The following is a 72,089-nucleotide window of genomic DNA, read 5'->3' on the forward strand; positions in this document are numbered from 1 at the left end:
TTCTACAAATATGGTAATAGAATTAAAGTATTATTTGGTGTTACTTATGCTATTAATATATATTGTAATAATATATATATATATATATATTAACATTATAAAAAAATGATAATCTTCTAACAAAATGTTAATTTTCTATTCTAATATTAAGATTATTATAGTTCCCCACAATAATGCAAGTATAAATAATACAGCTACAATATAGCAATATATTTATCACATTTTAATAACAATATACATATATCAATCAATTAAACCCAATTAAGCTATGATCTCGAACTAGTTTTGGTCAACTACATGAATTCTTTTTCTCCATTTCTCTCTATTTAGATTACACTTTCAAAAAAAATATAGTGATATCAAGCACTTCTTACAGCTTCATCCTCCTATGTGACTTTTAGTCTGTCTCTACCATTCTTTCTTTTATATGTATCAAATAACTCTTTTTGCAACATCTCTCGATCTACATTATGCATGTCCAAAACATATAAGTAATCTTTCTTTCAATTTATCTTTTATTGGTGCTACTTATACCTTTTCATAAATGACTTGACCATATTCATATATTACAAAAAGATAATAATTACTATAATATTATTGTTATGATAATATAAATTAATAATGCAAGAACAATTTAACATAAATATAGTATATTAAGATATGAAAAGAATATTATTAATAAATATAATTGAATATAATATAATTATCTGTAATATAATATAGAACTATCAGTTAATAATATAGTATCAATACATATATAGTATATAAAACCATATTATTTAGTAAGTAATATTATATACTTATATATGTTCAATATAAGTAAAAATAGCAATACAATTATAATAGCATGACTTTAACATGTGTAAGAATAGTGCATATAACACAAATTTATATAATGTTATATTACACAATAGATAATATATTCTGTATTATATTTTTATGATATAACTAATATTAATAATAAGCTACACACAGGTAACATACTCGTCAAGAAAGGTTAGAATGTTAGTAATGACTATGCTCTATGTGGCTCAAATATGGAAACAACTAATCATCTTTTCTTTAGATACACATTCATTTGAAGTTTATAGACTATTTTTAAGCTGCAACAGAGACTGAAAGGAAGGTCGTCTTCATTTTTTAACCTTTGGACAAGTTGGAGGAAGAAGAATAGAAGTTATTTGGACAACAAGATAGAGGATATGCTTATGGATGCAGTTTGTTGGGAGGTATGGATGGAGAGAAATGCACGTATCTTCTTAACCAAGAAAGGGTCTATTTACTCTATTTTACAAAACATCCTCCAATCTTTAAGAAGCTAGAGCATTCTCTATCCATCCAAGACTAATTCTGAGGCACAGAGCCTTTCGAAGAGACTTGAAAGCTTGACATCGCCTTCTAGAATCTAATCCTTTCTTTTTTACCACGACCCTCAGCTTGTAATATAATACGTATCTGTTTCTTGTTATGATATAAATTAGGCGGGTAGCTCTCTGTTGCCCCCCTTTTCCCTTCCAAAAAAAAAAAAAAACTAATATTAATAAATAGAATATATAAGGAGAACTTATCTTCATTGTTACTTGGATATGTCTCCAACATTACAAAAATGATACCTATGTCCCTTGGTTATAGATTCTTCCTTTTCATAGGAATCGGATACTCATGAGAATAAGCATTTCCCATATGAAAATGAGCTGCAAAACATAAGAATAGGCTAGATAGAACTAATAACTATTCCTAACACCCAATTGTTGCCAACCAAACATGCAATCAAAAGATACTGATCTATTTAGTATTGTGCCATATGGTTCGCTCACTCCTTTAGTTTTGAAAACAAACTTGACCTACCATGAATTTATTTTGTTTGCACCTTTTGTTTTTTGATGAAAATTTTGTTTGTGCCTTCAAATATTGACTCAAGGCTTTGACCCAGCAGTAATTCTTTGGCACAAACATGCTTCTGTGTAAGAAAAGAGTGAAGTTAATCCACATATCAACGTTTGTTCTCTCCTAATACATCTATATTAAGGCTCATCGTACAAATCTTTATGCTATTGAGTGGAGGAGCAATCTTGGATGACAAACCCATATAGGGCCCTTTTCATTAGTCCATATGGGGCCGAGAATCTTCCCCAACCAATCTCAGATGCCCTCCTCATGGTTGGCTCCTACTCAAGGGTTGGGAAGGGGCATCCATGGCCTAGAGCTATCTCAAACCTTCCAGATCTTTATCGGCCCTGGTATCCCCTAATGGGAGACTTGCACAACTAATAAAATAATGATGCATACCATGCCTAGCTCTAATACCCCTAATGGGAGACTTTATTCTTCTTCGCGAGGCCGGCCAACCACCCCCCTCCCCCCACCATCTCCCACTCCCACGATGGCAACCACGACCGGCGGCGACCTTTCAACACCGGTGATGATGGCTCCGGTCCTCAGCGACCACGGCAAGTTCGCATCCGGTGACTGCAACTGGTCCAACGGAAGGAAAAGAAGGAACAAAATAGAGAAAGTTCCGACCCCTAAGAAATCCGACGGCCGGCGACCCAATCCGACAGTCAAAAGCTCTCTAAAGTTCAGAAAAAGAAGAGGAAGAAGAATAGAAGCTTATTACCTCAACTTTGGGGCTGATTGACGGTGGTCATGGAAAACTGTTCGACGGAAAGAATTCCTCTAATCCGTGCGATTTCGCTGACGATTGACTGGAAATTTGGGTCACTTGTTGAGGAGGATGGGAGAGGGATTTATAGGCACGGATCCTAGGGCCTCGCCGGAGTTTGAACAAGCCTTGGAACCCTTTTTCCGGTTGCATTCGAAGAGGAGGACTCCTTCGAGAGTCCCCTCCTCTTCCACCTCGTACGCCCAGCGCGTGAGGTTTCATATTTTTTCTTTCTTTCTTTTTGCTTGCTTTGCGATTCGTGCGGGAGATTTTAAAAAAATCTGGATCCTTGCACCATACTGGGCCTGACTCTGGCTCAGCATGTTATATAATTAAGACGAGCTCATGCTAGCTCATTCAAATTCAAGCGAGGCTCATGCTGTTCATGAATGGCTTATCTAAAAAATTATAAAAATAATATATATTACTTATATATTAATATCTTGAGCTAATTTAGGTAAGGTCAACTGAGCCAAGCCTAGCATGGCTTGGCTTGTTTAATAACTGATCAAGCAAAACTAGAGCTAATTAATAAACATCTAGCTCGTCTACTAGCCCTAGTCTCACTAGCATGGTTTAAATTTAAGTCACACCCAAGACCATGCATCAATATTGTTCGGGTAATATCAATCAATGTCCCCCCATTTCATAATATAATTAAACATAGCACTACATAATGGCGCATCAAGTATCGATCAGGTCCCTGATTTTTTTTCCTCAAATTTATGCTTTGTATGATTCACTCCGGTTAATGAAGTCCTTCTGATGTCAATTATCAATTAGAATGGTAAAAGGATGCAGAAGCATGATTTATTAGTAATATTTAATCAAAGTGGAATTGCATGTATAGGAGAATGCACTACATGTAATTTATATGCACAGATTGAACATGTATCTTAAAGGTTAAAGAGACTTAATTCAATTCAAGAATCAAAAAGAGACATGGTATTTGAAAAAAAAAATTAATTAATTTAACTCCCATATTCGTGCATAAGCTCCAATCCTTTTAGTTCTTTTGAAGGCCATGCTCTTGGTGATGGGCTTAAATTTTATCATTTGGGACCTGAGGCTGAAATAGATCGATCAAATGAAAGTTTTCTTTTCTGATGAGAATTTGACTAGGTATATCTTCCAATTCGAGAAGAATCATGTATAGCGGCGGAAGGCAAACTTGATATAAGAGTCGAGATATATCTCATAGAGAATTTTATTTTTTTTTAAATTTATTTATATTGCTTATATTTATTTTACATAAGAGAGTCCTATTAAAATTTAGAGGAGGAATCTGATCTGACTTATGCAAGGACGAAACTCACTATTATAAATAAAGCCTGTGTATCTTAATTTTAAATTAATCAATAAAAAAAAGACTTAAGTCCTACTTTCATAATTTTTTTATCTTTTAAATTTTTTGAAAAAATTCGAGTTAATTAGTGTCGAAGAAAGTCAGTCGACCTCCGACTCAAGTTAACCATCCGACACTCGACTCAACAAAGGCTGACCGACCAAACATACCACTCCGACCTTGCATCGGCTGGCACCGACTCATGATCGGAACATTGACTGACACTCGGCTATTACCGATCAACAGACCGATCAACAGCAGACAATTTAAACAATCTCCGACCAAAAACCGCCGACATATACTACTGACCGATGGTCACTCGGATGTTTTATCGACATATTAGGATTACCGACATATAGTCGGCTAATCTGCTCAATATGTTGTAACTGTTATAAACGGTTATTGACTACGTGTCATAGTAATTACTGAGAATTAACGGCCTACTAACTCCACAGTTACAGCTCGATGATTTAGCGCTATAAAAAGCGGGACCACGTGCTCGATGGTTACATCAGATTCACCTATAAAAAGAGGATAAGAGAACAGTACTGGTAAGATACTTTTGGATCAGAGCTCTGCTACTTTCGATACTCAAATATACTACTGTTCACCAATTTTCGCTCTGACTTAAGCATCGGAGGGTCTTCGCCGGACATAATTCCGATCTATGTGGATGCTGTTTTGCAGGTGCTCATCACCGACGATAGGCGACAGAGAGTTGGCCACAATATATTGTCACACCAGATAGGGGGAAAGAAAGATCTGCAATTCATCATGCTGAAAATCAGAGCCCAACTTTCGACAATCGAATCGACAAGGCACTCTTTCCATCAGAAAGATGCTCCTCCCTCACTTTCAGTAGCAGAGCCCAATTCTTCACGTCCCGTGGTCACCACGGATGTCCAAATCGCTGCACTCGTGCAGTACATGAATGTTCTGACGGAGACAGTTAGAAGTCTCCAACAACAGCAAATCCAGCAACAACAACAGCCGCCAGTGGAGCAACCGGTGGCACAGTTGGTGCCATCTAGACACAGCCACCGCCCCCTACGCGATCATGTTCTCCCTCTCCAGAGCAGTCGCCTCGACACTCCCATCGAGATGGATAACCATATTCTCAGCACTCCCATCGTGCCACCCATCGCTCGCGGCGTTCCCCCTCTCCTTCCCATCTCCACAGTATTAGGAAGGGAAAACAGTCGCGGACACCTCCTTCTCCCTCGAGCTCATCGGGAGTTTTCACCTCCGGGGTCTCCCAACAACGGTGGTTGGACAACTACGAACGAAAGTTTCAAAAGATTGACCGCCGACTTGCCCGACTCCAAGTGGAAGGTCGGAAATCCTCTAGTGACTATGATTTTCACATCGTTTAGCCTCTCTCTCAGCACATCTTAGACGAGCCGATCCCATCTTGGTTCAAGATGCCACAAGTGGAGCTATACGATGGCTCCATCGACCCAATTGACCACCTAAAGAGCTATAAAGCTCTCATGATGATCCAGGGGGCAACCGCCGCCCTCTTATGCATTGGCTTTCCGGCAATTCTTCGAAAAGCTGCTTAGGTCCGGGTTTCAGTCGAAGAGCATCGATTCTTTCGAGCAGTTCGAGCATTCTTTTATAGCTCACTTCAGCACTAGTCGAAGGCCGCCACAAACTTTTGACAGTCACTTCTCAATCAAACAGAGAGAGACTGAAACATTGAGAGACTTTGTGGCTCGTTTCAACATGGCCACACTTAACGAGACCTCAATGAAGACAGGGCCATATCGATCATGAAAAGAGGTCTGAAGGGGTTCAGATTCGCATACTCCTTAGACAAAACTCTTCTCCGAACTTATGCTGAACTTCTCGAACGTGCGTATAAGTATATCCACGCAGACGAGACTACTTCTGACCGACGCTAGATAAAAAATAAAGATCAGAAGAAAAAATAGAAGAAAGGTGGAGCTCTGACTGAATCAAGTCGGTCACCTTCCAATAAGCAAGTTTCACCTCAACGACGGAGTCCGAAGCCGAACTACGGCCCAAAGCCGAATTACGACATATATGACTCATATACTCCTCTCTCTGATCTCCGTGCATAGATTCTCATAAAAATCGAAGGAGCAGAATATTTACGGCACCCCCCACCGATGAAGGCACCCTCGAGGAACTGTGATCGGAGGAAGTACTGTCAGTTTCATCATAACCACCGTCACGATATCGAACAATGCATCCAGCTCAGGGACGAAATAGAGGCCCTAATTTGATGAGGCTACCTTGAAAAGTATCGAAGAGATCAACCGACTCAACTACCTACTGATCGACGATCTCAGCCGCAAACTGAGGAGGCCATCAATAATCAACTGACTACAGGGGTGATCAACATGATCTCTGGACGATCGAATTGGGGGGCAAGTTTCGAAGATGAGTCAGCGAAGAGACGATGACTAAATGATGTAATAATTTTTTCGAAAAAGGATATTCGAGAAATTCAAACTTTCCATGATGATGCTGTTATTGTTTCAACAATAATAGCAAATTATGATGTAAAAAGAATCTTTGTAGATAATAAAAGTTCGACTGATGTCTTTTTTTACTCGACTTTCTCTCAAATGCGACTATCGACTGATCGACTCAGAAAAGTCTCAACACCATTGGTCGGTTTCACTGAGGATGCTGTGACTATGGAAGAAAAAATTTCTCTCCCCTTAATCACAGGAACTGAACCACTACAGAGTACTATTCTTGTGACATTTATGGTTGTCCGAGTTCCTTCGACCTATAATGCCATACTCGGACAACCAAGCCTTAATGCATTGAGAGCTGTGGTTTTGACATACCATTTATTAGTCCGATTCCCAACAAAGAATGGAATTGGAGAAATACGTGGAGACCAACGGTTAGCCTGATACTATTTTTTAGTTTCCACTCAAAATAATAAACTTGAAGACTCTCTATCCATCGACAAATTAAATCAAAGAGAGAATCAGGAGAAGGGTGAACCAGCTGAACAACTGATTTTCATTCCGCTAAAAGAGGAAGATCTAAAGAAGATGATCCAAATTGGATCGCAACTGTCTGATCCAGAGCGGCAGCAACTAATAAATTTACTGAGAGCAAATATCAATATTTTTGCTTGATCAGCTACCGACATGTCGGGCATTCCTCTGGATGTAATAACTCACCAACTCAACATCAATCTGAATGTCAGGCCAGTGAGATAGAAAAAATAATCTTTTATCCTCAAAAGATAGAAGGTCATTAACAAAGAGATCGACAAGCTCCTTACAGCAGGCTTCATCATAGAAGCTACTTATCCCGACTGGCTTGCCAATATGGTAATGATGAGGAAGGCCAATAAAAAATGATGAATCTGCATCGACTACATAGATTTAAATAAAACTTATCCAAAAGACAGCTTTCCACTACCAAAGATTGATCAATTGGTTGATGCAATTTCAGGCCATCGACTTTTGAGCTTCATGGATGTTTTCATTGGATACAATCAAATCCAGATGACGTCTGAAGATGAGGAGCACACGGCTTTTGTAATCGATAAAGGTATGTACTGTTATAAAGTGATGTCTTTTGATCTGAAAAATGCTAGAGCCACCTATCAACAGCTTGTCAACAAGATCTTCAAAACACAGATCGGGCGAAATATGGAGGTATATGTAGATGACATACTAGTGAAGAGCTCCTAAACTTTAGAGCATGTTCGAGATCTGGAGGAAGCCTTCAGTACACTTCGACGATATCAGATGAAATTGAATTTGACTAAGTGTGCTTTTGGGATGACTTTCGAGAAATTCTTTGAATTTTTTGTATCATAACAAGAAATTCAGATTAATCCTGAAAAAATAAAAGCCATCATCAACATGAAGCATCCGAGCTCCAAAAAGGAGGTACAACAACTTAATAGAAGAATCGCTGTACTCAATCGATTTATTTTTAGGTCGGCTGAAAGATGTTTACCTTTTTTCAAGACTTTGCGGTAGACGAAAGATTTTTCATAGTTGGATGAATACTGACAATCCTTCGAAGACTTAAAAAAATACTTGGTCTCTCTATCTTTGCTCACAAAACCTAAGGTTGGAGAAGCATTGTACCTCTATTTCGCAACCTCAACTGAAGCGATCAATTTGGTACTCATCCAAAAAGATAAAAATCGAATCCAACGACCTATCTATTATACTAGCAAGGTGCTGCATAATGCTGAAGTGAGGTATTTAAGAGCGGAGAAAATAATTTACACTCTGATTATATCATCGCAATGGCTTCACCCATACTTTCAGACACATCCGATCGTAGTCTTGACAGATCAACCGTTGAAGGCGATCTTACATCAACCTGATACATCAGGTAGGATGGCAAAATGGGCAGTAAAATTGGATGAATTTGACATACAATACCGTCCACGTCCATTAATGAAAGCACAGGTTCTAGCCGACTTCATTGTCGAGTGTACAGTATCTGACAATAAATCGGAGGATGAAATTGATAATATAATAAAGCAGTCCGAGACTCCCAAACCCGACCAAATATTGACTTGGGTGCTACACATTGACGGAGCATCCAATGCGTAGGATAATGGAGCTGGTCTCATTTTTACAAATTTCAAAGGGGTAGTCACTGAATATGCCCTTCAGTTTAACTTTAAAGCATCAAATAATCAAGTCAAATATGAAGTGCTCTTAGCTGACTTGAAAATTACCAAAGAGCTTGACATCGATAGCCTGAAGGTCTTCACTGATTCGTAATTGATTGCAGAACACATCAAAGATGAATTTGAGGTCCGAGACCCTATCATGATCAAGTATCTTCAGAAGAGAAAGGATCTTATATCAACTCTGAAATACTTTGAGATCTTTCACATTCCAAGAACTGAAAATGCTCGGACCGACATACTTTTTCAACTTGCAACTACTTCTTTCAACTCGTTGGGTCGGATATTCGTTGAATGCTTCGAATAATCGAGTATCGACAAGATTGAGGTGTTACAACTTACTGTTGAACCAAGCTGGATGGATCCAATCATCCAGTATCTGACTGATGGAACTCTTCCTACAGATCCCTCAAAAGCCAAACAACTCCGATGGACGGTCTCTCTATATATCATAATGAATGGACATCTCTACAAAAAGTCATTCTCTCTTCTCCTACTGAAGTATTTACGACCGACAGATGTCGATTATGCACTCTGAGAGGTTCACAAAGGAATTTGCGAAAATAATTTGGGAGGCAAATCATTAGCCTATAAAGTATTGCGACAAGAATACTATTGGTCCACCATGAAGAAAGATGCAGCTGAGCTTGTCCGAAGGTGTGAACCATGCCAAAGATATGCAAATATCTAGCACCAACCGGCCAGTCAGCTTACATCGATTGTTGCACCATGGCCCTTTGCATAGTAGAAAATTGACATATTTGATCCTTTTCCTCTGGCATCTGGTCAGAAAAAATTTATAGTGGTTGCCATCGACTACTTCACCAAATAGGTAGAAGCTAAACCTCTGATACAAATTATCAAAAGTAAGATGGAAGACTTCATTCAGAAATCAATCATATGCAGATTCGATTTGCCACACACCATCATCATTGACAATGGTCGGTAATTTGACAACCAAAATTTCAAAGAGTTTTGTGCAAAATTTTATATTACGCACAAACTCACGTTAGTTGGCCATCCACAATCAAATGGAGAAGTGGAGGTGACCAATCGAACAATTATGTATGGACTCAAAATCCAACAGAATGAAGCTAAAGGCCTCTGGGTGAAAGAACTGTATCCGATCTTATGGACATACTGAATAACTCTTCACATATCGATGGGAGACTCATCATTCAATTTAGCTTATGGGATAGAAGCAATGATCTCACTTGAGATCAGATTACCATCGACAAGGGTTGAACAATATAGTGAACCAAATACTTTCGAATGTCGGAGAGCTGATTTAGATCTATTTTTAGAAGTTCGACAGCAAGCTCAAGTTTGGATGGTTGCATATCGGTAAAGAGTGGCCCGATACTACAATGCAAGAGTCAAACCGAAGGTCTTCCAGATAGGAGACTTGATCCTAAGGAAAGCAAAAGTCTCAAAATTTTTGAATTAAGAAAAGCTATCTCCGAATTGAGAAGGATCTTATAGGATCGTCGTAGCACTCAGGCCGATGCATATTGACTAAAAATACTTGAAGGCTCGGCTATTCCACGAACATGTAATGCCGATAATCTAAAGATGTACCATCAATAAAATTGCCCATGTATACATTGTTTGGAATGAAATACAGAATTTCAGAATCACAACTCTTGATCGGCTTCTGTCAACCATCGACTATATGTCGGCTTTCACTGCAAAAGCCAAACTATTGACTATACTTCAATACAGAATTTATCTCGATTTTTTACTGAAAAAATCAACACTCATTATATCAGCTTTCATTGTAAAGGCCGTCGTACTGACTAATGTATCGGTATTAAATATATTTAAATTTTTTACTGTAAAAGTTGATCATAGTCGAAAGACTAATATGTCAACTTAGTCCTAACTAAGTGAAATATTAAGCCAATGCGATCAAGGTCAGATTGGAATAATATCGATTTGGCTACAGCCAGTCGAAGGATATTTGGCTTACCACCGATTATCAAACGACTTGACATATAAATCGATTAGACATCAGATCTAAGGTATTCGACTTATCATTGTTTATCCTAATTCTCATAAGTATGTCATGAAGACTACGCAACTAACGGATGATTCTATAAGTTTCTATCAAATGTTTAGTCCATCGATTAATGTTCGGTAGCTAAACAATTACTTTGCATTATAGATGAGCAGAATCAGATAAAAAGTCTTAACTTGAAAATTTTCTTTTTATTTATCACAAAGAAACTACAAAATTAGATCAAGGTCCGATTACGAGTGTTTGATTATAAAAGAAAATCAAAATGACTTCGATCAAACTTCATCACCATCCTTATCCCTTTGCTCTGGAGAAGCTTTGGAGATTTGGATGACTTCTGGTGTTGTTAGTGCCCTTCCTTCAGTCGACACTGCATCATCTTCAGCACCTCCATCTTTCAACCCTGGAGAGATGATGCTACTAAGGTCGAGATTCGGGTATAGCTTTCCGACCGTATCTCGATCGTCTTCATACCCGACGTAGTAGGAGACGTACCCATCTTCGAGAATTTCTTCTTTGAATTCTTCTAAATTCTTGAAGTCTTCGACCGCTTGATCTAATGCCTCCCTTGCTGACTCCACTTCCGCCCTCGCCAACTCAGCATCGGCTCGTGTTGACTCAATGTCGGCTCATACGGAAGACGACTCTTCTTCGATCAGTGCCAACCTTTCCAGGTTGGCTCGATGACGTCCACGTTCGGCTTCGAGCTCGACGATACACCCATCTCGTTCTCATCGGAGCTGGTGGATATAACGTTTCTTGCTCTTAGCATGTGACTCAAGAGTCAAAATATTTTGACGAGCCGACTCAAGCTTGGCTCCAGAAGATTTTAAGTCATCAGTCAATCAAAAAACTTTCTATTGAAGTTTGGCCTCCCGCTCAGCTGCCGACTTAAGCTGATCGATGGCAGCTACTTTCTCAGCATTGACAACTGTTATTTTATTCATCATATTCGACGAAAGTCGCCAAACTTATCGTAGCCGGCTTTTAAAGCAAACATGTCATGAATTAACTACGGACAGAAGAAGAGTCGGATCAGATGATAAACAAAAAAAAATGATGATGAAAATGAAAATAAAAGTAGCTTACCCCAAGCATAATCGGATAGAAGGATGAGAACATCTCAGCAATTGTTCTTCTTCTCTGACTCTCCTGGTCAGTCGGGAGAATTGCAACGTGGAGAAGCTGCTTAGCCAATATCAGATTGACCAGCGCCAACTCATTGTCGGAAACCACAAGGTTGAAGTGGACGGTGTGGCCCTCTGACGCTTCGCAGAAGTCATTGGAGCTTTTCCCCGATCGCCTGTCGGCAGTCCCATATTTAAGAGAGTGGGAAAACTTGAACTCGACTGCGTCAGAGAAACTCCTATCAAAGGAGCGATTGGCATAGCCGTTGATTGCTCAGGTTCGGCAGCAACCTCCACCTCGGCCCGAACCTCCTTGGTTGACGGATCAACCAACTTTGCTATGGCAGTTCCTTCAGACGGCATCGTGAGAAGTGCTGTCGGAGTGGACAGCACCAGGACCGGCTCTAGAACCAATGTAGATGGCATATCGAGTTTCTTAGTCGGTGTTGAAACAGCAACTTGAACTTGCATCGAAGCAGTAGCTCGAGCTTGCATCGAAGCAGCAACTTGACTCGACATTGAAGCAGCAACTGGATCAGGCGTTGAAGCAGCAGCTGGAGCTTGTGTCGGGACTGCAGCTCGACTCTTCTTTGATGGTCGCGAAGGTTCAGCCTCGAATGTGGCTCTCTTCCTGGCAGCATACTGACGAATGTCGGTGCTTGACACTCGCACCCTCAGTTGCATGGCTGCAATCTGAATAAAAGTTAGCACAATCTAGAAACAAGCAAAGGAAGAATGAAGTTGAAGGTTACCGACTATACTATATCTAAGTCAATGACCGAACTAAGGCCGACATCATAAAGAACCTGTTTGGTCATGAGCTCCCTCTGCAGCGGGACCGCCATATCTTTCAACTGATGGAAGTCCTCCCGATCGTCAGCCTCCATCCGACTATTATCATTAGAGCCGATTCTTGGATCACCCCAGCAAGAAGGAAAGCCTTAGGAAAGAGAAGAGGAAGCAAAGAAAAACTAATTCTTCCACCTATGGATGGACGATGGAAGATCGGTAATGAAAGAAAAGCCTTTTCGAGGGTTGAAGAACTACCAACCTTTAGCCTTGACATAAGGTCGGAGAACAAAGAAAGCACGAAAAAAGAAAGGACAAGGAGCAGTCGGCAGTAACCGACATAACAAAGCGAAACTAATTATTAGTCAGACCGAGTTTGGTGCTAGCTGAGCAAGGCAAAGACTATAGTAATCCAAAATATTTCAGACAAACTCAAGAATAGAAAATCGAAGACTCGTTTGAAGATCTTCGACATAGAAGTCCACTTGACTCGAAGGAGGGACATTCATCCGATCATCGACATCAGAGGCGAAAAGCTGATACTGCTCCGAGATGCGATATTACTCTCGAAGCTGCTCAACGTTCAGTTTCAAAAGTGAAAAAGTCTCCACTTCCAGACCCGATGGGGAGTCATCAGTCGGATTTTCTAACTAACCATCCTGAGAAGAAACACCCCTAGCCATGGGAGAAAAGAAAGCTAAAGAAGAGAATGGCTTAAAAGACAAGGACTTGACCTAAAACTCAAAGAAGAAGAGGACAAGGAAAGGAAGCCTTCAAGCGCTGAGACAATCCTCCGACAGAGCTTTCATAGCAAAAAAGATAAATGAAAAGTAAAAAATTGGCTGAAAGCGACCCTATATATATAAGATCTCCCAACAGTTAGGATCAGAGTGGTAAAACCAAGACCTCACTGGATGTTGACACATGATGACATCTGGGCCAATCATCATTCGGACGGTTCGACACACCTACTCCAGATCGAGCCACGTCATCGTTATCCATATGAAAAACTCTGACCCAATGACATCCGGACACGTGGCAAAGACCTACTTGTCAGAATTATATCGTCCGACGTTGATTCATCTTTTCGAAACGACGTTTGACACTGACATCCGATACCGAATCGTTCTATCAATATGGCAGTCACATGATGATTCTGTACTCATCGAAATGATAAAAATAGCCAACGCTCGTATCTCGGAGGAGCTAGTAGCCAAATCGGGGTTCGACATGACTTGAAAAGACTCCCTTTGTCTAATGTGACAAACTACGTGGTAGAATACGTCAATTCACCTTGGACTTGGGAGTGGAGGGCAACTGTTGAAAAAAGTCAATCTACCTCTGACTCAAGTCAACCACCCGACACTCGACTCAACAAAGACCGACCGACCAAACATACCACTCCGACCTTGCACCGGTTGGAACCGACTCATGGTCGGAACATTGACTGACACTCGGCTATTATCGATCAACAGCAGGCAATTTAAATAATCTTCGATCAAAAGCCGCCAACATATGCTACTGGCTGATGATCACTCGGATGTTTTATCGACATATCAGGATTACCGACATATAGTCGGCTAATCTGCTCAACGTGCTGTAACCGTTATAAACAGTTATCGACTATGTGTCATGGCAATTACTGAGAATTAACGGCCTACTAATTCTACAGTTATGGTCTGATGATTTAGCACCATAAAAAGGGGAACTACATGCTCGATGGTTACATCAGATTCATTTATAAAAAGAGGATAAGAAAACAGTACTGTTAAGACACTTCTAGACTAGAGCTCTGCTACTTTCGATACTCAAATATACTACTGTTCACCAATTCCTATTCTGACTTAAGCATCGGAGGATCTCCGTCGGACATAATTTCGATCTGTGTAGATGCTGTTTTGTAGGTGCTCATCACCAATGACAGGCGATAGGGAGTTGGCCGCAACAATTAGGTTAAATAAAATCTTTCTTTTTTTTGATCGCATCAAGAAAAAAAAAGTAGTGTTCAACCTGAATTATGAAGCTTGGACCTTATAATATAAATAGAGACTTTATAACTTGGTTTGTTGATTATTGACAGAAGCATAAAAGATCTAAAGCCTCACCATCACCATTTTATTATTTCATTCTGATTTAAGAGACATAAATTGAGTGGCCGGAAGGAATTACTCTATTCTCTCTACCATTGAATCCGATGCATGCTTCATTCATGTGAAGAATGAATTTGCTCATTCTGAGCTTTTTATCTTACCGTCTTTATATCTTTTCTTATTTCATCACATAATTTTTTAACCAATTTTCGCTTGAGAACCTCTTGCATCTTTAGTAATTTGATTTCTTAGTTATTCATCTCTATTCATATATTGTTTATAACTCTGTCTCTCATTAATTTGTTCTCATTCTATTTTAATTTATACTTCTTGCTTGCTCCTCCTTGTACCCTCCATGAACTTGATACAACTTGAAGGCACGCTTTATACTAATGATCCCATTGGACGGCTGCATGCCTAAAGCAGCGCTAGTCTAACTACTTACTAGCACCCAACAAGCCAGGGATGCCCCAATCGTTTACATATTGAGTCCTTGAGCGTGTGAAACAAATCTTTTACAATCTCGTAGTTTAGTGCCGTCACTCAAGAAGTTCTTTTTTTCCTTTTTTTTTTTTTGGTAGAGCTGTCACTTAGAAGTTTAGAGGATTGGCTAGCATGGTCAAGATTGCTAGATTATGCAATACATTGAAGAAAATCAGTTGCTGTGTTTCAACTTCGAGAGGGATACCAAAACTAATTATAGGCTATTGATAATCAATCCAGCATGCCGAGCAACACACAAAACACGTGGGTCAGTGTAAATGTATAAGACATGTTGCACTGAAGAACATCTTTCTAGCTTGCTTTAGTTGGATTTTTTTACCCCCCCTAATGCTGAAAATTTTAGCTCGTTTCATAAGCTTGATTGGTTAAACTAGCTTGACTACCCTTTAACGACATAGTTTGCAACAAAAGATGGGAACAAGTCAATATTTGATAACATAAAGGACAAGCCACTTATTATAATTAAAACATGAAAATCTACTTCCCCAAGCTATGACCCATGCTATCATAATAAAAAATAAAAAAAAATATTAAATTTATGAGATATTTAAATGCAATATAGTAGGATCATTAGTGTTTATATTTTTATTTTTAAGTAAAATTATGATCATAAAATATAATAAATATTAGTATAATCTATTGTCGGATATAGACAGCGTGCAGTACTAATAAAAAATATTAATATCATCGTAGCAAATCTAGTTATTGTTGCTGTGACGTTTCGGACAAAACTGACTAGGTCGGTTCAAGATTGAGCTGGTGATAATTTGCGGTGAACCAATGTGGTGAAGTCTGCTTATGAACTTACAATGAAGCCCACAAATCAAAAGGAGAATCTTTCAATTCAGAATCTTTCAGTGGTTAAGTCAATTGGAGATTGAAAACAAAGCGCAAAAAAAAAAAAGATAAAGAGCAAAAGGAGTAAAGTGGAGATGAAGAAGTAAGCGAACTCAAGTTTTTTTTAATGGAGAAATCGGAAAACTGAGGGTTCAGTAGAATTTCAAACTTGAGAATTTAGTTTCGATTTATCCTTAGAGAGTTTTCTTTCCCTCTTTATATACAAGAGTTTGTTAGACCGTTGATAATCACTTGATTCGAAAGATCTTGTTTGTTAGGTGGTTTTGGATAACTACCTTAGTTTGTTAGATCAAAATTAGTTATAATAAATTGGTCAGTTATAAAGAGCTCATGGATTGTCCTATGTGGAAAATAGCTAGAGAATAGTTGGCTCGAGGGCCTTGTTGGCTCTTACAAAAGGTCGTTATTACAGATACGAGCAGATCGATTAGGTACCTGATACTAGATCGATATTTTTCCGACCTGATTTTGAGTACTGCTGATGAGTTAAGATCACTTTCTGTTATGATGCTTTATTGACAGATCGATATAGTGCTGATCTCGATATTGCCACATGATCAAAGATCGATTAGATACACCAACAGTTATTAATACTATTGTTAATTTTTATATTAGTTTGATAATAATGAATTTTTTAATTAATATATTTTAATAAACTAATAATTTTTTTATTAATCATATTATATTATATTATTTTGATAAATAATTTTATTAAATAAAATTTTTATTTATTATTTAAAATAAATAATTTTATTAATAATATTATTAATATGGATGTCCATACGGTGAATGGAGAGCTCAAACAAAACATCTATCCTGTAATCGCGGCATAAAAGGATCCCCAAAATCCTCATCTCCCACCAGTCGCTTCGCCTCAACATGTAATCTAAAAGTATGTAAAACAGAAAAAGATGAAGATGCCGGAGCAAACATAATGCACCTCTGATTTTGAGAGAACCAAACCAGCAAAATCTCTCAACATGGATCTTTCTTTGATGAAGAAGAAATCCTCCACTTTTATCTCTTTAAATAAATATCTGAGCATGCCCGAAGAAACTTTGGAAATAAGAAGAGTCATCTAATCAATTCATTTGCGGACAGGAAGTTTATTTTATGTTTATTAATTCAATTGCCGAGCTATATATGTCGGCTAAAGTGATTCCTTACAAGCCACAGTAGCTGATGTAGGTCATTAATAGTGGAAGGACAAGGCCAAGTACCCTAATTAAACTTAGGAGGAAAAGTGGAATTTAGATTGTTTGTTTCGTCTGGAGATGGAAAGCAATAGGCTGGCACACCCTGTCGCCTCCATCATCAAGTGGAGAGAGGGGAAGAATGGAGCAGGGGATATATTTCGCTAAAATTTAAGTGATATATTCATTAAAAAAACAAAGTTGATATAGGATGTATAATCTCTAATGGAGACTTTTAAAACTTTATTTTCAGATGGCCTATCTATTATAAATTTAAAAAACAGATAATAGAAAAACAATCAAATAACGTTGTGCATGTAACATACAATAAGTAGTTAACTGCAAGCTCCCTGGAGCTATTTTTAATGAGGCTGAAATATTGTAACAACCAGCTTAAAGTATTTTTATAATAAAAGATGCGTTTGACTTTCTCTTCATGCTTGGGATAAATAGATATGTACCGAGTCTAATTGGGCTCATATTTGAGCTTGTCTAGTTCTGCACTTGACCCTGCTCACATGAATTATAAATTTAAAAAAATAGCGTTAGAAGTGTTTTTTTTTTTTTTTCTTTTTTTGGATGAAAAATGAGGTTAGTGAGATACTTCCCCCATTAATATATTTATATATAATGTGATAAGTTAGAAATTACAAAATGATAAGAGCTAGGTGAGGGACGTGGAAGGGGGTGCTTTTGGAGGGAGTGGATGAGTTACATAGGGTTGAGGAGAGAACAACAGACGGGAGTTCAGAGGGCGAGGATCAATAGCTAGCTTTGTTATGTCTGGGTAATGAATATGACTTAAATCACCACTTCATCACTATAACCTTATGTCTCATGTCTCAGTTTCAGTCATTGCCGCTCCAAATAGTTGGGAGGTCGGTTCCCATCATCAAGGAAAGTTTAGAGTGAAGGCATGTAATCTCCTCATCTTTTGTGCCTCTCGTTCAGTCACCTAAAAGAAAGATGAACTTTTTTGCCAGAGTAGTCTGATAAAGGGCCTCGTAGGGAAATATCCTATTATTGCATTCAATCCAAAGACACCAAGGAGAGATTGCTACCAGTGTGTCCATAGCTTTCACTGCTTTTTTGTTTGGATGCCGTTTCCTCCATGAGTGCCAGAAATCTTGGGCTTCATTCGGAAGTGATAGGTTGGATGGTGGGCTGCTTTACATTTCCTTGGTGTAGGGGCATGTCAAGAAAAGGTGTTCTAAAGTTTCACTACGGTTCCCACATTTGGGACATTTGCTTGGTCCCGCCATTCCTTTTTTATTCAAAATATCCCAGGTCAGGATATTCAGGAGATCTTGATATTCTGTGATGCCTATTGTGGGTAGTGGACATCTAGAATTTGTTGTCCAATTTGATTTGTCTATGCAGTTAGCCACACGAGTTCTTGTGTTTAGCAAACCAATATAGAATTGAGAAGATGGAATTAAATGGTGAGTTGCCCTTCCATGCTTGGTTCCAAAGTGATGTTTTTTTTTTACCATTTCCAATCATTGGAGAGGAAAGAGATTTCATGATCAATGATATCCTTAGTATACTTCTCCAAAAGTGTGAGGTGATGAGATTAAGGTATTAAGATTGAGTTGTTGGCGCAACCTTTGAATAGTATAACTTCTGAATGATTGTTTTTCATGGCTTGTCTAGATCAGAATAGAATAAGTCTCACCATTTGAGAAGCAGCGCTATGTTTTGGAGTTTGAGATCTGTGACATCTAATCCACCTAGTTCTTTTGCACAACAATTAAAGCTGATCCCAACTAGCTAAGAATTTGATCTTGCCACATTGATTTTGGTCACTCCATAAGAAAGATCTGTATATTTGATTTATCTCCTTGATTGTAGCTGTTGGGATGTACAGAACTGACATCCAAAATCGGAACTGCTATTAGCACTAAGTTGATGAGGACAAATCTTCTCACTAGAATGAGGATATTTCTCTTCCACCCTACTAATTTTCTTTCTATTTTGTTCACCAAGAATTTTCAATTTTCGTCTTGCATTGACCTGTGATGAAGTGGTATACTGAGGTATTATTGAGGCAATTTGCCTACCTGACATCCGAGTTATTTAGCAAGTCTTGACACCTCTGCATTTGTCAGCTCAATCCCTAGATATTATCTGTGTTTTGTCAAAGTTGATTTTCAATCCGATAAAAAGGTCCAATGCATACATCATGAACTTTAAATTGCTGACATGTTTTTTTGTGGGATGGCAGAAAATTATTGTATCGTCAGCATGTTATACACACTATGTGTTGCCGAAAGAGTTTCTTGGACCAATGCTGGCTAAGCCTGATGAAGGATGTGATGGAGTATATCTGCTACTAAAATGAAAAGAAAGGAGATAACGGATTACCTTATTTAAGCCCCCTCATTATTGGAAACCAGTTGCCAGCTCTCCCATTGATCACCACCGCAAAGCATGAAGTGACGAGCAATTTTCTCTTCCGACTTATGTTGGAAGCGTTATCATCATACTAACTAGACTTCCGTTAGACACCATTCCAAATTACTTTTTATGAGTATGTAATTTTGACTTTGCTTGTAATTTGGTTAAAACACTTAAATAACTAGCTATAGCAGGCTTGGTTCTATTTTTGATCTAAAGTAGTTTGGTTCGTCATGAATGAAATGGACGAATTTATTTTCAAGTTAGTTTCATAATAATATTTCAATTGATTTGCAATATGAACACCATGATTAAGGCAATCAAATACCTTTGTTACAAAGGATTCAATTAATTTGGTACACGAGTGCCAAGTTCATGCTCAAAACAATTAGTTCTGCTATGGTATTTTGATGGGTTTGTAAATTGACCTCAGTTGTAATTTGATCGAACCTATTTAAATTGACCAATTTTTGGGTTTATAAAGCAGTTTGGGTTAGTCATGAGTGATCAATGGACGTCTCTATTTTCAAGTTCATTCATAATATCATTGGACCAGAACTGTTCAATCAACCCATTTACATGTTCAGTGCTTGTCACTAACATCGGTTGATGATTTAATCAGAATATTACATTTTAAATATTATAACAAATTTAATATGAGACCTAAATTTCCTGCTTGATTTCAAAATCAAACCCATTTGGATACACTGTGACTACCCGAAGCTCGAATTTCAGAAAACAATCCTTCATGTTATGGAAGGTTCTTGACCTCTCTAATAATGAGCTATCTGGAGGATTTTCGGACAGCTGGATTTGCAATTGGACTTCTTTGGAGGTTCTTGACCTCTTCAATAATGACTTATCTGGAGGACTTCCAGATTGCTGGAATAAATCACATCCAGAAATCCTTGATGTTCCAAAAAAAAAAAAAGAAACGTAGAAGATACTTCCAGCGTGGTGGCATATCCTATTAAACTCCAATCTTTGCACATGAGAAATAATCAATTATCTGGTAAATTTCCATCCTTCTCGAGACTTTGTAAAAAATTGGTTGTTCTCGATCTCAGTGAAAATAGATTCTCAGGCAACATACTCACATGGATTGGAGAAACCCTCTCATCTCTAAGAGTGCTTCGTCTTATAAAATCGAATTCTTTTAATGATAATATCCTAATGCAAATATCGAGTTTGTCTTCTCTTCAGGTTTTGGACTTAGCTTGCAATAATTTTTCAGAAAATCTACCATCATCTTTTAGAAATTTTTCTACAATGGCTGAGATACAAGAAAGAAGCCAACCGATGCTTTTAGGTATGATCACGATGCCATTTTACCATGAGAGTCTATTGATAATTACAAAAGGATTAGAACTTGAGTACACTAGCGTGCTTTTATTGGGTTGACCTATCACACAACAATCTTTTTGGAGGGATGCCTAATGAAATGACAAATCTTTATGGATTGCATTTCTTGAACTTGTTTGGAATCATTTTCATTGAAAAAATTCTAGAAAATATTTGTGACATGAGGCAGTTGGAATCACTCGATTTATCAATGAACGATCTTTCTAGCCAAATTCCTCAAACCATGCTTGCTTTGAATTACTTAAGCAATTTGAACTCGTCATATAACAACTTGTCGGGAAGAATTCCATCAGGGAACCAATTTCTGACCTTCAATGATCCCTTCATCTATATTGGCAATCATTATCTCTGTGGACAGCCCCTGCCAGAATGCCTTATTAATGCATCTGCACATTCAAGAAGAGGAAGAAGTAGATGAAGATGACTGTGAGACGATATGGATTTATGGCAGCTAGATAATGGGATTTGTCATTGGATTCTGGGGTTTTGTTGGCATGATGCTGGTCCAAAAGGATATCAGAATTGCTTATCTTCGATTCTTTGACAGAATATGTGATTATGTTTATACAGAATCAGCAAAAAAAATTGCCAAGTTAAAGTTTTTCATGAGAAATAGTAGCCGCAAGCATGGCTAAGCAATTATGGATGGTGCTACGATTGTAGGTGATCTCTCTCTCTATATATATCTCTGCATAATGGTTGGAGCGCCTCCAATCCAAATATGTATGGATCTGAACTTAAGAGCTTTTTGAATTATTGTTCCTTTAGTTGTTTTGCTACTTGTATATCATTCGCTATCTATATTTGCTGCCATTTTGCTCATAAATAAAATAATATTTTATTAGAATTGGGTGTTTTTGTTTTTATGTCACACTAGCAAAGTAATACAATGGCAGTAAAATACCTAATGTCATACAAGATACCCTATCCATAAGAAGACAAACATAAGCACCTCAAGATTATTTGCATGATGCAATAATAAAAATCATTAAATAGACTATTGGGTATAAAATACCCCCCAACCGAAGTTCGTACCAGGAGTGACCCTCCTGAGACTCTGCCGGCGTCCGACCTTGGACGACATCTTTCCGAACCTCTCCGATGATCGAGCTTCCACAATATTTCCAAGTTCCTCCGACGGACGAACTCCTGCTGCATCTTCCGAGCTTCCCCAGCGATAAGCTTCTTCGGTTGTCCATCAGGCCGCTCCGAGTGCTCTCTGGATTCTACCATCAGCCGATCTCCTACAAGGGTCAACCGTTCTCCGGACCCCTTCCGGATCTTTTTCGACAGGACTCGATCGACTCCAATCCGAATTTCTTCCAGAACTACGTCAGTTCGCTAGTGGCCGAACTTTCCCAATAGCAGATCTCCACGACGGACGGGCTCCATCCAAGTCTCTACGGCGATCGACCGCCTTCTGGGTTTCATCTGGGCTCCAACGGGAGTCGGACTTCTTCTCCGAACTCCTACTGCAGGTAGACTTCGTCCGAGCTCCTACGGGAGTCGGACTTCAGTCCTGAGCTCCCATTGCAGATAGACCTCATCTGAATTCTTACAAGGATCGGACTCTGAGCCCCCACTACAAGCGATCTACACCGAGCTTCTGCTACAAGCGATCTATGCTGAGCTTCTGCTACAAGCGATCTACTCCGAGCTTCTGCTACGAGCGGTCAGTGCCGGATTTCTACTGTAAGCCTCCACCCGAGCTTCCCTTGTGAATGAATTCCTTCCGGACTTCTATTGCAGGTAGGCTTCGACCGAGCTTCCTCAACAAATGATCCCCATCCGGACTTCTACGGGAATCAGAAAGCCCCTGGCCAAGCTTCTACAGCAGATGACCTTCGCCTACAGTACTAGCGCCCAAGGCACCCAACGGTAGAAAGCTCGCCAGCAGCATCTGAGCTTCTCTCAGATGGAGAGCTATCCCTCTCCACCGGACACCCCAATCGAGCTTCGGCTGACAGGCCTGGACTCCCTGGCAGGCCACAGTAATGGCTGCGACTCTGCTCCACTTCCTATAACGGATCCCACGCGGCTCCATCATGCTTTAGCAAGTCACGACAACGGATATCGCTCTACTCTCCACAGCAAGCTCCACGTGGCAGGCCACGACGATGGCCACTACTCCACTCCACTACTCTCTGTAACAAACTCCTCATGGCCCCGAACGGCCCACTATCGGGCGGTTACAGACGTCGCTGTCAATCTGTTACGCCCTCCGTCTATAAAAAGGGACCCCCAGATATGTTATTCTCTAAGCTCTAATCTCTATCTAAAAACTCTGCTAAAATTTTCGTTCGAGCACTCCATTCCTGTTGAGGCAGAGAACTGACTTGAGCGTCGGAGGGTCTTGCCGGAGCACCCCCACCTCCGGTTTAGACTTTCTTTGCAGGTCCCGACGGCGACCGTGACTCCCTTGACTCCAGCTTCTCCGACGCCGGCGAATTTTTGCACCAACAGGATTGGCGCTAGAGGAAGGGCTGTGTGTCTTCGCAGTACCCTTGTTCTTAAAGGAGAGCTCAACGGGACCATCTCCGGTCATCTTCTCCGACATCTCTTCCTCCAGTTGCCTGCCTGATCTCCACCTGATGCCTCCCCGAAGGACATCCACTAGGCAGTCAACGGCCTCCGCGGCCAGATCTCAGCAAGCTCCACAAGCCCCGACTTCATCTCCAGTTTTCCCGGCTCCTCCTCCTCCGGCGATGGCAGTCGGTATGGAACAGTTTGACCTGCTGGTTCAACAGGTCAGAGGCCTCACCGAAGCAGTGCAGGCCATGCAGCAGTAGCCGCAGCGGCCGCAGGCATCGGTGCGGCTGGAAAGAGCATCGCCGGAGTTTCAGAATCCGATGATCGGGCGGGCCACATGAGCCAGCCGCCCTGTCTTTCCTAGAAAAGAAAAATAAAAAGCGGAGAGTCCTCCATCCGATCATGATTCAACCCCCGGAGAGTCCCTGCCTCCGCTCCACCAGAAGACCCTCGAGGCCCGCAATCAAGAGGACCTCCTGGATCAGAGATTCCAGGAGATGAATCGACGGATCGAAGAGCTCCGTCGCACTCCCACTGCTTACGGTGAGGACATCTACACTGACCCTCCTTTCTCTTAAATGATCATGCAGGAACCAATCCCGCCGAACTTCAAGCTTCCCCAATTCGAGAGCTACGATAGGACCTCGGACCCAATCGACCACCTGGAGGCCTTCCAGACCATGATGCTGCTCCATGACGCGCCAGACGCCATCTTGTGTCGAGCTTTCCCGTCTATCTTGAAGGGAGCAGCCAGGAATTGATACTCGACACTAAAGCTGGGTACAATCTTCTCCTTTGACCAAATGAGTCACCAGTTCGTGGCTCATTTCATCAGCAGCCGGCGTCCCCGGCGAGGTTCGGAGTCCCTCATCAACATCAAGTAAAAGGAGGAAGAATCCATCCGAGCTTACGTCAACCGCTTCAACGTCGCCGCCCTGGAGGTCTGGAACCTGGACCAATCGGTTGCAATGGCTGCCTTAAAGAGCGGCCTTCAAAAGAATGACCTCCTCTTCTCCCTGGAAAAGAAGTATCCCAGAGACTTTGCCGATCTGCTGGCTCGGGTCGAAGGATATGCCCGAGCGGAGGAAGCCTTCAAACTGAAGGACGAGGAAGCCGCAAAGGAGCGGCAGGCGGGCGACTTCGGCAAGCCCGCAGTTGAAAGAGAACCGAGTGAAGCCTGGCCACGTTCTCGGACTCCTCCCGAGCACAAGCGTGCCCAGACTCCTCCTCGAGCACACAGGCAGAGAAGCCCGAACTGCAGGGTTCGGCGGGGCTCTCACCCAGGAAGATTCCGCAGCTATGCCCCTCTCAACGCATCGAATATTCAGGTGCTGATGGAGGTCAGAGAGCAGCTCCCAAGGCCAGAAAGGATGCACACACACCCTGAGAAGTGCAATCCTAACAAGTTCTGCCTCTACCATCGTGACCACGACCACGACACAGAGGAATGCATTCAACTCCGAGACGAGATCGAGGAGCTCATCAGACAAGGTCGGCTCGACAGGTTCATTCGACGCCGACCTGAGGGTAGAGAGGATCGGCCAAGGGCCCTGTCACAATCTGAGCCATCGAGGAGGGAAGAGCAGCCCGGAGATCGGCCTCCAATTGGGATCATCAACTCCATCTCTGGGGGACCTCGACGGGGAGTAGACCTTCTACGACCATGGGATTTGAAAAACCTGTAAATGTATTACTAACAACTTTGCTTTAAATCAAGACTTCTTTCAGATTTGCATATCTTTCCCTTTTGGCATGGACTCATAACGACAGGGGATAACCCCTTCAGACAACGAAAACAAAGCCATGTTAGGAACAGGAGGAGAACCTTGTCCTAACATGGGCAAAGTTAAAAGTCCGATTATTTTAAGACCCGACGGGGGGAGAGGCCCATATAATGGCCCTTATGTGCCCTCATGGCCCTGTTAAGAATAGGGGGAGAACCTCGCCCTAACATGAGCAAAGTCGAAGGCCCGATTCTTCTTTGATCGGATGGAGAGAGAGGCCCTACAATGCCCTTATGCACCCCCACAGCCCTATTAGGGACAAGAGGAGAACCTCGCCCTAATATGAGCAAAGTCGAAGGCCCGGTTCTCCTTAGACCGGATGGGGGGAGAGGCCCTGCAACGCCCATATATGCCCCCACAGCCCTGTTAGGGACAGGAGGAGAACTTCGCCCTAACATGAGCAAAGTCGAAGGCCCGATTCTCCTTAGACCGGATGGGGGGAGAGACCCTGCAACACCCATATGTGCCCCCATAGCCATGTTAGGGACAGGAGGAGAACCTCGTCCTAACATGAGCAAAGTCGAAGGCCCGATTACTTTTAGACCGGATGGGGGAGAGAACCTGCAACGCCCATATGTGCCTCCACAGTCCTGTTAGGAACAGGAGGAGAACCTCATCTTAACCTGAGCTGAAACTGACTACATCAGGGATAGGAGGAGAACCTCGTCCTGACGCCAACCAAGATCCGATCATTCAAGATTTGATAAGAAAAAAGAAAATCTTCTCGACGGCCCCTCCGTGCTCCCACGACCTTGCTAAGAGCAGAGGAAAAACTCTCACTCGAGAAAAGAAAAAGAAAAAAGGAGAGAAGTTGAAAAGGAAAGCGACGAACTGCACCAGCGACAAATATAAAACAAATTACATCAAAGATACAAAAGACCCCGCCTCAGCGAGGATGGAGATTCTTATCAAAAATCCCCATTCTCCAAGAGGGCTCTCAACACAGGCTTGGGATAAGACGGCTTCCTTAAGGCAACGAGAAGTTCGGACCCCCTAGCTCGAACTCCGAAAGGAAGCGTCAAACTCGAATGACCCCGGACAAATCTGAGGCCATAAACAAAAGGAACATGTCAATGCGACGATGATTGGGTACCTTCGAATGACATCGATATCGAGCAAGGCAAAAATCGAAAGAAGTTCGGCAAACGATAACTCAACACATGAGTAGAAGAGGTAATGAAATTTTTTTTTTCATTTCATTAACTAAGTATGCATTACAAAGCCCTTAAGGTCGAAAAAGAAAGATGACAAGAAAAGCAAGCCAACGTGACAACGACCAGGAACCTTAAGACAACATCGACATCGAACGAGATAAAGAAAAAAAAATAATAAATAAAAAAAATCTGACGGACGATAATTCAACACAACGCGTGGACCAGAATCTCGAATTCTGCCTCCACGTCTTTGACCGCCTGTTGCTCGTATACCAGCTAGATCTTCAACTGCTGCAGCTCGACCTTTTCCTCCCCAAGGGTGATGGATAGCTCTTCTATGGTTTCTCTCAGGGATTGGAGTTCGTCGGGGTCCCGAACAGGGATGAACTGGATTTCTTCAGATAACTGCCTTTGAAGGCGGGCAACCTCGTCGGTCGCCATCTTGAGCTTCCTCCTGTAGTCTTCCACCTGCTTGCACCAGCCGGCCCGATATGCATTGTAGTTCGCCTCGACGTCCTGGAGCTGTTACTGAAGGTCGGAGAACTTCTTCGACCATTCTCGATTGTGGTCGGCCCGAGTTGAAAGCCAGGACGAGCTTCCCTCCAGCTAGCCGATCTTCTCCCGTGCAGCCAACAGCTCCGCTCCAACAGAGCTGATCTTGGAGGCCTGAGCCCAAGATCGATCGCTGGCGTGCTTCTTATATTCCTCGAGCTCCTTCTCGAAGTTCACCTTCCTTCGACTGTAATCCATGATCCCTTTCACGTGGAGGTTCCGAAAGTAGGTGGCCTCCGTAGTGGCCTCTGAGTGGCTCTCCCTCAACTTGTGAAGCTCGTCCTCTATCTCCCTCGATTTTTTTTTTAAATGACGGACTTTCTTCCTCAGATGTCAGATCGTTGACCTCAGCAGAACTCCCTGTGGCAAGGGAAGCACTTCGGCAGGGCACTACCATCGAGAGACAAAAGCGTCAAGGCACGGCTCATTGCAGAAAGAAAAAAAAAATAGAGAGGAGAAGTTTCCCATAAGGAGGAGCCCAATTTTATTGATTGAATGTCTTTTAAAGACAAAAGAAAAAAAAATCACAGTAAAAGAAAAATACAAAGTCAGAGGTCTCAGACCTTCGAAGTAGGAGTTGGAGAGCCCGGTGTTCTTGGAAGGGGGGCTGCGGTGGCAGCGGCAGTAGGAGAAGGCCCGGCTTCATCTTCAGATGCCTCATCCAAGAAGCTGAAGTCGAGCTCGAAAAATCTCTTGACCATCTTCTCTTGGCAGAACTTGAATCCTTTGATGAATGCATCTTGGTCGAACTTGACGTTCAGGTCTCTCATTTCAGCAGAGGCCTTGAACTCCTCCACCGCTTGGCCCCTGGCCTCCGAGATCAGAATCAAAATTTGCTCCGTCAAATTTGCGACCTCGGCCTCCGCCTTCCTCACCATCTCCTCTGAGGCCTACTTTTCTTTCTCAAGTACCTTTTGGAGGTTGGCTACCTCGGCAGCCTTTTCCTTGAGGTGGGCGGCCTCGACCCGACGACTTTCCTCCACCTGGATAGTGTCCCTCCTAGCCTTGTTCATTACCTCGATATTGATGAAGAGCTGGTGTCCGATCTGCAAGGGTGGCCAGAAGGTCAGATTGAAAGCTGAGAAGTTATTTGAATGAAGGAGCGAGGGGAAGGAGGAAAGTGAATCTGCTTACCTCGAGAAAGGACCCCAGAGAGTTCCAAATCCGCTGTTCGGGATCGGCGCGAATGATCCTCTGGACGACTTCGGGCAGGACGCACCCGTCGACCAGTCGCTTCATCAGGTCCCTGTCATTGAAGGAATTCTCCACCGGCTCTTCCTCGGAGCCGTGGGATTCTTCGATGGCAGCTCGACGGCCGCTGACCCTACGGGCCACCATCTTCTTTCTTCTCCCCCTCTTAACCCCTGGCACCTCCTCGGAGCGGGCCCCCGAAGCAGAAACCTCGGCGGGAGAACTCCTCGAAGGGGCTCGGGGAGCTGAAGGCTCGACGTCTGAAGGAACATCGACGGTGGGGGCCGCTTGGGCAAGCATGGTCGAGCTCGTCTCCTCTGCTCTCGCCTTCTTTGCCAACCCAAAGGCCGCAGCACCTTTTCTTTTGTGAACCTTGAGGCCCCTGGCAAGCATCCATGCTGCTTCGGCGTCCATTCCTAAAAAAAAAAAAGAGAGAGAGAAAAAAGAGATCAGCAATGGAGTGAAAGAAGGAAGAAGTGACGCACAGTTTAAAAAAAAAAAAAGAGAGGGGAGGAAGAGAAGAAGAAGAAAAGGAAAGGTGGAATACTCGCAGGATCCAGGGGACTCAAGCCGATGTTGAACAGAAATTGCTCCTTCAGAAGGTTGGGAAGGGAAGGAGTTGGATAACTAAAAAATTTTCGGGCGGCTTGAAGGTCGTCCTCCCCCAGGCTAGGAGCCCGACGGACGGAGTCCCTCGGGGAGCCCCAAGGGGGCAATCCCAGCTTTAAGGTCGGACATTGGACGTAGAGGTACTTCCCCTTCCAGTTATGGATAGAAGAGGGAGCACCTTTCAGCAACCCCTTCTTACCAAACTGGAGGGAGAAGTACCATCAGTCCTTCGCCGAGGGGTAGCACTTGAAGGTATAAAAATACCTAAACAAAGGAAGAGATGGCTGAACTTCGACTACGTGGCAAAGGGAGAGGAACCCTATTAAAAACCTAAAGGAGTTCGACGCGACTGAAGCTAAAGAAATGTCTAGAAAATGAAAAAGAGCGACGACGAAGGATAGAAGCGGGAGCCAGAGCCCAGCATGGAAGGCCTCATGGTATAAACAGAAATGGCCAGGTGGGGGGGTGCTAGCCCAGTCGGCGGGACCAGGAAGTTTCAGCTTGTACTCCGGAGAAACTCCATACTGAACCCTTATCAGTAGAAGTTCGTCCAGAGTCAGAGAACAGAGAATGGCGTCTGGTGCAAAAATCGAACGAGGCTCAGCCCCAGGTATGGGTTCATCTACAGTATGAGGGTCCTGGGGGACTGAGGCAGACGAACTCTTGGAACCGCTAGAGGCGGAGGTGCCAGAAGATATTTCAAGCAAAAACCTTAAAAATCTCAGAAATTCGAAAGAAACAAGAGACGAAAGGTCGATGGGGAACCAGGCAGGTGGAATGTGGCAGAAGAAAAATGAAGAAGAAGGAACACCTAAATGACGAGAGAAGGAACGAAAGTTTCGAAACTAACCTAAGCTGCTCCGAAGAATGCAGAGATGCAGGGACAGGGATGACTCGAAGAGCACCTACGGCCAAAACGGACGCCGAGGAAGGTCAAAGCTCTCAGAAAGAAGGCGGGCACCAACAGGACTTTCAGGCAGAACAAAACTCCCGGAGGAAGAAGGGCGGGTTTAAATAGACCATGGGATCTGGCGCTATAATGATCACGGATCTCCCAGGCCGACCCATGTTCGCCACGTGTCCCACTCGTCACAGCAGGCGGTTAAAAGCGGTTGACAGCTGGCAAGGCTATTATTACGTCGTACCTAGAGCAACGCTCTAGTGGGAGTTTCGAAAAGTCTCTTCGGATTGTTCCGATTTGAAAAGACTCCGGCACGCGCACATTAAATGTCAGGATATTTGAGGATGGTCGCGCGCAGAATTCAAGGGGGCAACTTCGTCTGTAAAAATTTCTCTATACTTCTTTCATTCGAAACTCGAACTCGAAAGTAGGGAGACTGATGTTGGGTATAAAATACCCTCCAGTCGAAGTTCGTACCAAGAGTGACCCTCTCGGGACTCTGCCAGCGTTCGATCTTGGGCGACATCTTTCCGAACCTCTTCGACAGTCGAGCTTCCACAATATTCCCAAGTTCCCCTGACGGACGAACTCCTGCTGCATCTTCCGGGCTTCCCCAGTGATAAGCTTCTTCGGTTGTCCATCAGGCTGCTCCGAGTGCTCTCTGGATTCTACCATCAGCCGATCTCCTACAAGGGTCAACCGTTCTTCGGACCCCTTCCGGATCTTTTCCGACAGGACTCGATCGACTCCAATCCGAATTTCTTTCAGAACTACGTCAGTTCGCCAGTGGCCGAACTTTCCCAACAGCAGATCTCCACGACGGACGGGCTCCGTCCAAGTCTCTACGGCGGTCGACCACCTTCTGGGTTTCATCCGAGCTCCTACGGGAGCCTGACTTCTTCCCCGAACTCCTACTGTAGGTAGACTTCGTCCGAGCTCCTACGGGAGTCGGACTTCAGCCCTGAGCTCCCATTGCAGATAGACCTCATCCGAATTTTTACAAGGGCCGGACTCTGAGCCCCCACTACAAGCGATCTACGCCGAGCTTCTGCTACAAGCGATCTACGCCGAGCTTCTGCTATAAGCGATCTACGCCGAGCTTCTGCTACAAGTGATCTACTCCGAGCTACTACTACGAGCGGTCCACGTCAGATTTCTACTGTAAGCCTCCACCCGAGCTTCCCTTGTGAACGAATTTCTTTCGGACTTCTATTGCAGGTAGGCTTCGACCGAGCTTCCTCAACAAATGATCCCCATCCGGACTTCTATAGGAACCAGAAAGCCCTTGGCCGAGCTTCTACAGCAGATGACCTTCGCCTGCAGTACTAGCGCCCAAGGCACCCAACGGTAGAAAGCTCACCAGCAGCATCCGAGCTCCTCTCAGACGGAGAGCTACCCCTCTCCACCGGATACCCCAACCGAGCTTCGGTTGACAGGCTTGGACTCCCTGGCAGGCCACAGTAATGGCCGCGACTCTGGTCCACTTCCTATAACGGATCCCATGCGGCTCCATCATGCTCTGGCAAGTCACGACAACGGATATCGCTCCACTCTCCACAGCAAGCTCCATGTGGCAGGCCACGACGATGGCCACGACTCCACTCCACTACTCTCTGTAACAAACTCCTCATGGCCCCGAACGGCCCACTATCGGGCGGTTACAGACGTCGCGTCAATCTGTTACGCCCTCCACCTATAAAAAGGGACCCCCAGATATGTTATTCTCTAAGCTCTAATCTCTATCTAAAAACTCTGCTAAAATTTTTGTTCGAGCACTCCATTCCTGTTGAGGCAGAGAACTGACTTGAGTATCGGAGGATCTTGCCAGAGCACCCCCACCTCCAATTTAGACTTTCTTTATAGGTCCCGGCGGCGACCGCGACTCCCTCGACTCCAGCTTCTCCGACACCAGCGGATTTTTGCACCTACATAGACAAAGATGTATCTATTATAGCTCCATGATGGAAATATAGGTTTTATCAAACCCTTACTCCTATATTTGACCAAATCCTACTTCAGAGAAAAAAGTAAATAAATAAATGAAAAATAGAAAGAAGAAGAGGAGGAGGTTAGCATATAAGTCTTGGGCAGGAGAGACATGTAAACAACATCATTCTGAAGCCAAATTTGGTTTCTAGGAAAAGAAATCAAGATTGTTTTTCTTATTTATAGGAAATAAGTTCTTGGATAGTGACCTAATTTTTCAGTTTGGATAAACCATATAATTTGAAGATAGATTTGAAATCAAATTGGATACCAATATACCTATACCATATTTGTTTTGTTTGACAAATGCAAATATAGATGTAGGCATTTGTCAAATGCAAAAATTTATATCTGTATTTATTTCAAATGGATACGAATAGAAGCTAGATATTGGGAGTATGAACAAAAATTGAAAAATAAGTCAAATAAATAAATTTTATGATCATAAAATAAAGATATTACTAAGTGGATAGCAAATCAATATTAATAGCATGTCTATATCATTATATATTTTCTTTAAAAATTTATAAGTGCTATATAAAATTAAATAGGATTATCAAATATAATTGGATATTTGGATATGCATCGGATAGTTGTCTATCCATATCTATTTTTCTTTAATAGATATAAATACAGATATAGATATTAGTCAGATGCTCAAATTTTAATCTATATTTTGATTGATTTGAATAAGAAAATATATCTAAATAGATATTATTTAGTCTACTTTCATCCTTTATCTCAAGAGAATGAAATAAACCTTGTAGCATGCATATAATTTGTTAATTTTTTTATAAAAAAATATTATTATTATTATAGTATGTAAATAAAAATTGAGTAGTATTTATATTAGTAATGCTACCACTAGTATAATTAGTATTATTATTGATATTATATTAGCATAAAATAATAATACCTATCAAAATGTGATAAATTAATATAATGTGATACATACTACATGATGCTATATAATTTATAATTTCTACAATTATTATCATAGAATATAAAATATTATTCAATGATACTTGTATTATGAATAAAATAATACAAATATTAACATTATAACAACACATTAATCTTCTATTAAAATATTAATATTATTATAGTGCTTAAAATAATGCAAATATAAACAATATAGAATATAATATAATACTTTAATGATCATATTTTAATAACTATATTTAGCCATTATCTCAAATTAGCTAAGGTGGGCTATGTAAATCTTTTTTCTCCATTTCATTTTGTTTAGATTATACTTTTTAAAAGACATAGTGTTATCTAGTTCTTCCCTATTATTTCTTTCTATATGATTTATGATTTATCTTTGTCCCTTTTTCTTTTCACGTATTTCAAATCATTTTTTAGTAATGATGCATCTTTCTGTATACATATCCAAACCCTGAGCCATCCTTCTCTCAATTTATCATCAATTGACACTACTTCTATCTTTTTATAGATGGCTTACTTAACCATATTCATATATTGAAAGAACATAATAATTATTATAATGTTATTGTTAGCATAATATAATTTAATAATACAAGAATAGTCTAATATAAATATAGTATATTAATATATGACAAAAATATTATTCACAAATATTATTAGATAGATTATATTTATAATTATAATATAATTAAAAAAGTAGTTGATAATATAGTTTCAGTATGAATGTAATATATAAAACTATATTATTGGCCAGTAGGAAATATTATATTCTTATGTATGTTGAATAAAAAAAATAACAATATAATTATAATAGCATAATAATAAGATGATTTAATAATATAATATTTGTCAAATATATAAAATAATATTATGAGAGAATATAGTCTCGTGCATAATAGATAGAGTGATTATAATATATGTAAATTAACACATAATACAAATTTATATAATATTATATTTTGCAATATACAATATATATTACTATATGTCTTTTTAATATATAACCAATTTTAAATAGATATAATATGTAGGCAAAACCTATCTTCATTATTGCCTGGATGTATATCCAACAAACAAGGAAATGATACCCAAGCTCTCTGGTTATGGATTCTTTTCATGGAAACCCAATGTCCACGAGAATCATCTTTTCCCATACCCAAATGAGTTGCAAAAAAAAGAATGGGCTAGATAAAACTAAGAACTATTCCTAACTCCCAGTCCTTGCCGACAAAATAAGAATCAAGAGATATGCGTCCCTTTGTGATCTTGCCATATGGTTTGCCTCGCTCCTTTAGTCTTGAAAACAAATTCGACCTGCTATGACTTTATTTTGTTCGCACATTTAAAGATTGATTCAAGGCTTCAAATTGGCAGTAATTGTTTGCCCAAAACCTTTTTTGATGAGCAGCAAATAGTAAAAAAGAGAGAACAAATGTACACGCCCCCATTTTTTTTTTTTAATTTTTTGATATGTAAGGAGGGAGCAAAACCTTCCCCCAATTTATTTAAATAACGAAAGAATGGTTACAATGAAGGAAAAGGAAAGAGGTAAGTGGTTACAGGAAGAGGACGGTGAAGATCATAGTATCAAAAGAGAGGAGCAAGTGAAGACAAGATGATTCTATGGCTGCCCAGATTTCCTTTGCAGAGCACAACTTTCCCCACGTTTAAAAAGTGTGAAGAATTTTTGAGAGGATTGCTTGGATGGAGGAACTTTTCTTAATTAGGGGAAATTGTAGAATACCTCTCGTGCCAATTCTCCCTGCAGAGCGCAATGATGAGCTGAACCCAGGAGATCCTCCAGCGTACCTTGATTTCCGACGGCCATCCAAACAATTTATATTGGATAGTTCACACTGAATTCTTGCACATGCTCCGCCAATTCAAGAAACTGACAAGGTGTTATGGAAATTGGATTCTAATGGTTCCTTTACAACTGCGTCCTTATATAACTTCATCAACACAAGAGGCATCAAATGCAGGTTTGCCAAATATCTCTACAAACTCAGTGTGCCACTCAAATTTAGGTGTTTTCTTTGGTTGTGCAGGAAGAAAAGATAGATTGAATACTCATGAGCTGCTGCGGAAGAAGTCTGGAAAAAAGCTGGGTGGCAGTGCTCTTTATGGTCATGCAAAGGAGTCTGTAGATCATTTATTTTCAACCTGTTTCTTCTCCTCAACAATTTGGAAAGCTGTGTTCTCTTTGCTGGGGTGCTTCATCCACAGTCTTCTTTTGAGGATTTTAGTCTGTCGTGGAGGAGGAGGACCTTCTCAAAGTCTCTGCAACCAGTTATTCTGGTGCTTTACGCAGCCTTCGCTGGGGGTTCGCTGGAATAAAAGGAACTACAGAATCTTTCTTGGCAAAAGTAGTTCGATTCCCTCTACAGCCGCGAAAGGACTCACACTCTTCATTGAGTGGTCTACCTTTTGGAAGGATCTGGAACAAGATAGGAAATGTTTCATTACTGTTACTGGATCTCTAGTTGACCTTGATGATTCTTCAATTCACCAGGGGGTTCAATTGTCCATCCGAAAAATCCTGAAGTGATGACCATTTAATTTACTAGAAAAGTAGGAGAGATCTGTGCGTTATGTTACTAAGATTGGAAAATTATGTTTTAGATCCCATTGGTTCTCTGCTCAGCAGAGGCAACATTTGCATCCGAAACTCTCCTGTTCTTCTTTTAATAAAGCTTCAGGTGTTCTTTTAATACCCAACAGCATCAGCCCTCAAATATGGGACACAATATTTGCATCTGTTTGTTGGATTTCATGGAAGGAGAGAAACAAAAGAATATTCACCTTTGAAGCTTTCCTCCCCAATGCTACATACTCATTTCTGCTCATCATGCTTGCCAAACAGACCTCATGTTGTGACGCTTAACTAAATTGGGACTTGACAAAGCTCTTAGAGCTCTCAAACATGGCATGAATGAAAATGTAAGCAGTCACCATCGAAGTTAAGAGATGATCGGAAACACTATAATATTGAGCATTCATTTCATGATCACTTCTCTTACTACATGTCACCTACTCAGATGTCTTGTAATCCCATACACTGTAACATTGCACGTAACATTCTTTTTCTAATAAATCGGGTGGATCTCCCTCCCATTTTCTATCAAAAAAATAAAAAATAAAGCTTGTGGCTAAGGTTTTCTCAGCCTCCTATTCAATCAAAAAAAAAAAAAAAAAGAAAAAATTCAAGCGGAAGTTTGATAGCATACCAAACGACTGAAGGGCACTTTGTACTTTTTCTCCTCTTCCATTCTTCCATGTAATTCTTGAATCGCGCATACATAGTTATTCACATGGCGTTAGAGCTAAGGATTGGGTTTCTTGAATTAGCAAATCACCTTCATCATATTTATGGCTTTGTAATTCAATCTTTAGTTTTAGCCGTATATATCTGCCATGGGTATAGGTTGCTTAGAATGCATTAAAAAGGCTTCCCATTGGCTTGATCATCATAAACACGGTCTGGGGTTGCACTCCAGAATGTCAAAAGCCTTGTTGGTAGGATGCATTAAGAACCACAGTACAATGTATAAGCTGAATTTCCTTCAATTCCTTGGTGTAAACTTTTCTCCACCCTGCAGAAAAGCTAATCCAATAATGCATATTCTGTTGTCATCGGATGCCACTATATATGCTAATGAGACGTGTCTGGAAGGATACTCTGTGCTTATTTCTTAGCATAGGGGACTATAACAAACATTGGATTGTTAGCGAAGGGAGCTCACCTGGTTCATAGAAGGCACATACAAAACTTTCAATTTATCTGAGCTCACCATTCCTCCCAGCCAATATCATCTTCATCATCGCCCGATGCATTAGCTTTGACATTTAGATCAGGCAGTTCATAAGTCCAACTTGCATTGCCCATTTATTATCGCTAAACATCGTTTATGTCATTTACTGACATCTTTTTGAAGATTCTGGTAAACTCCATTTAGTGTAAACTATAACTAGCACTCAACCGCTGCATTACAGAGGTTTAATTGATATTAATAATAATAATTTTTTTATACTATAAATGTTAGTAAATTTAAAAATCAAAAATGCTATAAAAAAATTTGTAGAATACATTCTCTAAGCATTAAAAATAAAATATAAGTTATTTGATATAAAAAAAAAATTACTTTTTTGAATTTTATCTCGATAATTCTAACGCATGAATTCACAAAATAAAATATAAGTTATTTGACATCAAGAGAAAAGCTTTACTTCTCTAAATTTTATCTTAACAATTCTAACGGATGAATTCGCAACATAAAGCTTAGAAGTAATAGAAGAAAGAAATTAGAACTCTTAAAAAAAAAAAAATAAAGAGAGAAAAAAGTTGAGAAATAGATCACACACTGCCATCTATATCACACGTCTTCTTACAAAGAAACGATAACTACTTAAATTGATAGAGAAAAAGACACATTTTTCACAAACCTGAAATCATTACAATAGTGATTTTCCTCCAAATTGATGACCATTTTTAATAGATCTTGAGATAGCTTGTTCTCATGAGTTTTATGCAAGAAGTGTAAGTGTCACAGCAATTGAGGAGCTCTAATTTTTATATAAGCTATAAGATACCCTTTTAAAAGATTCAAAGTAATCTCAACAATGGAATGATATTGCAATTGTACACATCATGCAGAAGGGCGTGCAACAAATAGAAATGTTTGGACCATAACTGTAAAAATTCTGGTGCCAAACCCGCTCAAGGATCTTCACTTATTTTCCCATATATATTCTTCCAAGATTTCCAGTGCCCATATTGCTGCCTACCACTACCAAGATATAGTATAAATAACATTGGATACTCCACTGGAACATTGAAGTGCAATTTACCAAGAAAGACTGGAGAGGATAGAAGTCCTAAGAAGCAAGAAGTTTCAGGGGGTTTTACATTATGTATCTCCTTGCTACCAGTATTTCTTTGATTCTTTGAAGGAGCAACATTTGGTATCTCCTCGGGTGTAAAGGCACTTGGAGGTAGGACAACCAAAAATAATTAATTAATAGTTACACACTGCTAGTTCTCTAGCCTAAGCTTAGATTTAACCTCTTTTGTTTCATTTTGTCGAAAAAACTAAAACCATTTTTTTCAGTCATTATATATATATATATATATATATATATATATATATATATATATATATATATTATATATATTATATATATATATATATATATATGAAATATCAATCTAGTAATTTTTTGGAAAATGCTCGTAAATGGTCAAAGATCCCCTCTTCATTTGCCAAGAAAACCTAAAGCAAAGCAATAGTTCCAATCTGATTCACCCAAAAAAATGATCCCTTTAGAGTTCAGAAAATCCACCCTCTGCCCATAATAGTAAATCCAGCTATCCGGAAACACCAAAAACCCAAGTTACACCATAAAATATGCAAGCAGATGTAAATAACTTAGATCCCTATAAAAGCATGAATAAGTAAGAGGATCATCATACTCTATAGCCGTTGTACTCTTCCTTTCATTTGGGCTGAACTTCTTTCCTCGTCGCCCTAACGTTCACCGGCCCAAGAAACATCTTCAAGAATCAACCTGGTCACAAAACATAATCAAAAAATAAGCATCGACAAATTCATCCATAAATCCAATAAAAATAGTATAAAAAAACCTCTTTTTTCATAAAAAGATGAAAAAAAGCATCAGCAGCAAACAACCGTGAGCCTTGCTCGGAAGAAGCGATATGCCACATCACTGTCACTGATGAGGCATCTCGTCCTATATAATTCTTCATCGATCTGAGCACTAAAGAATGATAATTTTTTTCTTTTTGCAAAAAGGAAGGATCTTTATACAAAGAAGACCAGGGAATCAATCAACGAACAAAATGAAACGGAAAAGCCTCGCCGCATTAGGATAGAGATTTAAGAGGAGATAGGGTCCCTGGAACCTTGTCAGTGATCTTGGGATCGAGAGCAGCATGGTTCTTCTTGGAACTTTTAGACTGCTGTTGGGGCAGGGGATCTCGACGGCCATTTCGACAGCACTCATGGCCAGCAAAAAAGATAGAAAAAATTAACGAAAATAAAAGGAAGGTAGAAGAATTAAAAGGCAAGACCTTTTCCGGCATAGATTGATCATTTTTTTTTTTTTTTTTGCTTTTCATTTATCTCTTTTTTGGAGATCTATGGGAAGGAAAGCACTTGAGGGAGATTGGAGGGGAAGAACGGTGATGATAGAGATGTAGGCGATGGCAGAGACCGGCGGGAGTTGGCGGTGAGGAGGGCAAGGAGGAGATCGGCGTCTCTATTTCTTGGAGATCTATGGGAAGGAAAGCATCCGAGAGAGATTGGACGGGAAGGCCGATGTTGGTGACGATGGGGAGGAAGACGATGGCGGAGACCGGTGGAAGGTGGCACTGAAGAAAGCGAGGAAGAGGTGGGCGTCTGCGAGAGCTCCAAAAGGTTTGAGAGCGCTCGGGACGGGTTTGAAGAAAAAAAACACGCCGCATGGAAAAAAAAAAAAAAACATCGTGGAGAGTTTAACACGTAGCACGTTGAGAGATTATTCCATAAATTCACGTATCAACATAAAATTTTATCGTTAATATCCATTGATCATTTTACTCATATTATATAGATATATATAAAAAAAAAAAAAACAAATGGGTACCAACAATTTACAACACGTTTATAGCCTTGCTCTAAAGAAAGGAGAAAATTTAATGGAATCAACATCATGTCTCTGTATACAGATTTTTTTAGACATTTCCTCTTAGATAAAGAAATTAATTTTCCCATACAATCACATAGCAAAGTACCTACTTCCAAGAAAGATGACCAAGCAGATGTATGTTTATTGGAGTTGAGCCAAATTTCACGCTCCTGACATGATTTTGGTATCTTGAAAAGGAATTTGCCTTCAACAGCGTTCACAACACTCTCATGTTTGACCATACGAGAAGAGAAACATAAAACATAAGTACTCGTCATATCACAATTTGCAAGATAAGGAACATAAATCTGGTGGTGAATCAAATGGTACCTAATCTTTTCAGCAGATTTTACAGTATATGACAATGCCATATGGTAAAGCTGATAAGCCAAAGAGAGAAAAAGAGGGCACAAGCAATCAAGGAAATAAACTAGAAACTAGGGGCCAAACAAGTCGAGATGGACCATAGCATGCTTGATCTTAACCCGGCCTAGTTACATTGGGAATTCATTTTTGAACCCGGACAACTCATAGGCTGATCAGGTTGGTTTGGGTCCATGAAAAAAAAAAGGAATAAAAACTGTCGACCCAATGGGCCACTCAAGATGGGTCAGGATCCAGGATGGCATACATTTAACTCAAATGTTCGGGCCTTGGTTAGGACCTAGTTGAGTCAGGTCCATAGTTTAGGTCGAGCACTTTTAGCAATGTTTTTTAAACCATAAATATAACAATTCAAATTAATGATTGATAAACATTATGAAATACAAGGGAAGGGATGCCAACGTAAATATGAAATTTCATTTAAATAGAACTTTCTTTCTTAAAATTATCTTGAAAAATAAACATTCTTATCATACAAGTTTGTAAATTAAAATTTTAAAGAACAAATAATTTATACACTTAATAACCTTGTAAAATAAGAATCCAGTGTGACAAACAATGAATGCTTAAATAAAAGCTAGAGGGGATAAGAGTAGGCAGGTTGCTAGGGTGAAAGGAGAGCAATAGTTAGGCGAGGGTTCGTTTCACAAAGAGCTGTTTTTGGCTTTACAGGATGAAGTGTGCTAGAGCTCACAATAAGAGTGAGAAAAATACACAGCATACCTTCAAGATGAGGCTTCTTAACATGCATGCATAAATTGGCTGATGAAGATAACAAAATGTCTGGAATATTATTTTAAAGAAATAACGTGCTCTCTTCTCACATTTCCATGGATGTTAAAACTTCATATTGGTAGATCAAATAACCCGTTACAACAAGCAAAGGCATCACAATTACTTGTTATATTTACATCTTATATATATATTTTCGCTTATACTACCTTCAGGCATAAAAACTAGAAACAAAGCCCGGAAGTTGATCGATATGATAACCAGCATAAGCCGCTTGCACCTCAATGGTCATAACATGAGGGCAGACTAGTAGTGATTCAAAAGCCAGATTGCAACTATCCTAATATTTTCTGAGGAGAAGTATACTGTTCTATTTGACCACAAGACCATCGGTCTATGTCACCTCGCCGAAATTGCTTCCAGTGTCACTGGAAGGACTGCCATAAAGCTTGCCAACAATTAAAAGTGGCAGTTGCTGAAATCCAGCTAAAGGGCGTTTGCTCATCTCTTCTGAATTCTAATGATAGGATAACAGTGAAATTTCCACTATGCCACCTCACTTGCAATATGATCTGTAGAAGTGATACTTATTTATGATGTAATAGGAGCAGAACAACAAGTCAATGTGATTGTGTTGATATGGGAGATTGGCACGCATCAGAGGTAGCAGCATTACTGCTTCGCCTTCTAGCTGGTTGACAAAATTCCTCAAAAAACCTCTGCTGATGATCGTGCATTCGGCAAGAAAGCAACATACAAAATGGGAGGCAACGACGGATGGGCAGAGGATTGCTACAATCGTGCATTCGGGCAGAAATAACATACAAAATGGGAGGCAAACTGGCTATATTGTTTGGGATTGTTGGAAAAGTTGTATGTCGATGATTAAAAGTATAAACACTCAAGAATTAAAAAAAAAAGCGGGAAGGATGTACTTCAATTCTCACATTTTCTTTTCCAGCTTAATTTTTTTTGTTTATATTTTATTTTTATTTACTAAAATATAAATCTTAACCATGCTGATGCGTTAAAAAAAAAATCATGCTGATGTGTTAGACATGCATCTATGTAAAATTTATTGGCCCGGGTGTATAATTTTATATTTTTTGTCTTAATTATAAATAATATTGGGTAAGGATTAATATATATCCTTAAAATTCGTGTTTAATATCCGCAAAATGAGTAATGCTAAGCGGATCCAGTCACGTGCGCTCAAAGATTTCAACTTTGTCATGTTGGCACATGAAGGTCGTTCTAGGATCGTAACTATTGCACTATACGAAGGATGGTTAATAAGTTGTTCAGAAATGATATTTTTTAGGAGACAGGTCTACTGGCACTGGTGACGAGATTGTGAAAGCGCAGCATCACATGCACCAGCCTAGTATCATCGTAGTTGCAGTCGTCGCTGATGGCCAGCCTAACCACTTTCATGGGCAAACGTGCACGTCACGAGTGGCCCAAAGTATTTCGAATACAAAATTTTTTTTTTTATCTACCACTCTCAATTAAGAAAAAGTATATCATCCAATCATATTGGACCACATAATATAATTAATAATAAAATAAATATTTAATACTGCTCAATTTATTTTTCAATTTTTTTGACGAAAATATCTTCTTTCTTCATAAAATAAAAAAAAATATTATTATTTTCTGATATCTTATATGACTCTATATGAATATATATATAAGATCCTGAAAAATATATATGATATTTTATATCTTTATATAATACTATATTGATTATTACGATTTTCTGATACCTTATATAACTGTCCGAACAATATATATGACTTTCTGTGAATATTATATGACTTTTCGAATAATATATATCACTTTCTATATATTTATATAATATCTTATTGGTTAGTATAACCAATAGGAAGTCATATAAGGTACTAGAAAGTTATAATAACTACGAGAAGTCTTATATATTATTCAGCATGTCATATATATTGTTCAAAATGTCATATATATTCATCGAAGTCATATATATTGCTCAGGATGTCATATATATTCACAGAAAGTCATATATATCATTCAAGGTATCATATATACTCATAAGAAGTCAGATAAGGCATCAAAAAATCATATATATTGTTTAAGATGTTATATATATTCACAGAAAGTCATATATATTTTTCAGAATGTCATATCTATTCATAAAAAATCATATAAGGTATCAGAAAACCATATATATTATTTAGGATATCATATATATTTATAAAAGTCATAGATATTGTTCAGGATGTTATATTTATTTACAGAAAGTTATATAAGGCATCAGGAAATAATAGTACTATTCTTTTATTTTTTTTTATGAAAGAAAATGATATTTTCGTCAGAAAAAAATGATAAAAAAAGCTGCACAGTATTAAATATCTGCTCCATTATTAATGGCGCTACATGGCCCAATATGATTGGGTGGTGTGCTTTTCTCCACCAGGGGTGGTAGACAAAGAATTACTCTCAAATACAAAGATTTAAAATTTACTTTCATAAACTTATTTAATCATATTTACAATGAAAATAGAAAAGAGTTTGCTATCATGGTAATAAATATAGAAGTGCTGCTGTGATATGCTTGATCACAATATTTAAATTCTCAAATAGAATATTTTTAGAACCTTTTCTAGGACTAACTTTTCATCTTTTACACCGATCATGAGGCTGTGTTTATGTCATAATACCAATCGCTAGAATTTGAATACATAACATTTGTTTAGTTCCACATTACAGCCTATCCCCCTATAAGAGTAATTCTTTATACACCGCGTGCGGTGTAGAAAAAATACATTACCTCATCTGATTAAGCCATATAGCCATCACTTTAAAATACATATTTAATATCTGCAGTTTTATTTTTTCATTTGAAGTATTGAATGACGAACATGCTCCTCCTCTTGTGAAAAAATTATGATATTCTATAACCATATTATGACTTTCTGCTGTGCAGGAAATCATAATTTGGCCACAGGATGATATAAAGAAAAGAGGAGCATTTTCATTATTTAAAAATTTCATAAATTTTTAATGATAAAAATATCCTTCACTCTTTATGTCTTCTGAAAGAAAAATTATGATATTTTTTGTGCAAAAAGTTATAATTTGAATATAAAATGTCATAATATGACCGCATGATGTTATCATTTTTTTTTAGAAAAAGAGAAGCATTTTTGTCATTCAAAATTTTAAACAAAAACGTAGCACTGCAGGCATTAAATGTATATTAAAAAATAATGGCGGTGCATTTTTTATACACTGCATGTGGTGTGCAAAGAATTTCTCCACCCAATAAATATTCAAAAAAATGAAATGGCAGTTCTAACTTTATTTTAGAATTTGAGGGGGTGCTTGGTAATTAGAGGGAATGGAGGTCTAAAATGAAAATCGGAATGAGTGACTTCCATTCTAGTTGCTTGATTGGAGGGAATCTCATTTCGATTCTGATTTTGAGATGAAATGGGAATAGTTCAATCTACTTAAAACTTAAAACCTGCTCTTTTCTATGGATTCAAATTTTCATTCTGATTATGATTCTTGTCATAAACCAAAGACTTCAGGAGATTTATTCATTCCGATTTTTATTTTAATGTATTTTGATTTTGATTTCAGTCGTAAATCAAGCACCCCTAAATATTATATGATTGCTGAATACCTATCTTGAGGGGAGCTTTCTTTTTCAATAGTTGAGACGATATCTAAATTTTGCTTTAGAAAAAATCAGGGACATGGAAACATATCCCAAAATAATAATATTTTTTTTAATTTTTATTGTTTACTTAAATAGTTCAGGAGAAACTTTTCTGGTGTACGGTAATATGGGAGAATGGATTGACGTAAGACTTGAAAAACTTCCTACATGAGTGAGTAATGAAAGGGAGAAAAAACATTCATGAAGGCAACGACGGTAGTGCCGCTGCACGTCGTCTCGGTGGGAACTTTGCGAATATCTCCAAAGCATGGCACATGCTCCATCCTTAGCGTGTGGAGCACCACTCCACGCGTCATTAGTCGTGGATTAAAGCTCACCAAGTCCCGATGAGCTATCAACTTTGACTTAAAAGAATAAAACGACAATATAGTGGGCATCAAATTCCTCCATATAAATCCTTGAAGACAATGAGTGACCTCCTTTGCAACCCCTAATGCCTACCTTTTCCATTTCAACTTTTTCGAAACAGCATCCGCGCAATGTCAAAAGCGTGACAGCATTTGTCAAAGTGATTGCAATTTACAACAGTACCAAAGCCTGAGAATTCATACTCCTCCGGAAACTCCGGCATTGATTGCGGGAAGTTCCCCAAGTCTGGCATCGGAAGAAAATTACGTTACAACCGTGCCTGTGGAATTCCTCCTTTATAAATCCTTATAAAGATGTTGACCAGAGGCCTCCATGCAGAAAGGTAAGTCCGACAATAGATGCATATCAAGTTGTTTCATCAGGAATTCATCAGCTGAAAACTTTAGGCCTTGTGAACTCCTCTAATTGGATAAACTCTAAAAAAGTTGTTAGACTAATTCACTTGCCATTTTATGACTGGACAGGCACTGGTGGCACCTGCTGCGTTAATAGCACATAATGCGGGTGTGGAGGAGAAGTGGTGGTGGAGAAGATTAAGGGTAGCGAGTGGGAGGTTTGGCTACAATGCAATGGCTGACAAGTATGAGAATCTGTTAGAAGCTGGTGTAATTGACCCTGCAAAAGTGACAAGATGTGCACTGCAGAATGCTGCATCCGTTGCTGGAATGGTCCTAACAACACAGGCCATTGTTGTGGAGCAGCTCAAACCAAAGGCACCAGCGGCTGAAGTGAACCACCTGGTAGTCTTTCCATCTAAGCACTATGCCCTATTTGGTCTCCCAAAATTAGGTTAGATGTTTCAGAAATCACCAACATAAGGATGGAGTGAACTAGAAAAGAGACAATATTATTGATTATTTTATTATAAAAAGAATTATTCTGCATCTTCATAAAATAAGGATGGAGCGTATATATTATGAAACTCATGATTTATCATAAAATAGTGATTCTATGAATATTTTTATACGAATTATTTATTTATAAAATATAAACTATCCATATTTATGAAATTTATATTTTGTCATGAATAAAATAATTTCATGATTGTTTTCTTATTAAAAATTGTTTATGGATCATGAGCTCTATAAAATTAGTTAATATCTTATTTATGCATGATTAAAAAAATATGGTTCGATAAAATATTATTTAAAAATATTTATTTTGAAAAAATATAATAAAAGACTCTCAGATAACTATATATGATGCTTAAAAGTGTGGAAGATCGGCATCCAAAGCTAGCATCCATATGACCTACCAATAGATAATAGTTGTTGGCATATGGTCCTATTAATGGATAATAGTAATTGGTATATGATCCTACCAGTAGGTAATAATAATTGGTACAAAATTCTATTAATGGATAATAATAGTTGGTATTTTATTTATTACAGTCCTATCATGAGTATAATAATAACCTTCGCATTTAGTCTGAGAGAATTTTTAAGAATTATGATATGATAAAATGATAGATGTATGACTTTATTTATGAAATTAACATAATTTATCAATTTGTTTATGCAATGCATTGGAAACCATGTTTATGTAAATTGTATGATTTATACATATATAAGATTATGATTGATTTTTTATATATTATTATGATAAAAGTTTTATCTTCTAATATAATCATCTTCACTAAAAGATTTATTGATGCATGTACAAACTTATGCTTGATCTAGTAAGATAGTATAAGATTTACTTACTAAGTTGGTATATATCTTCATTTATCTTTTTCTTTTATCGAGTAATAAGGTTAGCAATGATGAATGATTTAGGCTTGAGGATCTGTACTAGCAAGTTTGAAAACTATTAGATAATTATAGACTTGTAGTCAATTATTTTTATAAATTTTGAGATCTGAATTTTGATATTTGATATTGAATTTAAATACTCTGAACCAGTTTTGATTTAGTTACTAATTAATGAACGGTTGGAATTTAGCCTCTTTATTATATTCATCCGTGATAATTTTTTTATTTTACTTAAGATTATGATTGATTGGTTTTGTATTGTTGAATGTTGGATCCTTCAGTAACATGATCGTATTATGTCTTGGCTTTGGAGGATAACCAATATCATTGGATCAGAAATGTTCAATTAACCTATTTACATGTTCAGTGCTAGCTACTAACATTGGTTGATGATTTGATTAGAATATTACATTTTAAATATTATAAAAAATTTAATATGAGATCTGAATTTCCTGCTTGGTTTCAAAATCACACCTATTTGGATACACTGCGACGACCTGAAGCTCGAATTTCAGAAAACATTCCTTCACGTTGTGGAATTTTGATATGTGTGAGCTCAGTGTACCTCACAATTGCATGAAGGGACAACTACTTATTCCACTGGGACCTCAGAGGTACAGCATTCTTGATGTGAGCTCCAACTGCCTTTCTTGGGGTCCATTGCCTTGTCTGAACTCTTCTAGCTTGGATCTCATAAATAGATGTAGCAACTCTTTTTCAGGGCATATTCCTTCGAGCTTTTCTGAATCTGACCTTACAGTACTGTCTTTATGCCACGATCATATCATTGGTAAAATCCCATAGTTCATTTGTAATTTGACTTCACTGAAAGTTCATCTGGAGTGTTTCCAGATTGCTGGAATAAACCACAACCAATTTCCAGATGGTAATCAGATTCATTGAGGACCACTTCGGAGGCAACGCCCTGCTAGCAACTCCCAATCAAGAAGAATAAGATGGAGATGGAGTCCCTGAAATGATCAAATAGGCTGTCAGATTGATTATTGGGATTTATTGACAAAAAATGCGATTATGTTTGTACAGAATTAGCAATAAACTTTGCCAAGCAATGTGATTTCTGATGAACTGATACAGATTATGTCGAAATTACTATGTTCGATCGTCACTTTTTACTTGAGGTTGGGTTTGGATGCCTAGGCATAGCATGCAAGCAATTAATTTTTTAATGCCCCGATAAGTTATCACTGCGTACGTGGTGTGTGCTGGTGGTTACAGGGCAAATTTGTTAAGCTGTTGTTTGTGATCTGAGCATAGCTAGCCACTTTGTCTTAGTCTAATAGATATCAAGACAAGGATAAATATCTTTTACCATAAAGGGATTTCATCTTCAACATCAATGCAGCTTCATATATATTCTGCTTCGCAAGTTCACTAAATTCCTTAGTTTCACACATAATAGGATATTCGTTCTTATTTTATCATCTGATTCTGATAGATGAATATAACATCTCCATGGAGGGTGCCAACTAGAATAGTTGGTGAAGTCATTAGACTTGGTATCAGTGACATGGTTCAAGTCAAGGCTTATTGATTCATCTATGTTTTCTCCTATACAATTTCTCAAAAAGATGGCTTTTCTTATGATTTGTTTGGATGATTGGATCCAAAATTCTATGAAATTTATGCATTAGGCCAATATAACTGTCAAAAGACATCGGTTCTAGGTATCTATAAAGATAGATTTAACCTAGCTGATAATCCAATAGTTTTGTGGTTGTATTGGTCCCACCTATTAGTCGATAGGATTTTGGGCTCAATCATCTAAACAGACCCTCAATAGATTAGGGTTATTGCTTTTATATGGTAGAATGTATATAATGCTAGAAGATATCACAATGGTCTATTAAAACATACTCGCACTAGTAGGATTGTTTAGTGTTAATGTGGCTTGAATTTTGGATATCTTTTATAGGCTCGAACTATGACCCAATCTGAAAAGCTCGCGTTGCGACCTGAATGAAATATTTTGGGAGGCCTGTGGTGGTAGCGGAGGGCATGGGCCAATCTCGGCAGTTTTGTGAGAGAGGTTTGGGAAATCAAATTGCCGCTAGGGTTTGGAGAGTTTTTGAGTGATTGTATCTCTCTTTTCATCATAGTGGAATTTTTCTCTCGTGTCTTGTCCGTGGACGTAGATTTTTTCAGCCGAACCACGTAAATTCTGTGTTTGTTTTTTCTTCTCTTCTTTATTTTGTATGATTGTATGAATCTGTGTGTGCTCTATATTTGTGCTTGCTATAACATTTAGGAATTTGTAGAAATCTTGATGTTACAAAGACTACTTGCAAATTCATGATTTCAGCTTGTTCCACACGTCTTTAACCATGGAAAGCCCACCAAGCCTGGGTCCACCACCATCATTGACTTGAGGAGAGGACGACGACCGGGCATGGCATTCTACAAAGATGCTGATGAAAGGCCTTCGTGCACTACAAGAAATTTAATTTTTTGCGACGAAATTTTTTCGTCGCTAAAAATCTTATTTTCGTCGCTAATAGTATTTGCGACGAAATATATCGTCGCTAAAAATTTGTAGAGAAAGCCTCGTAGCAAAAGACCTTAGCGACGAAAATATTTTATTTCGTCGCCAAAAGTAGTAAACCCAGACGACGAAGTTATGTACTGTATTAGCGACGAAAATATTTTGTCGCAAGAGCTTAAATTTTCGTCGCTAAAATTGCAACGAAAAAAAATTTCATCGCTAAATATTTTGATTAAAAAAAAATTTTTCTTATTTTTTGTGACGAAAATTAATTTCGTCGCAAAACTTAGCGACGGATTTCGTCGCAAAATAATTTGTCGCAAAAATTTCGTCGCAAAAATTGCGACGAAAAAAATGTTCGTCGCTATAATTGCGACGAAAGAAAATTTCGTCGCTATAATAGCAACGAAATAAAATTTTCGTCGCTAAAAGGGCGACGAAATAAAAAAATTTCATCGCTATAATTGCGATGAAATAATAATTTCGTCGCTATAATTGCAACGAAATAAAAATTTCGTCGCAAAAAGTTAAATTTTTAGCGACGAAACTTTTTTTCGTCGCAAAAATAGCAACGAAATAATTTCGTCGCAAAAATTGCGACGAAAAAAAAAGTTCGTCGCAAAAGTTATAATTTTTAGCGACGAAACTAAGACTTTCGTCGCTATAAGGACGACGAAATAAAAATATTCGTCGGCATAATTGCGACGAAATAAAAATTTCGTCGCAAAAGTTATAATTTTTAGCGACGAAACTAAGACTTTCGTCGCAAAAATAGCAACGAAATAAAAAATTTCGTCGTAATGAATAATAAATGTTTTACTTTTTTGGGTTCACAAATTTTTTTGCGACGAAATTAATATTTCATCGCTAAAATAAATTTTGGATAAAAAATTAATTTTTTATTAATTTTTCAAAAAAACCTGCTCAAATACAAATTATCTGATCAACCATATTTTAAATAAACAGTATGTTAACACAATAAAAATATTCTAAGTCAAAAGACCAATTTCAAATAACAAAAAGTTTCATAACCATCTTTGTCATATACAAAAATATAAGTCCATACACCATTTTAAATTTAAAATAAGTACAAACTAAGTATGATCTGACTCATTGGCCTCATTCCCTCCTCCAGGCGTCGATCCCTGACCCGATACGTGACGCGATGGTGGTGCAGAGGCGGCATCATGTGACTGTAGAGGTGCTAACTCAGAAGCATCAATACCGAGCCGTTCCGCCACCGCAGCTACGATCCTCTCGAGCGTCTGACTACGATTCATCCAGTAACTAATCTGATCTTGCATCATGCTCATGGATGTCCTAACTGCCTCTGGCACCGATGCATCATCAGACCGGCCGGATGACGAACTGCATGATTTTTTGGACCGCATGCTATGACCAGATCCTAGCTGCCGCCCGAGGACGGTATCCAAAATCGTATCATCTGTCATCAAACAAACCTGCTGCGATCCAGTATCACCATCAGATCCCACCTCCCTCGTCGCCTGCTCTCTCAATTCTAACATTTTTTCCTTCACAATAAACAAAATAAAATCAAAACCAACAAGAAGTAATATTTAAACTTTATAATTAAGAAATTCTAAGTGTCAGCTCATATTTTAGAGTATATGGAACAACCTTCTCACATAGTATTCTAATAGCCCTTGCCATAACACTTGAGACTTTTCTATGACAATTTTTATTTTTGATCAATTGAGTTCAAAGATTCAATTCATCAGGACCATCATTCACTTAGATACAACGCATTTACCAACCTATCTGATTTTTCCTCTTGGTCGGGAGGAAATTAAAATCACTCATGATACACACAAATCAGATATGTTTTCACATGTAAATGGGGAAAGAAATTCAACCAAAGAAAGCTACAGTAACTCTAATAAAACCAACCACCCCATGTCCTCAAGCAATAAATTTAGATTAGATACTTACACTGATAATCCCCCTCACACCTGCTTCCTCCCAAGCTTCACGGCATGCTGCTTCATCTGCAGTCTCATCATTCTCCCATCCACCCTGATGGCCAAAAAATCATCAACTCTTAAACTTTGTCGGAGAAAATTAGTATACTTTCAAGATCAAACTTTAGAAGCAAACGGAACAGGAAGTTGCACCTTTGGGAAGACAAGATCATCTCGATTTGGTGAAGAAATCATGAGAACTTCCAGCCTATCTATCAAATTGCCACTGTGAGAATCTGTGTCTGCCTTGAGTCTATAAGGAATGCATCTGTTTCCACCACATGAAACAAAGTTAAGAAAATGAATAAGAAAATTAAATTTTGGACAATTATACTAGAAGATCCAAGATAAGTCATATGTTCTCTAAAGCCTAGATTGACAATTTATATGGTATAAAACACCACCTTATAACATAGTCCGCCTGATCCACAACCAAAAAACAGTATCCCGCATACTTGCTATAGCCAACGGATCAAGAATATCTATTTAATTGCAGCTATTTGGCACCACTAGTTGAGATAAAAGACGCCATTAAATTCCTACTCAGGCATCAAGCTAACTTTTCCTACACCGATACCTAAGCTGCTTCTAGTTAGATATGATCATGGCTAAAATTTCCGTCCAATAGAACACAAATATGAATCCCTCCCAAGCATTTACTACGTCATAAGATGTCATGTAACACTCTAAAGGGATCGCAGCAGAGACCCCAGTATATAAAAACCTAACAAGAGGTCATTGGCTATCCAATTACTTCTTCCTGTACCGGGGCTTATGCAGTCTGATGTACCATCTTTGCATGCGAACACATCAGGTGATCGAATAGTTTAGCTTATTAAAATGGTCTCGTTCCTAAGTCCTAACATCACCATTTACATCATATCCATCTGTTTATTTTAGGAATTCTGCTATACAAACATCAAGTGGAGAGAAAAATATTTACCTCTCCTGTTTTTCAGACATTAGCACAGTTTGGTCATAGGCATCAAATGCAAACCAAGATATTCTGATAAAAATAAAATAAAAATCATGTTTTTAGAGGAATCAGCCAAGGTAAAAAAGCATAATACCCTGCGACAAGCCGGAAATGACCTTCATAACGCTGCTGAAGGCGCCCCTTCCGAGCTACCAGAACCGACGACATACTTGGGCGACCAAAAAGCTGCGAACTTTAGAGAAGACACGGCAGCAAGCAGATAGAAACAGATGAGAAGAGGTTAACACATAACAAATCCAAGTATAAAAACGTGAGAGAAGCTCTGTTTCACCTGAGATATCCCCAACTCTCCAATCCCAGAAACAGAGCAACAGCCTCAGAACCTCCACCCCACGATCCGGAGCTCCATTCCCTCTTGGAAACCCAACCAAACACACTCTTTACTCAAAAGGATCACACCTTTCCCCTTCCAAACGGCATTCCAAATAAAGAAGAGAACTGTGAGAGCGAGTAAGGAAAAGGGAGATGGATCGCCGAATCCCAAAATCTCAAGCAAACGCTAGAGAGATAGAAGACGAGCAGATGGGGGCTTCTCCAAAGCCGACCACCATATGTCGCTGCTGCCGCTTCCCGCCGAATTTAATGCTTCCCGGGTCAACGAAACCGCCCAAACGGCGGCTGCGGCGGCCCTACGAAAACAAAAAAAAAAACACAGACTGAGAAAGGGAGGGAGAGGCCAGAGAAGAGGGATTGGAGGGAGGCGGGAGAGAGGGTGGCGAGGCGGGAGGGAGATGGCCGGCAAGCTGGGAGGTGGGCTCGATCAGCGACGGGGGGCGGGCTCGAGCGGCGACGGTGGCGGGGAGGGAGGGCTCGACGGCGGTGGGGAGGGAGAGAGAGAGAGGATGGTGGCGGGGAGGGAGAGGACTTACCGGGAAGACGACCGGCGACCGGGGAACGACGACTGTCGCCGGAGATCGGGGAGGGAGAAGATTTGGATGACCGCGGCGGAGATCGGGCCGGGAGGGAGATCAAAAGATTTTTTTCAATTAGGGCAGAATATACCTTCGGTTTTATTTTTAAGTAAAATATATTTAGCGACGAAATAAATTCGTTGCTAAAAATAAATTTTCTGTCACCAAAAAATTTAATTTTTTGCAACAAAAATATTTTCATCGTAAATGATTAATTTTTGGCAACGAAAATTTAATTTCGTCGCAAATGATCGAAAAATCAAGTTTCTCGCAACGAAACAAATATTTCATCGCTAAAAATTAAATTTTTGACGACGTAATTATTTTCGTCGCAAAAAAAAATTTAGCAACGAAAAATTTTTTCGTCGCCAAAAAAAAAAATTTTTTGCGATGAAAAAAATTTCGTCGCTAAAAATTAATTCTAGCAACGAAATTTAAATTTTCGTCGCAAAATATTCAAAAATTTTTTAATAAAATAAAATTTAGCGACGCAATAGTTTCGTCGCTAAATATAAATAAAATTGGTCGCAAAAGTCTTTTTTTTTTAGCAACGAAAAATCAATTTCGTCGTAAAAAATATAATTTTTTGGCGACCAAATTTTTTTTGTCGCAAAAAATAAATTTTTAACTACGAAAAAAAAAATTTCGTCGCCAAAAAAACTATTTTTTGCAACGAAAAAAAATTTCGTCGCTAAAAATGAACTTCTAGCAACAAAAAAAAAAATTCGTTGCAAAAGATATAACTTTTTGCAACGCAATTTTTTTCGTCGCAAATACCTAATTTTTGGGGACGAAATTTAAATTTCGTCGCAAAAGCCTACTTTTTTGCGACGAAAAATATTTCGTCGCTAAAATTTCGTCGCAAAAAATTAAATTTCTTGTAGTGGTGCAACCTCTCATGAGCTACCTTTTTCTAACTTTGATTTCAATACTACATGGCTATGACTATTTACATTGAAGGCTGGGGAAGGTGGTCTCCTATGTAGTCTAGCTAGTTATTAAAATCATTAGGCCATCCTAGTTCTCAGAAAGATAGAGACTTTTCCATGGAGAAGTAAACATTGCCCATTTAATGTGCTGGGATCATTAATTATTTGTGTGCATCAAGGTCTATAGAGTGTTGGGAGCCATCATGATAGTCCTTTATTAAAACAGACCAGTAGGATCGTCCTTGGACTTAGATTTATTATGTTTACGACTTTTGTGGTAGAAATCTTGGTATCTCAAAGAGTACCTTGTGATTTCGTAGTTCAAGCTTGAAATGTTTAAAATAGTTTCAAAATCCGAGCTTCGACAAATTTACATAAGATATCAACGTAGGTTTAGATGACTGTCAAATAGTGACTTTAAACTCACGAAGTTGTGCTAGATTTTTTTTTTTTTTTTTATTCGCTCGCATACTGCATAATTAATATCTTAAGTACTAAACATTTGGGGGTTTTTCCCAATTGCATTTTATTATCTAAAACTTTTGCCCTAGTTCTTAAGTTTCAGCTCTTCCGAGCTTTTGAAGTTTTTTCAGAAGCTTCTTATCCTGTGCTTCTTTTCCTCTAGGGTTGGACAAAGAAAGGAGTCAGTTATCATGCTTTTATTAGCATGAGACCGCACTACGTTGCGGGCCTTAACAAATAAAAGGCAGAGTCAAAAAAATTCTCAATCTTCGATGCCTTCAGAATATTTATCCAAACTGCATAGATATCAAAAAAAAAATATTAAAAATATGATCAAATTAATAAAAATTTTATCAAAAAAAATGAGAAAGATAATAGCAAAGTACTTGGAACGTAATTTTTTTATTGACGGCATTGTTGAGATTAGGATTAGGATTAGTGACGGGCAATAATTATAATAAATTATTGAATTAGTATTACAATTACATATTGCACCTATCTTTATAAAAAGAAAATTAAAAAATTCATAAACAATAATAAAAAAATACGTAGATAATTAAATTCAATCAAATCCTATATATATACATGTATGTTTATATATGTACATATCTATGTATATATATGTGTGTATGTATATGTATATATACATACCTAACACAAAACCCAAACCATCATCTACCATCATAACTAATTTTTTAAATTTATTGGCAACATGTATATCCTCTAAATTGTTATATATAAATATCCAGTGCAAAACCAAACAAAAGAGGAAAAAATAACAAAAAATATGACAATTTACTTATAGTAAAATTATGAGGATGCCTGCATAGAAATTAGTTTAAAATCAATCCATCATACAATTTTCATGTGGCCATCTGCATATTTCTTTATATTCCATTGGTTTTATGCATCCTAGACATATAGTTTTATTGTGCATCTTCCTTTTTAAAAACCTGAAACCTAATCCCACTACAAGGGCATTTATAAGAAAGTAGATTATTAGCGATGGCTAAATGCCATCGCTAATAATCATTTCTCATCGCTAATACTATTAGCGATGGATTGCCGTCACTAATAGTTCATCGAAAATAATATCGTCGCTAATTATTATTATTAGTGATGGCAAAAATCCAATCACTAATACATATAATTAGTAATGATATTAATTAGCGACAATGATACTGTCGTTGATTTTTTATTTTAATTTTTTTAATAAAAACTATTAACAATGATATTTTCAGTTGCTAATACCATTGCTAATAATTTTTATTTTATTTTTTTAATTAAAATTTTAAAAACTATTAACGACGATATTTTCTATCGCTAATGTCATTGCTAATAATTTTTATTTTTTTAAAATACGTAATTAAATTTTTTAAAATCTATTTTAATCACAGTAACAAGCAATTATATTTTTTAAAATCTGTTATAAATAAAATAATAATTATTTATAATAATCATAAATATAAAATTAATTATATTATATTAAAAATATAAATTATATAATTTTATAAATTTATACTGCTTTACAAGTATCAAAATGATATACATATCAAAAAAAATTATGTGAGACCCTCCTTGTCTTTCTCGTGCTCCTGTACATCCTCTCTAATAGCTGGTGAATGAGTACTAGATGTCCTAACATCCTGTAACGAAGAAAAATAAAATATTATTAATAAATTTTTATATAAAAATATATATCGATACAGAGATATATATTTCGATATACTACTTTGATTCTCAAACAGATTATTTTTATATATTTTATTCAATGATATGGAGCTATAGACATCTCTGACCCATAGATTGGATGGTTAGATTAAATTTTTATCCCTTAGATCTCCTCTCCGGACTTAAGCCTAAACATATAAAGCTTTTAAATATAAAAATTTAAAATAAATAAAAAAATTATTAATAGACTTATCTATTGTAATGGCTGTGACAACGAGCCCAATTGATCATGTAGATACGGATTTCCAAAAATCTCAATGACTGTATCATGGATGGCATCTCGAAAGTTTTGATATCGCTGGCTCCAAAGCCTCTACATGACCTCCTTCACATGTGCATCCCCCCACATCTAGGTCGTCAAAGCATGAGAGGAGGACATCAAAGAGTATTGAGTTGCTGGAGGGTCCAAGCTATGGTCGAATCCTATGACTCGGCTCCTACTCATCCCTCCAGTGACCCTGAGCCATCCCTCGAAGTTAAGAAGGGGCTGAGAGGATGGATCCTCACCGTGCCATGATACAAGATACTTCGTATAATCCATCTATACAGTTTAAAAATTTATTAATTCATACATATCAATATATATATATAATTTAATAAATAATATTTTAAATTATTACCATAATTTGTCAAGATTTAGGATCTAAATAATCATCAGTCCTCCTAGACTGATGTATGGCCTCCCATACCTATAGCTATCTTGGTGCACGACTCAGCTGCTGTGTCTATAATAAATAAATAATAAAATTAAATTAATTAAAATAAATATATGATCAATTTAATATGAAATTAATCTAAATATAAAATTTCTATCAATCTATCGACCACAATATGTGTGCCAATGGAGCCATCAGTGTGCTTGATCGGATCCTACTGGACGGTCTGACTCTGCTGTGCCCTCTACTGTCTGCCAGAGTACTCCTCAGTGCTCTACCGATCATAGAGGGTCTCTCATATATCCGTCCACATCCAGTGATCTGTGTAAGACTTTCAATCCGATGGTAACTCAAAACTAGAGTGCTCTATGGCAGACTGCCTAAGACTTACAGCCCATCCTAGAGCCTATGTGTGGCCACCTCCTCAAAGATCCGACAATCAGTCTCCTCATCCTGAGGAGTCTTGAATCGATAATACTCCTGCAAGTAAAAGCAAGCGTGTATTAATAAATAGAATACAAATCTATCACGAATTTAAAAATTAAACATATTTAACCTATCAAAAATATCTCTTAGGCTGCAGCACAAGCCTTCGACGGTAAACTGGAGAACTCGTTCACCGACCCTGACGTCAATCATCGAATGATCCTGATAACCACACAAAACCTTAGGCTCTCTAAATGTGCTACAAATTGATTTTAAACAATAAATGCTAGACTATAAAATGGCTAAGTTTTAAACATATTCAGTGAAGATATAATACTTACAAGCGGCTCTGAATATAGACGAGCTCTCTATCCTTCGATCAAGTCAGAAGTGCCACGAGTCGGATGGATCCTTTACCATGCTGCTAACTTTGAGATTTGGAAGCTGCTCCATGTGACTGTGGGGTCACTGGTGACCCCATATCGTCCGAACCTGAGAGTATCAAGATATCATAAAGAATATTATATTAGATAATAAAAAATAAAAAAATATAAAAAATATCTAAAATATTAGAGTTTATTAGGTGGTATGTCTGGCACAAGACCATACGAGTTGGCTGCATGAGAGCTCTCTCCTGGACTATGACGGTTTCGATCTTTGGAAGACATGATCTATAATCTTTAAAAATAAAAATAAATAAATTTATAAATTAATTATATAATTATGGATAGTAATATAAGATTTAAAATGATATATTTTGTTGGCTAATAACTCAATGATCTGTAATTAAATTAATTGAAACTGAAAAACTATTGTAATTGATATGCCTCAAGCTTAAACTGGTACGGAGGAATATATTTTAATATATTGCTCTAATTCTTGACCAGATTATTTTTACACATTTTATTCTATGATACGAACATATCTATACCTCCATCCCATCCATCGGATAAATAGATTGACTTTTGACCTCCTAGATCCCCTTTCTTTGACTCAAGTCTAACTATGTGAAGTTTTCAAATATAAAAAATTTAAAGCAAGTAAAGAAATTTATTAATACTATTTGACTGGTTGTGATGGCTATGACAGCGAGCTCAGCTAAATGAGTGACAAGTAACTAAAATATTGACCTTTACATGTAAACGCCCTCAAGATAGAGAGCACAATATCCTAATAGTTTGAATCTTTCTTATTTCTTGATTTGATTCTGCCTTTCAAGTATGTATCTCTAGTCCAAATATTGCAAGTTTCCTCATGATAAATATACAAAAGAGTTTGGGATCATGGTTAGAAATTAACTTGCTACAATTGATGCCCGGGTCTTGCCACCTCCAAAGGTATATTACACTTATATTCATCATATTTATCTGAAAGTAGTTTACTTGCAGTAATATGAAATCATATCTTTCAAATGCTTCAACTAAAGTATCATGACTCTGGGAGGGAGAAGATGTGCAATCAAATTGTGGGGGGGCTGATTCGATAAGGGGGAGCCGATCCAAAATCTTCACTATAGTTAGGGCGGAACTGGGCCGGTCCCCACCCCTACCTGAGTCTGGCCCAAAAATTCTTTTCGGACTTCAGGTCGGGCTTACGCCCGATGATTTTAGAAAAAATCAGGTCCGAGCCCGACTCTGGCCCAGGCTCGAGCCTGGCTCGAACCCATTTGGATGGACCCGAATATGAGATGGCTACAAAGTAAGAAGGCTGCAAATTAGGAGTAGAATTTTTTTAAAAAAAATAATATAAAAACTTAAAAATAGTACTTAAATTAGAGACCAACAAAACAAACAAGGAAAAGAAGAAAAGAAAAAGCCTCAAATTTGTCATTGGAAAATAAGGCATTGCAAGTCTCTTTACACCTTTAACCATAAAGTGGCTGCAAGCGGTTGCCTGCAATGTAACAGATCATCTAAGCTTGCCCACAATATAACAGACCATCTAAGTTAGCCTGCAACTATAACAATAAGAACAGAAATGCATCACCTCCATCGATCTCTCTCTAGACTCTTTAGGCACATTTCGGACAAGTAGTCATCATAACCTCTTTATGAATAGAGCACTGCTGATTTTGGATGGGCCAAAATCGATTCGGCGGTGGCCCGACCTCAAACCTCTGCCATCGAAAGTAGTAGGACTACTCTCACTAGAGAGTTTTCCAAAGTGATTCCACCTTTCGAAAATAATATTATTTCTCCCTATCCCCCTCCGACCCCTGGCTGCCTTCCCCTGACTATGTCCCCAACCCCTCTACCCCTATCTGAGCTCGATCCAAAATTTTTTTTCTAACGTCGGATCGGGATTAGGCCTGATGATTTTAAGAGAAACCAGACTCGGGCCTGGCCCATGCCCAGGCCCAAGCCCAGCCCAAACCCCTTAGGGCGGGTCCGAGCCATGAGGTGGCTGCACAATAAGAAGGCTACAAATTAGGAGTAAATTTTTTTCAAAAAAATAAAATAAAAACTTAAAAACAATACTTAAATTAGAGACCAACAAAGTAAACAAGAGAAAGAGGAAAAGAAGAAGACTCGGATCTACGATTGAAAAATAAGGCATTATAAGTTTCCTACACCTTTAACCATGAGGTGGCTGCAAGTAGTTACTTGCGATATAATAAACCGTCTAAACATGCCCTGCAACTATAACAACAAGAGCAGAAATACATTACCTCCATATCTCTCTAGACTCTTTAGGTGTATTTCGCACAGGCAGTCATCATAGCCTCTTTATGAATAAAGCACTGTTGATTTTAGATTAGATGCAGGCCAGCAATATCGAGTCCACTCTCAGGGTGGGCTCGGATCCAGCCAAAGATATATTCGAGTCCGGTCTGAAATTCAAATAGACCCTGTAACTAGGCCCAAGCCTGATCTAAACTATTTCAAGTCTAGCCTGAAGCTCAATTCGAATTCAAACCGATCCTACCGTCAAAGACAGAATTCAAATTCGGATTGGTCCTACCGTCGAAGGCAGTAGGGTTACTTTCGTCAGAGAGCTTTCCAGAATGGTTCCATCTTTTGAAAATAATATTATTTAAATTAATAATATTAATTTATATTAATAACATTATTAATTTAAATTAGTTAGATATTATTAATTTTAAAATAATTTAACTAAATTTAACTAAATATTATTAATTTAATTTAAATATTAAATCTAATTTAATTAATTTTAATAAATATTAATTTAAAATATTAAAAAATTTAAAATAACGGTATTTGACTACCATTATGGAGCCATCACTGCCATCGTCGCAAATACTCACCAGACCAACCAAAAGACGATGCTGCGGCATGGAGGTAGCACCGTGCGGCAGGAGAAGAAAGGGAGGAAGGGGAGGTGGAGGGAAGAAAAGGGAAGGGGAGGCTAGTTGGGGGCTCGACAACATAGGGGAGGGCATGGGGAGGCAGCCGGAGGCTAGATTCAATGGTGCAGTAAGGAAAAAAGGAGATTGAAGGTGGGGTAAAGAGGGGGGTGGCGGGGGATCCGATCCAGCAAGGAGAGGGGTGGGAAGGAAAAAAGAGGTCAGACGACAGGATGTCGGCTCTAGGAGGCAACCGAGAAGAAGGGGGGAGCTTGGGGATGCAAGCTCCGAAAAAAAAATAAGAGGTCAGATGGCACAAGACTGGGGGAGGAGGCGGGGGCTCCGGCGATGCGCCATAAGCTGAGGAATTGAGAGAGGGGGAGAGGGGGGGTTCAATCGATCATCGATAGAGGAGCTAAAAATCAAGGGCAGGGGGAAGGAGAAATGAGAGTTTTAATGGGAAGCCAAAATTGAAGGTAGGAGAGAGGGGGATGATCTATTAGCGACAACTATTTCCATCGCTAATAGTATCATTACTAATGAATATTAGCGACGTCAACACCGAGGGTGAGGTGGGACAAGCTATTAGTGATGGCTATTTTCATTGCTAATAGTGCCATCGCTAATGAGTATTAGCGACGGTATTAGCATCGCTAATACTATAACTCCGTCACTAATAATTTTAATAAATATTTTTTATGTGATGGTTTATTTTTTGATCATCATTGATGGTCAGTAAAAACTATTAGTAGTAACAGCAACATTGCCTTCACTAATAACGGTCGCTAAAAATTATTTTTCTTGTAGTGTCCCTTTGCTCATTTATCCATCATCGCTGCTACTCAACCTCCCTCTCCTATCCTCTCTGGCTCTCTCCTGACCACCGGCACCGTACTTATCCTATCAATGCTACTCCCTTAATCCTCTCTCCTCTCCGACTTTCTTCTGAGCACCACCCTTTTTCTCGCTTACCCACCACCTCCCTTTCCCCAACCCTCTCTCCTCTCCAATATTCTCCCAACCACCCCCCTTTTCCCAACCTATCCCACCACCACCACTTCCATAACCCCCTCTCTTCTCTCTCTATCAATGGAGCCAATGTCCCTAAGTTGAGCATCGTCCAGCAAGCCATCTTGGCAGTTCGATTGCTTCTTTCTTTCCTCCTTCGACATAGAGACATCGATGGTTTGTTCTAAGATAAGAATCGAATATTTTTAATTCTTTCGATTTAATTTTTCTCGACTCTCTTATTAATAATTATTATTTTTTTTTATTTTCTCTTCCATCATCACACCTCTCCATACATCCTTCTTCTCTCTACTCCACCCCACCTTTTTATGTCGTTCGTCTTCTCCACTGTAAGCCTCTCCACCATTCATCCTAACCTTGATCTACAGTCCTATTGCGAGGCCTTAGCTCTAACCCTAATCCTAAGACTGATCTCTACCATTTTTTTCTCTATTTTGATCATCTTCTCCAATCCAAGCTCCCCTAGGTCGAAACCCTAATCCTAACCTGCAATTATGACCCTAACCCTAACCTCACCCTGATCTGACCTTGACCCCACTACAAAAAATCTGACTATTAGTGATGGCTATATGCCATTGCTAATAGTCATTTTGCCATCGCTAATACTATTAGCGATGGTGATCCATCATTAAAAAATTGACAAAAATATCTTAGTCATTAATTATCGTTATTAGTGATGGTGATTTTGCCATCGCTAATAATAATAATTAGCGACGGCATTAGCAATGGCTAGCCATCATTAATAATTTTTTATTTTTTAATTATAATTTTAAAAATTATTAATGATGACAATCCATCTCTAATACCATCGCTAGTAGTTTTTTATTTTTTAATTAAAATTTTAAAAAAACTATTAGTGATGGTATAGCCATCTTTAATGCTGTCGCTAATAGTTTTTATTATTTTTAAAAATTATAATTAAATATTTTAAAATTTATTTTATAATTATTTTTAAAACTTATTAAAAATAAAATAATAATTGTTTAACATAATTATAAATAAAAATTAATTATATTATATTAAAAATATAAATTATATAATTTTATATATCTATTTTATAAGTTTAAAAATTACATACATATCAAAAAAAAAATTTGTAAGATCCTCCTTATTGTCCTTCTCATCCTTCTCCTATTTCTATACATCTTCTCCAACAGCTGATGGATGAAAATTAGATGTTTCAACATTCTATAATAAAAAAATAAAATATTATTAATAAATTTTGATATGAAAGTATATATATCGATACAAAAATGTATATTTCGATACACTACTTCGATTCTTGAACAGATTATTCTTATATATTTCATTCGATAATACAGAGCTATAGACACTCCAGACCCATTGATTGGATGGTTAGATTAAATTTTTATTCTTTAGATCTCTTTTTCAAACTTAAGCCTAAATATATGAAGCTTTTAAATATAAAAATTTAAAATAAATAAAAAAATTATTAATAGACTTATCTTCTCATCCTCTTCTGTCGTCCTCCTCATCTTCCTCCTGCTCCTGTATGTTCTCTCCAGCAGCTGATGGATGAGAGCCAAATATCCCATCATCTTGTCATTAAAAAAAAATATTATTAATAAATTTTGATATGAAAGTATACATGTCGATATGGAGATGTATATTTTGATATACTACTCTGATTCTCAAATAAATTTTTTCTACATATTTTATTCGATAATGTGGAGCTATAGACACTCCCGATCCATTATTTGGATGGTTAAATTAAATTTTTATCTTCTAGATTCTATTTTTGAATTATTAATAATTTTTAATATGAAAGTGTATATATCGATATGGAGATGTATATTTTGATATATTACTTTGATTCTTGAATAGATTATTTTTATATATTTTATTCAATGATATGAAGCTATAGACATCTCTGATCCATCATTTAGATCGTTAGATTGAATTTTTACCTTCTAGATTCTATTCTCAAATTATTAATAAGTTTGGCAAACCTCTTCTACCAATTTTGTCTGAAGTACATGGGTGTTCAATCGGCCACATAGAATCTCATAAAAGCTGTGTTTATATAAAAATTATCAAATTCTCAATAATAAGGAAAAGCTACAACAATTATAGAAAATCATATAATGGCAATATAGAATCATATAATGACGATAAGGGAGGTAATCGCAGCCATGATAGGAAAATAATCATATTTATTTTAACCATAGTTATCTTCCAGGAATGGGACACCATGTTTGGAAGGTGATTAATCTTGTTCTCAACAATATTATCTTTTAAAAATGAGTAGTAATATTATTATGGTTGCCTACTATGACAACCTGACAATGTCTTGGCATGTGTTGACTAAGCATTGATTATGATCTTATCACAACTACACTAATACCCATCATTATGTGAATGGGGTACAGGCCGCACATTAAGCTTGGACTTTAGATTGAAAAATTGATGAGAGGAGAGATTTTAGTTAGCATATCAGCAATGTACTCTTGAAAAGAGATGAATCATACATGCAGTTGATTGCAAGCCATCCTTTGCAAATAAAATAAAAATCAATTTTAATATGTTTAGTGTCTATGTGAAAAATCGAAAGTATATACATCGATATGGAGGTATATATCTTGATATACTACTTTGATTCTCAAATAGATTACTTATACATATTTCATTCGATGATACGAAGCTCTAGACACTCCGGTCTATCATTTGAATGGTTAGATTAAATTTTTATCTCATAAATTTTATTCTCAAATTATTAATAAATTTTAATATGAAAGCGTATATATCGATACGGAGGTATATATTTTGATATATTATTTCGATTCTCGAATAGATTATTTATATATATTTTATTCAATGATATGAGGCTATAAATACCTTCAGCCCATCGTTTGAATAGTTAGATTAAATTTTTACCTTCTAGATCCTATTTTTGAATTATTAATAAATTTTGATATGAAAGCATATATGTCAATACAGAGGCATATATTTTGATATACTATTCTGATTCTTGAATAGATTATTCTTATATATTTTGTTCAATGATATAGAGCTATAGACACTTCCGATCCATCGACTAGATGGTTAGATTAAATTTTTATCCCTTAGATCCCATTTTCAAATTCAAGCCTAAATATATGAAGCTTCTAAATATAAAATTTAAAATAAGTAAAGAAAATTAATAATAAACTTATCTACTGTAATGGTTGTGACAATGAGGCCAACTGATCGCATAGATGTGGATCTCAGAGAATCTCAATAACTGTATTGCGGATGGTATCTCGAAAGCTCAGAGGTCGCTAGCAACCCGCTCTCCTTCTTGCACCAGTGAGTGCTCTTTTTGTTTTTCAAAAAAAAAATTAAAAAAAGGCAATCATAAGAATATAACAATCAAAATTCATCGACAACCAAAATAAGACATCATATGGGAATAAAAAAAATTATTAATAAGTTTTAATACAAAAGTGTATCTTTCGATACACTCCTTCGATTCTTGAATAGATTGTTTCTACATATTTTATTCGATGATACGGAGTTATAGACACCCCTGACCCATCAATTGAATAGTTGAATTAAATTTTTAGCCCTTAGATCTTCTTTCTAAACTTAAGCCTAAACATGTGAAGCTTTTAAATATAAAAAATTTAAAATAAATTTAAAAAATTATTAATAAACTTGCTTACTATGATAGCTATAACAATGAGCCCAATTGATCATGTAGATACGAGTCCAATAAAAAGGTATGAAATATAAGATTGGAGAATGGAATTTGATTTGAGTATAGATCAAAGCATCCAACAGAAAGGTATGAAATATAAGAACCAACCCTATCAAATGAGTATGGTAAGAAATTTGAAACTTAATATGGTCAGAAATTGGATTGTGCTCCTACAGATACACAAAAAAAACACTATTTCTCTAGTAATTAAGAGAAAGATATTATAAACTAACCTCTCGCAAAATGGAGAAGTGAATTTCATGACTAACAAGACCAGGCATAATGAGGTTAGCATCCTGCCAGAGATATAACACTTAAACCAAATTAGGAGATCAAGGTATATTTTGTTAAAAAATTCTAAATCCAGAAGACCTGTAGTATTTTAGATTCTCATACCAGACTATATAAGTAATGATGCAAATTTGGATTGTAAGCAAGAAGGTTGCATTGAAGCCATATAAATGCCATGATTTTGTGTTCTCCTTCCCTAGAAACATTAGCATCGGAGGTCTTTATAAATGTGCTGCAAAATTGATTTTGAATAATAAATGTTAGACTCTATAATGGCTAAATTTTAAATATATTCAGTGAAGATATAGTACTTATGAGCAATAGCCATAAGAATATAACAAGTAAAATTCATCGACACTCATTAGCTTTAAGACATCATATGGAAACAAGAAAAAGAGCCCATAACATATACCTCATGCCAAATGTATCACTTGTTTAGCATACCTTATGCCAGATGTATCATAATCATAGACTGCCTTCAAATTTGTTAGGCAACTCAACTGACATACCTTCCAAAATATTATCTATGGCAAAGAGAGTGATATGAACATAATAGTAACATGAACATCAAATAAAATAAGAAAGCAAATATAAGAATCCTTGGAGTAGGGATACCTTAACTTTGTACCACATTCATAAAAATAGACCAACCCATTATTATGTATTGCTGGATGAGAATCATTTTTCTTTTGATATATTACAGATGTTAACTAACAATCTTATATAACATCTGATCTCTCTGATGGAGGATCAATGTCGGTTAGGGATAGATTTATCGCAGATCAAGGATAATGTTAAAGAAGTTATATATAGGTGGCAATATAAGATTTAATTATATATTTATGGATGACAATGTAAGATTTAAAATAACGTATTTTGTTAGTCAATAACCCAATAGTCTGTAACTAAGTTAGTTGAAACTGAAAAACTATTGTAATCGATATGCCTCAAGCCTAAACCGACATGAAAGAATATATTTTAATATACTACTTCGAATCTCGAATGGATTATTCCTATATATTTCATTCGATGATACGAAGCATAGATACCTCCGACCAATTCATTGGATGGTTAGATTAAATTTTGACCCTCTTGTACCCATTTTTTTTGCCTCAAGTTTAAAACTTAAAAATAGTATTTAAATTAGAGAACAACAAAGTAAACAAGAGAAAGAGGAAAAGAAGAAGACTCAGATCTGCCATTGAAAAATAAGGCATTGCAAGTTTCTCTGCACATTTAACCATGAAATGGCTGCAAACAGTTATCTGCGATGTAACAGACCATCTAAGCTTGCCTTGCAACTACAATAATAAGAACAGAAATGCATTACCTCCATCGATCTCTCTCTAGACTCTTTAGGTGCATCTCGCACAAGCAATCATCATAGCCTCTTCGAGCCTGCGGCCGCCTCCCTGAGCCGTCCACCCCTATCTGAGCCCAGCTCGAAAACTAGGAGTTGAATTTAAAAAAAAAAATAAAATAAAAACTTAAAAATAGTACTTAAATCAAAGAATAATAAAGTAAACAAGGGAAAGAGGAAAAGAAGAAGGCTCAGATCTGCCGTCGCTAAAACTCACAACAGAAGGCGGGCTGCCGCATAGGGACTGAGGTGTAAGCAAGCACGTGGAGACTGAGGGGCGAGAGGACGGCTCGAGGATGGAATGCCAGCTCGGGGATGCAGCTACAGAGACAAAGGCGTGAGGATGAGGCTGTGGGAAGACAGCACGGATTGAGGCCGTATGGTCGGGCCGATGGAGCAGGGGCCAACGAGGTCGGGGTTGTGGGGTCGAGTTGATGGGGGGATGGGGCTGTGGGCAGATAGCATGGGTCGGGGTCGTGTGGTCAAGCCGGCAGGGCAGGGATCGGTGAGATTGGGGCCGTGGGCTAGGGGCGGTTGGGCAAGGGCTACAAGGATGGGCCGACGGTGAGATGGCGAGGTCAGGGTGGCTGCGGGCATGGCCGAAGCACGAGCTCGAGGCCGCGGGATACCGGAGCACAAGGAGGGGGGAACCATCAGGGAGGGGGGAACTGTCGGGAAAGAGGTGCCAGAGAGAGAAAAAAATCATATAGACTCGAGGCCGCAAGATGCCATAGCACAGGGAGAGGGGAACTATCGAGAAAGAGGCACCGGAGAGGGTAGAAACCACCAAGAAGGAGGCATTGGCAAGGGGGGAAGTCGGAAAGGAGAAGGCACTATCGAGAGGGAAATTGTAGGAAGGGGAGAAGATGAGGTGCGGAAGGGAGAGAAAATTTTTTTCAAAATTATCGGAAAAGAGGTACCGGGTGGGGGGAAACCATCGGGAAGGAGGCACCGACAAAGGAAGAAAAATCGGGAAGGAGGAGTCATCGGTGAGGGGGAAATTATAAGAAAAAAATGTCATCACTAATGCCGTCGGTAAAGAATTAGCGACGGTAAATATCCATTGCTAAAAGCTAAACTCCGTCACTAATACTTTTATCCAAAAAATTTTTTTTTAATAATTTTTTAAATATATTTTTTTCATAATTTTTTAAATATATTTTTTCAAAGTTATTAGCAATGGTAAATTTTTTCATTACTAATAGCCATTGGTAATTAATTTATTTAATTATAATTATAACTAAAAAATTTTAAAAATTTAAAATTATTAGCGACGGCTTTTACCATTGCTAATAGTTAGCAGTCTGTCACTAATAGTATTAGCAACGGTAGTTTTTTTGGATCATTTTTTTAATGATTAAAAATTATTATTAGAAACAACATGATTTTCTATCGCTAATACTATCGTTACTAGTCAGATTTCTTGTAGTGCCCTGACCATGACCTAACCCTGACACTAATCCTAACCCTAACCTGAATTGTATCCCTAACCCAAACTCTAACATAAACCCTAACCCTAATACTAACCCAATCTACAATCCTAATCCCTCAGTTGAACTTGACCCTCACCTATCCTTGACTTGACCTTGACCTTGATCTAACCCAATTACTAATTCTAACCCTAACCCTAACCATATCCCTAAACCAAACTCTAACACAAATCCTAACACTAATACTAACCCAATCCACAATCCTGATCCCTCACTTGACCCTGATCCTAACCTGACTCAATCACTAATCCTTCATTAATCCCCAATCATATCCCTAACTCAAACTCTAACATAAATCCTAACCCTAATACAAACCCAATCTATAATACTAATCCCTCATCCAACCCTGACCTGACTCGACCCTGACCTAACCCTGAGCCTAATCTTAACACTAATACTAACCCTAACCTACAATCCTAACCTTGACCCCGACCCTGACCTGACCTACACACTAATCCTAATGCTAACGCTAACCCAATTCACCCCATTCCACAATCCCCTAACCCAATACCCGAAACTTGTAGAATAATAATATATATCACAGAGAGACCATGGCCTTTTTAATGGAGTGGATGGCTACCCAAGGTGAGCAGTAACCCCTCATACCCAATGTTAGCTCCCCCACCCAAACTCTCAATCTTTACATGCACAAATCACCTCTAAATCATAAAAAAAAGATTATAATAAAAAGAAGGAATACAAATCATCGAAGGTATAAATGATTAGAGATCTTTCCTCAGATGATGCATCCCAGGTGACAGAAAGCCGCAACAAACCTGGCAACAATCCCCGAAATATTTCATGAGTCCAAAAAAAATAACCTATCACACACCTGCACCAATGTATCATTCTTAGATGATGCACCATGGGAGTTGAAAGGCTACAAGAAATCCAGTAGCAATCCTCGAACATTCTATGAGTATATCAGAATTCCACCAAAGTAGAGGCAACCGAAAAAATTGTAGGATCAGATCGACTGCCAAGCTCCCTTGAAAAGAGAACCAACCAATTTTCTCTTCCATATATGGCCATATCAATATGACCATACCATGCATCCTAAAATCGGCAGATCACTTCCTCTGTCGATTCATGCCCCTCACCATCGGACAAAAAAAAGCTCTCTACAACTACCGCTAAAATCCCTTTGGATTATCATTTTTTTAAAATCTGATCCCATTCATCCACACCATCCAAACACCGATACATCACTGCCCCCGTAAACCAACACCACACTCTTCTTTAATTTTCCTTTAACCCTACTTTAAAGAGGTCGGAAACATAGTCATCTGCCTCATTTTTCTTTTTTTTTTGTGTGCACCTCTCTCATGATAGGGAATGGCATGGGAGAGGAGAGCTACCGCATACCGAGCCATCTAATCTAAACTTTTCCTACATGCATCTCTTTCATGATAGGGAAAGAGATGGGAGAGTAGAGCTAGCCACCAAGGGCATCTCCGACCCGTCCAATCTAGACTGCTGCCTTTTTTTTGGATGGAACATCATATTTTTTTCTACATGCTGGATGCATGTCATCTATCCCCCCGGTTATGTGACACACGGAGTCGTGCATAAACGACACTGGTCACGCTGAGGAGGCCGTGGTTTTAACTTTAATATATTATATAGATACAGAGTTGGTGACTATGGATGCCCTTTTTATCAATTGTTTTTCTTTCTTTCCTACCTCTTCGTTCGAGCTTTATTAATGAAAGTCTATTACATAATTATTAGTTTATCTTATGCATAATTTAAAATATAGGAGGTGAGGTAGATGGCATGCCAAGGAGTCATCTCCGGATGATATACTTTAGTGACCTCCCTGAAGGATTTTTAATTTATCCCCTTCTTTGCTGGATATTTGAACGAATGAGAAAATATCTAAATTTTGCTTTCAAAAATGTAGATATCCAAGCAAATCCCAAAATAACAATCTTTTTTTTTACTGTTTATTTGATTAAAATGACAATTTCTCGACATAGTTGAAGAGATCATTTTTTTGATGTACAGTATAATATGACCTGGCAATGAGGGGGAGCATTGATATGAGATTTGGATTATATAGATACAGAGTTGGTGACTATGGATGTCCTTTTTATCAATTATTTCTTTCTTTCCTACCTCTTCGTTCGAGCTTTATTAATGAAAGTCTATTACATAATTATTAGTTTATCTTATGCATAATTTAAAATATAGGAGATGAGGTAGATGGCATGCCAAGGAGTCATCTCCGGATGATATACTTTAGTGACCTCCCTGAAGGATTTTTAATTTATCCCCTTCTTTGCTCGATATTTGAACGAATGAGAAAATATCTAAATTTTGCTTTCAAAAATATAGATATCCAAGCAAACCCCAAAATAACACTCTTTTTTTTTACTGTTTATTTGATTAAAATGACAATTTTTCGACATAGTTGAAGAGATTATTTTTCTGATGTACAGTATAATATGACCTGGTAACGAGGGGGAGCATTGATATGAGACTTGGAAAACTTCTTATTTTAGTAATGAAAGGGACAAAAAAACATTCATGAAGGCAATGACGTTAGTACCACCACTGCACCTTGTCTCTGTGGAAACTTTGTTAGTATCTCCAGAGCAGAGCACATGCTCCATCCTTATCGTCTGAAGCACCATTCCACACGTCATTGACTGTGGATTAAAGCCCACCAAGTCCTTACCAAAAAACAAAAAGCTCACCGAGTCCCAGTCCGCTGTCAACTTTGACTTAAAGAATAAAACGACAATATAGAGGGCATCCAATTCCTCCATATAAATCCTTGAAAACGATGGGTGGCCTCCATATGCAACCTCTGATGCCTTGTCGTTTCCATTTCAATTTTTTTGGAATAGTATCCAGGCGATTTCACGACCATGACAGCATTATTGAACGCGACTGCAATATACAACAGTACTAAAAACGGACAATATATTAATGCCCCAAGAAAGCTTACCAAGTCTGGCATGGGAAGAAAATTACATTGCAACCGCGCCTGTGCAATTCCTCCGTCATAAATCCTGAAAGACGTTGGTCGGCGGCCTCCATGCAACCTCTCATATTCTATCCTTTCCGTTTCAATTTCTTCAGGCTGGTCGTAGGACTTCCTCATATGGCCAGTGATCGATACAATAGGAGATCCCTCATTATGGAGCGTGTCATGCTGATAGGGTTCCTCCTGTGCATAGAAGTCATCCCGTTCTACCTCTGCCTGGGCAGCGAAGATGGCTCCAAGGTGGGGGGCACTTGCATAGAGCGTGAAAGGAGAGCTCTCCTTGCCATCAGAGCAGATATCTATGATCCTGGTGAGTGGCTCTCTTCTTGGACGGGCCAAGACTGTTGCCAATGGAGGGGTGTTGGCTGTGACAACACCACCGGTCATGTGGTAAAGCTTGACCTCAGATACCCATCTGGTTATGATCTGGTTTATGGAACTGGAAAACCCCCTGAACCAAGTAAGGTAAATCCTTCTATATCTGGCATGATACATTTGAGGTATTTGGATTTGAGCATGAACAACTTTTCTTTTGCATCCATCCCTGAGTTCATTGGTTCTCTAATGCACTTGGAGTACCTTAACCTCTCCAAGGCTTGGTTCAGCGGACCCATTCCTCGCCAGATTGGAAATCTCTCGGGCCTGCGCTATCTAGATCTTCAGGGTGGGTACCCTTTCCTCGACAAATGGAGTGCGTACCCTCAATATTATCCAATAGCTCTACGTGTTAATGACCTTCAATGGCTCTCCGGAATCCTCTCTCTGCAATACCTTGACTTGAGTTTTGCTCACCTCTCCATGGCATCAAATTGGCTTCATGAAATCAATATGCACCCTTCTCTGTTAATCTTGAAATTGCGTAATACTGGACTTCCTGGTATTCCTTCTGCTCTACAGCATGTAAACTTCACTTCTCTCGCCGTGCTCGATCTCTCTTACAATGCTATTTCTGCCGTCCCCCATTGGCTACTTAATATTAGTAGCCTTGTTCAACTTGATCTCGAAGGTTGTTTATTTCATGGGAGGTTATCAATTGTAGCAGATATGTTGG

General features: G+C 38.3%; 2 protein-coding genes and 2 long non-coding RNA genes across 7 annotated transcripts in view; 1 reads left to right on the top strand and 3 right to left on the bottom strand.

Annotated features, from left to right (window-relative positions):
• Window positions 1-1,965: 1,965 nt before the first annotated feature.
• Window positions 1,966-3,023, bottom strand: LOC140857446 (uncharacterized). Its single transcript, XR_012140918.1, has 2 exons — window positions 2,618-3,023; window positions 1,966-2,475 (listed from the first exon to the last, which is right to left on the bottom strand). It is a non-coding gene; the product is annotated as an uncharacterized lncRNA (long non-coding RNA).
• A 32,616-nt stretch (window positions 3,024-35,639) lies between these two features.
• Window positions 35,640-39,103, bottom strand: LOC140856948 (uncharacterized). 2 transcript variants are annotated; one of them, XR_012140470.1, is made up of 4 exons: window positions 38,334-39,103; window positions 38,117-38,211; window positions 36,390-36,628; window positions 35,640-36,239 (listed from the first exon to the last, which is right to left on the bottom strand). It is a non-coding gene; the product is annotated as an uncharacterized lncRNA (long non-coding RNA). The 2 variants fall into 2 exon arrangements; XR_012140469.1 differs by having other exon boundaries at window positions 35,650-36,628.
• A 10,687-nt stretch (window positions 39,104-49,790) lies between these two features.
• On the bottom strand, window positions 49,791-52,787 carry LOC105037671 (uncharacterized). Of its 3 annotated transcripts, none has more exons than XM_073256296.1 (6): window positions 52,630-52,787; window positions 52,032-52,389; window positions 51,834-51,925; window positions 50,917-51,031; window positions 50,735-50,818; window positions 49,791-50,316 (listed from the first exon to the last, which is right to left on the bottom strand). In XM_073256296.1, the coding sequence occupies exons 3-6, from the start codon at window positions 51,905-51,907 to the stop codon at window positions 49,879-49,881; spliced, it is 711 nt and encodes a 236-aa protein (XP_073112397.1). In that variant the 5' UTR covers window positions 51,908-51,925; window positions 52,032-52,389; window positions 52,630-52,787; the 3' UTR covers window positions 49,791-49,878. The 3 variants fall into 3 exon arrangements, with proteins under 3 accessions (XP_073112397.1, XP_073112395.1, XP_073112396.1); XM_073256294.1 differs by having other exon boundaries at window positions 51,834-51,932; XM_073256295.1 differs by having other exon boundaries at window positions 51,834-51,932; window positions 52,032-52,166; window positions 52,630-52,769.
• An 18,188-nt stretch (window positions 52,788-70,975) lies between these two features.
• The window catches only part of LOC140857447 (receptor-like protein EIX1), a 4,547-nt gene continuing 3,433 nt past the window's right edge, over window positions 70,976-72,089 (top strand). Inside the window, exon 1 of the mRNA XM_073256297.1 lies at window positions 70,976-72,089. This exon is cut by the window's right edge and continues 3,433 nt beyond it. Coding sequence (XP_073112398.1) covers window positions 71,090-72,089 — 1,000 coding nt within the window. The 5' untranslated portion in view covers window positions 70,976-71,089.

Source organism: Elaeis guineensis, chromosome 4 (assembly GCF_000442705.2).
Source record: "Elaeis guineensis isolate ETL-2024a chromosome 4, EG11, whole genome shotgun sequence".
Classification (NCBI taxonomy): domain Eukaryota; kingdom Viridiplantae; phylum Streptophyta; class Magnoliopsida; order Arecales; family Arecaceae; genus Elaeis; species Elaeis guineensis.

What these genes read in the sequence shown, in the direction of transcription:
- LOC105037671 (XM_073256296.1), bottom strand. Translation starts at nt 51,907, where the DNA reads ATGTCGTCGGTTCTGGTAGCTCGGAAGGGGCGCCTTCAGCAGCGTTAT. An exon ending in ATGATCTTGTCTTCCCAAAG is followed by an intron (nt 50,819 to 50,916) that starts GTGCAACTTCCT and finishes TTTGGCCATCAG; the next exon opens with GGTGGATGGGAGAATGATGA. An exon ending in GTGTGAGGGGGATTATCAGT is followed by an intron (nt 50,317 to 50,734) that starts GTAAGTATCTAA and finishes TTTATTGTGAAG; the next exon opens with GAAAAAATGTTAGAATTGAG.